General features: G+C 42.6%; 2 protein-coding genes, 2 long non-coding RNA genes and 1 other non-coding gene across 7 annotated transcripts; 3 read left to right on the top strand and 2 right to left on the bottom strand.

Annotated features, from left to right (window-relative positions):
• The first annotated feature begins 1,195 nt into the window (after nucleotides 1-1,195).
• On the top strand, nucleotides 1,196-16,236 carry LOC128105080 (alcohol dehydrogenase 1-like). Its single transcript, XM_052729926.1, has 9 exons — nucleotides 1,196-1,213; nucleotides 3,502-3,603; nucleotides 5,742-5,880; nucleotides 7,676-7,763; nucleotides 7,888-8,107; nucleotides 8,931-9,191; nucleotides 10,279-10,414; nucleotides 14,081-14,219; nucleotides 16,210-16,236. The coding sequence occupies exons 1-9, from the start codon at nucleotides 1,196-1,198 to the stop codon at nucleotides 16,232-16,234; spliced, it is 1,128 nt and encodes a 375-aa protein (XP_052585886.1). The 3' UTR covers nucleotides 16,235-16,236.
• Nucleotides 15,799-23,592, bottom strand: LOC128105085 (uncharacterized). 2 transcript variants are annotated; one of them, XR_008216199.1, is made up of 3 exons: nucleotides 21,934-23,592; nucleotides 18,327-18,485; nucleotides 15,799-16,436 (listed from the first exon to the last, which is right to left on the bottom strand). It is a non-coding gene; the product is annotated as an uncharacterized LOC128105085 (long non-coding RNA). The 2 variants fall into 2 exon arrangements; XR_008216198.1 differs by lacking the exon at nucleotides 18,327-18,485.
• Nucleotides 20,957-49,794, top strand: LOC128105078 (alcohol dehydrogenase 1-like). Of its 2 annotated transcripts, XM_052729922.1 has the most exons (11): nucleotides 20,957-21,658; nucleotides 31,179-31,237; nucleotides 31,748-31,895; nucleotides 33,158-33,259; nucleotides 39,581-39,719; nucleotides 42,823-42,910; nucleotides 43,023-43,242; nucleotides 43,395-43,655; nucleotides 44,615-44,750; nucleotides 48,683-48,821; nucleotides 49,690-49,794. In XM_052729922.1, exons 3-11 carry the CDS (start codon nucleotides 31,857-31,859, stop codon nucleotides 49,712-49,714), a joined length of 1,149 nt encoding a protein of 382 aa, XP_052585882.1. In that variant the 5' UTR covers nucleotides 20,957-21,658; nucleotides 31,179-31,237; nucleotides 31,748-31,856; the 3' UTR covers nucleotides 49,715-49,794. The 2 variants fall into 2 exon arrangements, with proteins under 2 accessions (XP_052585882.1, XP_052585883.1); XM_052729923.1 differs by lacking the exon at nucleotides 20,957-21,658 and having other exon boundaries at nucleotides 26,997-31,237.
• LOC128105084 (uncharacterized) lies at nucleotides 26,350-49,782 on the bottom strand. The gene is made up of 4 exons (XR_008216197.1): nucleotides 49,675-49,782; nucleotides 48,036-48,222; nucleotides 42,936-43,070; nucleotides 26,350-26,599 (listed from the first exon to the last, which is right to left on the bottom strand). It is a non-coding gene; the product is annotated as an uncharacterized LOC128105084 (long non-coding RNA).
• LOC128106851 (U1 spliceosomal RNA) lies at nucleotides 32,241-32,399 on the top strand. The gene has a single exon (XR_008216891.1). It is a non-coding gene; the product is annotated as a U1 spliceosomal RNA (small nuclear RNA).
• Nucleotides 49,795-50,895: the final 1,101 nt, after the last annotated feature.

Here is a 50,895-nt window from a genome sequence, read left to right on the forward strand (position 1 = left end):
GTTGTCAGAATGTCTTCTAAGAGCATTCGCTCAGTCAGCTTTCATGGTAGGTAAACTAGGTCTCTTTCCCCCAATCACAGTTCTGGTCCAGGAGGAAAAGGCGGGTTCCCAGATGACCTAAGAGTCTTTCTGAATTGTTAGGAAATGCAAAGCTGTTCAAATGAAACTTATAAACATATGACCAGGATATAAAGATTGATCTAGCTCCATACCTAGAGACCTGTGACTGCAGACCTCTATCTCACCCTGGCTCCCAGCAAATGACCCCAGCCCACCCGCACCACCTTACAGCAGCTGTGCACCATGAGGATGAAAGACCCTAGATCCATCTCAGAGAAATGACTACAGTAGGTCCTAACTGCTGGACAGATGTGAATTAGAGGCAGATAAAGCCAGCTGCCAGAGCTCGCCAGTAGTTAGGGTATCACTTTCTGATCTTCCGACTTGTGCTCACTCATTCAGCTAAAACAGAAGCCTACGGGTCAGGCCAGAATCACAGACTTTGAACAACATCTTCCTCCTCGCCATCATCAGCATGGCCTCTTTATTTCACTTTACCTTGACTGACTCAGTCTGCTGTTTTCACTATACACCCATCCCTTGCTCTTATGTAAGTTCTACCCCTGCAGCCCTACTCCTACTTGGGTGAGAGTCTTCCATAATGCCTTACTTCGTCTTTAGCGTTATTAGCATCTCTCAGTTTCACAATGCCTTTCTCAGGTTTTAAAATGGTAACTTATGTGAGTACTTAGACTTTTCCATTCCTCTGACTACTGGCAACCCAGTCTTAACCCTGTTTTTATTGCCCATTTAGCAATAGCATCTATAATAATGGCTTTCTCCAGAAGCTCTGTTGGCTAATTAGCAGGTGCTGTCTGGCTTGTTCTTCACGCCCTGGTTTTCTGCAGCACCCCTCAGCCTTTCACCCCGCCTCCTCTTGAAGCTCTTCTTTCCCAGTCAGCATGTAGGTTGTCAATCTCTTCCCTCATTACCCTTCCCTGGTCTGGTGTATTCCTTCCAGTCTTTGACATATTTTCAACCCGTTGCCCTTCTGGTAATCTCCATGTTGACAGTGTGATTACTTTTAATAGCTTTCGGTTTCATGAACCCTATAAATACTTGGCCCAGGCTGCCAAGCTGCACAATCAAACCTTACTGAGATCCAAAGGACACAGGTGACACCAGAGAAGCCACCATGGACACCACAGGAAAGGTGAGTGTGGCGCTTTGTGACGCACCATGTCACCCTCACTGCCATCGAGCAGTGCGTGTTTACAAGAAATTTAGATTTTGTGTTCTCTGATTGGATTGTTAACAAACTTTGATGGTAGTACTCAAAGTTTCCCAAGATGTGGAAAGTCTCCCACCACTGCCTAGAGAATGAATTTCTGACAAGTTTACGAGGGATAATTTGCTAATACTGTAGCAAAAGCTTTAAAATTTGCCTGTCATTTCATCTGAAAGCATATGGGACTGACATGCTCTTTGCTGTGCTACAGGGGCACCTCAAACTGGAAACTGACCCCAGTGAAAGAGTCCTGTGTGTTTTTATGAGCAGGTTAGCAGTGTCATGGTAAAGAACGTGGATGGAACCACATCTGTGGAGTATTAGGAAGGTGCAGTTACAATGTATTAGTCAGTGAGCCTTAAGTGGTCAGTAAAGATCACCGGAAAATTACTATCATGTTATAGGGAACATCAAGCCGCGACCCAGTCTGCTCGGTGTGGTCAGATGAACACACAGTGCACGCACAGAACATCGACGGAAGAACTCGCTCTACACCATTAGCAGTGGCGGGAGCTGGGCCTCCCCTGCTTCTTCCCCTTACATTAGTCTGTGTCACTTAGTATTTTGTGCTATCTGTATATTGCTTTTGAAATAAGGAGGTTTTTTTCCCTAAAAGCTGTTTTTGACAAAAGTTTTGAGTGAGAGCAAAATTATTCTAATTATGTTGTTCACAGACAGAAGAAGTATTGTCTATCCCTGTAGTTGGAAGCTCTTGTGAGCCATGGCCTTTCTCTTTGGAAGATAAAAACCTGTATTATCTCTTCCACTGGAGTCTGAATTTCTTGAAGACACAACAGATTTACTCTACTTACGATTACCAATGCAGAAATCATACCTATAAATGGAATACATTTGAAATTATACAAACTAGTATCACCGGGTACTAAATCTGAAAGTTAAGCCAGTCCACTCATTGAGGAAGGAGCTGTTGCAAGAATTCACAGAAAGATACTCAAGGCAATAGAAACAGCCTCTAAAGAGAAGCCTGGAAAATAAGAATTTGATTGTGTAGCGAAAGTGCTAATGTAAGTAGAAAAGGCAGAAACAACTAGCAACCAGGCTGCCCTGGGGCAACTCATTTAGACTGTAGCTTTGCATTATACAAAGAAACAATCTTCAAGTAAATATGAGTGAAGTATCTAAATATCAAACTGAAAAAAATTCAAAGAGAGGATAAGAAATTTATTTCTATATGGAAGATTTTCAGACTATGGAAATGGAATAAGTTACAAAGGAAAGACTTTTATAGACAAACATCACAAAACACATGAATCATTTCATATAAAATTGATATAAAAATAGAAGAGGAAAAACTTGTAAGACGAGCTGACAGATGGCAAGTTACTCTTTTGATGTTTAAAGAACTCATTTGCATTTAGCAAAAGGCACAAGATGCGAATAGGTCCGTAAATACATGAGCAAGTCTTCCACAGCTCCCATAATCATGGCGAATACTCACACTGCTACACTGAAAACATACCCATGAAGACAGTGGCTTTTCCTACCTGGGCAATGTTTTGTTTAATGATACAGTCAATGCTAAGTAAAATGGAATAAATGATAGCAAAGACAATTTATTATTCTGGGGAGTGAGCCAAGTGATTAAATCTTTCTGTAAAGAGATTTAGAAAGCAGCTTAGTCCTAACAATGACTCTATCCTCCCCAAGAAAGTTTCACTTAAGGAAACAAACCAATCAAGAAAAAATTATGAACAAATGTGTTCATCACAATACCCTTTGTAAGAGGAAAAGCAATGGGAACACTCCTATAGCCAGGTAGTTATTAAGAAAATTAGGATATACCCAAAAAAAATGGTCATTTCCAGTGTGACTATGAAGTTCTTCAAAGTCAAGAGAAACGCTTATAAACATGCCAGCGGCAATGGTTTAATAACTAGTGACTGGTTTAGGAAGAAGAAGAGAGGAAGAGGAAGAACAAAAAGAAGGGAAAGGAAAAAGAAGGCAAAGTTCCTCATATGGTATAATCTTAACTATTTTAAAACTATTGAGATTTTGTAAGTAAAAAGTATTTTGAAAGATTGCAAGAAAATTTACTAAATTCTTGGTAGTTTATGCTTGGAATACAGGTGACTTGGTTATAGTTATTTTTGGCTTTTTCCCTATGATTTTTGTACTTTTACAAATAATAGCAAGTGTGATTAAAAAAAAAAGAAAGCTTATTGGTAAATGCCATTTTATTTTGTGCCCATTAGACAATCACATGTCGGGCAGCCATTGCCTGGGCAGAAAAGTCTCGTCTTTCAATTGAAGAAGTGCAAGTTGAACCACCCAAACCTGGAGAAGTGCGCATTAGGGTAAGTCTAAGTCAGCCAGCCATTCCTTTTGAGGACAAAAGAAAATAATACTGCACTTCAAAAATAAGTATAGGGGCTGGAGAGATGGCTCAGCAGTTAGGAGTGCTGGCTGCTCTTCCAGAGGACCCAGGTTCTGTTCCCAGGACCCACATGGTGAATCACAGCCATGTGGAACTCCAGTTCCAAGGGATCCAGTGCACTCTCTGGCCTCCATAGGCACTATATGCACATGGCGCATAGACAACAACACAGGCCAAACACATATACACATAAAATAAAAATAAAAATAAATAAATCCTTTTATAAAATAGAAGTAGGCATAGACATGTGCAAATGAAATCAGCATGTGTCTGCATTTTGCTCTCCTCACTTTTCTTAGTAAAAGAAAAAGATTTTAAACTGATTCATTAATATTAACAAATACATTAGTGAATATTTAGAGGTAGTTGTTTGATTGAAACAGAATCTCAATATGTAGCTGAGGTTGTCCTCAAACTCATGACCCTCCTGCCTCAGCCTCCTGAGTGCTGAGACTATGAATTCAAGATTGGGGATATACTGACTAGGATCTAACAGCCTGTGGTATTGGTATTCTGTCACCATGGCTAGATACCCAAGATAATGAACTTAGAAAGAGAAAGGGTTCATTCTGGGTTGCAGCTATATGTGCCACCATGCCCAGCCTTAAAGAAAAATTTCAATGTACAGGTTTAAAATTTTGAAAATTGATTTACCCAAAGCATTGAACTTCACAATATTGGACCTAAAAGTTTGTGTTTCTTGATAGTGATGTTATTATTATATTTCTAAAAATAATCCAAAATTATTAAAATTTCCAAAAACCATTTTGTTTCAAAATTCTTTGTTGCATAGATCATATAGACTAGATTTAAAAAGACAAGTTTATTATGAGGTCTGAATGTGAAGCTATGTGATATTGGATAAATAGTTCTAAGTCTCTGGGCCTCCCTTCCCCATACCTAAATTGGTAGGGAGACCTTCTGTGTTCTTCTTGTCAAATACAATGAAGGAAGCAGTAATAAAACAGCAGAGGGCAGTCTAGAGATGCAGCTTACTGGGAGAAAGGGCTTCGAGGCCATGATCAGGCCTGAAGGTTGGGGGTGGGGCGGGTTGGGGGTAGTGGTGTTGGATGAAAACAATGCAATGTATGGAGATGGAAACATGATGGAGACTTGTGGAGGCGCACAGAGGTTTCCTGGTGAGATCTGAGCTTGCTTTACCTAGGAGGGCTGCATTAAGGGATGGCTTGACCACGTGTGTGGTTACCAGGTGATTGGAAGGGTCTGCATTTGGCCGTGCTAGGGGGAGGTCTTTTGCCCTGCCCCTTGGCATTCCTATAAAAAAAAAAAAAAAAAAAACATTAGAAGAGACAGAGGGTGCCCGATGGATATTGATCCAGGCCCTCCCAAAGCTATCCTGTGTTTCTGTCTGTCTCTTCTCCACACTCTCTTTCTACCTAATATTTCTTATCCCGCTCTCCTCAAGAGTACCCTGGAGAAAAAGTGGGAGCTGGCCTCCCACAGAGACTTAAAGGGGAGAGGCTTCTCTTTAAAGACTGAAGAGAAACTTCATCAAAAGTGAAAATGAGAGAGCTAGGAAGAGACAAGAGCAACCCTTAAGAGGGATGGATGGCAAGGAGCTCTGAGAGGCCTCATATAGGGCAGTGTACTTACTCCCCAAGCAAGTGCCCCCGAGAAGGCTCGGCGCCAGTCCCCAGAAAAACAAAGGGAAAATCTGGCTTGTTTAAGTTTTGGGGTGAGGGGGTTGTTGGGAAGTTTTATAGCACGTGATTTGGTTCAACATGGTGAACACCACAGAGACATGGAAGGACCGTGTTCTCTGCACCAAGCTGTCAAGTCGCAGCACAGACTGCCTCTTACCTCTGTAACAGCAAGAACCGCACAGAGGCTCAGCAGGGTGTCCTCCAGCAGCAGGGTCTGGCCTTTTCAATGGGATCTCTCTTTTACAGGTAGGTTTTTGTTCTAACACATGAGTGTTTTTTTAGAGATCAAGTGAGATAATTCATAACAAACAAAACAAAACTGAACACTCAGTCTCAAAAGAGGGAGAAAAAAATCATAAACCAGTTGTCTTTTGGTCACTTAATTTCTATACAGATGTTATCTTCAGGGATCTGCGGTTCTGATGACCATGTGCTGAAAGGGGAACTCTCAGTGAAATTTCCTTTAATTCCGGGTCATGAAGGAGCAGGAATTGTGGAGAGTGTTGGCGATGGAGTTAGCTCCGTGAAACAAGGTAGAAAATGGGAAACAAAATTTATTGGGAGCAGCATGCCAGGGAACTCCTGATCTGAAGAGGAGATACTCTGCACTGTTAGCATATTCGGCAGAAAAACAAGTTGGGTTTGCCTCTAGATTCTTCTAGTTAAGGACTTGTCATGTTATCAAATGAAGACAGTAATCCAAAGATCACTGTCACTTCTTTCTGACAAATACAGGGTGTGGAGAACCAGTTCCTGAGCCAGTCAGATAAAGGTTGATATAAGAGCAGAGAACCTCTGAACTTGTCCAAAGGGCCTTAGGCTTAAGAACTGCTGATGTTTTGATCCCAAGAATGTTTTAGAATGATGCCCATTCCAAAGTTGGAGTGTTTGACAAATGAATGGATGTTTTAATCAACTAGAATGTACTGCTTGAAAGTTACATGGCAGGATGATAGTTACATTTCAATGAATCTTCCCCAGTTGCATCTGAAAGGATCTTGACATGGTTATTCTTAGCATGCCTAAAACGATCACAGTGAATGAGCAATCACTCGTAGATGATGTTAATTCAGAAACCCCATAGTTAGGGACAGATGCGTAAAGAGACTTAGGAAAGTACATAGTAAGGCCGTTCATGGCCATCATTAGTGCATTCACAAAGTGTACAGCAATTGTGAGATGCCTACTGTGGATCAAGGAAGAGACACAGAAGTAAAGAGCTGACCATGCATTTCCCAGAATGTAGTATAAATAAGAGAGTTTACAGGCTAGCTCCTCTTTAGCCAGAAAGATTCTATTGGGGATTTTGTGGGAGACGATAATGAGCATTTGAAGGAAAAGAATAGTTAGAACTTCTCTGGATCTAGTATCTAGAAAATTTTAGAGTCAGTAAAGGTAAAATGTGCTTTATGTAAACTTAAAGAGACTTTTAAATGTCATCTTAAGGAATTTTCCTATACAACAAACATTTGTAAGGGCCAACACAAAGACAACACTGTAGACCCTGGCAGAGTCTACACGAGTCTGTGACTACTGCATAGGTCAGTCAGCCTTCTCCCAAGTCCCTCTCAGTCTGTCGCTCTAACCCCAGGGCATGAGCTGATCTGAGACCAAACATCATTAAGAACCTCTCCAGAACTCTTTCCAGTAATTGTTCCACAAAGAAAGTGAAAGAGAAAGAACTTTTTTTTCTCTAAGGTTGACACAGCTTAGAATCCATCAACAGCAAACCAGTGGCAGAGGCTTGCAGAGTGACGGTGTGGGAGTGGGCCACTCAGACTCCCAAGAGAGCTCTGACATTGCTGGGCTACCACAAACTGGCTATAACCAGCAAGGGATTACATTTTTGTTTTCATTTGCTTGTTTATTTTTCGAGACAGGATTTCTTTGTGTGTAGCCTTGGCTGTCCTAGAACTAGTTCTGTAGACCAGGCTGGCCTCAAACTCACAGGCTGCCTCTGCCTCCCAAGTGCTGGGATTAAAAGTGTGTGCTACCACTGCCCAGCAAGGGATTACATTTTTTTAAATGGAAAACAAAAGAATTACACTAGATGACTTTAAGATTCCTTCTTGGTTCTATCGCTCTATTTTCTGAGTCAAGAAAGGCAGCCCTACAACTCTCTACCATTCAGGCAATGTCTCCTCATCTTTATCCAAATAGTAACAATCTGAAACCAGGTAAAAAGTCGTGTGCTCTAACTGGAGTGTTACACTAGCTTCTATCATCTGTCCATGGCCTGTTTTAAGATAGTCGGTAAGATTCTATCGTTTTTTTTTTAATTCCATGAATAATTTCAAATTTATTGATTTATTTCCCCGTCCCTTACAGGAGACAAAGTTCTCACACTCATTATTCCACAGTGTAGAGAATGTGACGCCTGCTTGCACTCCCAAGGAAACTTCTGTGACAAGCAAGAGTGAGTAGATTTGATCCTTGCCCTTTTATCAAATTGCTCACATTGTATGTGCCTAATGGTGACCACATCTCTTTTCAACTCCTATGCCTGTACGTGGGTGTCTGTCTACATCACTGTGGGGCAGTGTTCTTCCATGTTCCGGGGTGATGCTGGACGGGACCTGTAGATTTTCCTGCCGAGGACAGAAGATTTATCATTCCTTCCGCACAAGCACGTTCACTGAGTACACTGTTGTGCCCGAGATTGCAGTGGTAAAAATTGATGCTGCTGCTCCTATGGATAAAGTCTGTCTCATAAGCTGTGGCGTTCCTACAGGCTATGGGGCTGCTGTTAACTCAGCCAAGGTGAGCAAGGTATTTGTTGTTAGGTCGCGAAGCACCCCGAAATGGGATTGCTAACGGCAATGTCCTAAAAAAACAATGACCTGGGTCTAACCCAGGCTGGATTCTTATTGGGTAAACAGAAGGATTCTTTTTTCTTTTTTTCTTTTTTTTTTTGGTTTTTCGAGACAGGGTTTCTCTGTGTAGCTTTGCGCTTTTCCTGGGACTCACTTGGTAGTCCAGGCTGGCCTCGAACTCACAGAGATCCGCCGGCCTCTGCCTCCTGAGTGCTGGGATTAAAGGCGTGCGCCACCACCGCCCGGCTTACAGAAGGATTCTTATCCAGTAAACAGAAACCTAAACTCGGTATCCCTCAGAAACCTCTTAGTGCGGGTTTCTGTTCATCGGGAAAGCAACTACCCCACCCCCAACAGCAAAGTGTATCTAGTTCCTGATTAACCTGTATCAGCTCAAAAGTCTCCAGGCTAACTCCCAGGTTTCCTGGCCCCCACCCATCTCCCACGCTTACTTGATGGGTGAAACTCAAACTCATTTTTCCCACCAAGCCGTTGTTCTTAACTCTCCCGCCCAGGCAGCAGTTTGTCCCCCAACAACTTCTTTCTACCCACAGTGGTCTAATTCCGGGGTGTGACTGCACCTCACTTATATTTGTGTGCTATCCGTCTATCATGGGGGGGAGGGATATCAAAACTAGTTCCAAATGATCAAAGTGTTGTATACATAGTTTCAAAAAGCTCACTAGTCTTTTTTAACTTGCTGGTTTATTTTCTTAACTGCCTGTGCCCAGCTTTGAAAATTAATAAAAGCACGCTGTATGAATCTGCAGGTCACCCCTGGCTCCACCTGTGTGGTGTTTGGACTCGGAGGGGTCGGCTCAGCCGTGGTCATGGGCTGCAAAGCCTCTGGTGCTTCTAGAATCATCGGGGTTGACATCAATGAGCAGAAGTTTCCCCGGGCAAGAGCCCTGGGCGTCACTGATTGTCTCAACCCTAACAAGCTGGAGAAACCCGTCCAGGAGGTGGTGATGGAAATGACCGGTGTCGGTGCTGACTTTGCCTTTGAGGTCATCGGAAAGGTTGAGACCATGGTGTGTTTACTGGGCACAGCGAGGGGGGGCTGCCTGAAATGCATAATCGTAAGGACTTCTGGAAATATGGTTTTTGGCCTGTGTGCCCCTAATGAAAAATGGAATATAAATTCACTCTACAGCCGTATTTTATGAACAAAGGCAAGATGCATGAAGAGATATAAAGTTATGGTACACAAAATTGAGATATGCAAAGAGCCATGAGATCAGTAATTTACTTTCCTCAACTCTAATTGTTTACACCTAAATAAGAAAATTATCAGATTCACATATCTTTATCTGTGTTCTCTAACAGAACTATACCTCCGTGTGTCAAGTTCTATGGCGACAGGAAATAATGACCTAGCTGGCATCCTCCTGAGTCATACAGTTTAGAGAAGAGGATGTATATACTCATTACATTGAAATGTGTGTCTAATTCCCTGGTCAAAGGCTGAAGGATATTAGTGTAGGGATGTAGGTGACAGAAAAGGGGCAAATAAGGTCAAATTTGAGGGGAAAGGAAAGGGAACAGAGTTAAGACAAAATAGATGAGAAAATGTGTGCCCGTGAATCACTGGAAAATGCGGTTTTTTAAATGAAACTTCCCCAGTTACATCTGTATTTATTACGTCCTGTTCTGTTTAGGAGAAATCAACTGAGCAGTGAAGCAGAGCCAGTGAAAAGTTAGACAAACACAGTGTGCGGCCTTTACGGCAGTGAAGAGTTTTATCGAACTTACCGTTTATTCTTGTCTGCCAGCATGGTGATCAGGGAGCGGGTTTTCGGGATGATAAATCAGTCAGTCAATACTTAGAACAACCCTACAAGGAAACCGAGCCAACAAGGCAGTTAAAGTGCTTGCCTGAGTCACACAGGTTGCAGAGTCTGCACTTTTTACTCCTACACTGAACTGACTCTCTGAGGAGATAGATGTCCATGACCGCCCCCCCCATCCCCCCCCCCCCCCCCCCCAGTGTCAAAGTTGAATATGAAGTTGCATCTACCCAAGAGAAGGTGACATCTCAGGGCATGCAGGATTCTTCCCCCGTGGGGTAGCTGGTATTAATGCATGGGGTGTGGCCGTGGCTGTCGCTGTCTTTCTCAGGTCGCTGCCTGGAACTCCTGTAACAACAGCTATGGTGTCTGTCTGATCGTTGGGCTGGCCCCGGTAGATGCACAGCTATCCCTTGAGGCGGCCAAGATTCTGTCTGGAAAAACCCTGAAGGGCGTGTGTTTGGGAGGTAGGTGGATGAGTAGAAAGGTACAATCACTTAGGTCCTCCTCTTAGGGGACCAGATATCTAGAGTAAATGTGTCCAAAGACTCCTCTTGAAATGAGAGTAACATTCTTCAAATTACTTTTTTTTTTTAAATCTGGGGGAGGGTGTAGCATCATGTAGGCATGTGTATGTATTCATGTGTGTGTACAGGTTCATGTGTGTACATGCATGTGTGTGGCTGTGCAAGCATGAGTATATGAGTGTGCATATGAAAGCTGGAGTTTGACATCAAGTGCTTCCTCTACACTGCTCATTTTTTGACACAGAGTTCCTCCCTACACCTGGAGCTCACCAGTTGGACAAAACTAGCTGGCCAGTGAGTTCCAGGGATTCTCCTGTCTCCACTTTCCTAGAGCTAAGATTACATGTACTTAACTACCATACCTGACTGTTTACCCTGGGTCCTGGGGACCTGAACTCATGGAAAGTACTTTACCCACCAAGCCATCTTCCCAAAACACCAAGTATTGGTGAAATTATTAAGGCCACTCCATGTAGTTAAAAGGAGATTTATTTAATGGCGTAACTTACAAATTAAGGGATAGGTAGGTCACGGGGTCTGGGGAAGGTGTATCGCAGTCCAGCGGTGTTCTCTGGTTGGAGCTCTGCTTGGCCCACCTCCACTGTCCAGGGTCCCAGAACAGAGAGAGCTCGCCGATCCAGATCTCGGGTCTCCAGGCGCCTCCCTTGGCCCCGCCTTGTAGGTGTGACAGTTGCCGAAGCCTCAATGGGGGTTGGAACTTCCAGATCAAAACTGGAATGGCTACCCACTACAACCAAGTTAATTTTAATTAGCTAAATAAAATAATGGAGCCATTGAGGATTATAATTTTCCTCCAACAAAAAAAATATTTTTACAGCAATTAGAACAATTTAATCAACTTTGGTTCTGCACTGATGGCTTCACAGTTTATTGTGCTACTTTAATAGCAATGCCTTTTAGTGTCTTAAAGGTCATTATAAGCACTAAACTGGTACTTTTGAACATGTGTTTCTGTCTTCCCAGAAAAACCCTGATTTCTGAGCAATATTGATTAGCTGATTTAAAAATTAATACTCCTGTTTCTATCCACTCATCTAGTGGTGAGTGCCCATGCCACCTCCATGCACATGAGCAAAGAGGGCTCCCATGCTCTCTCTGTGCTAATGGATGGATACAGTTTCCACACTACCTCTATGTGTGTAGAGACGATTCCCAGGCATGTGAGAAAATCCCAGAATATGGGTTGGTAAAGTGAAAAGATTATCTTTTAACTTGGTAATATGAATATTGATCCAGATTTTATTTAAAGGATGACTAGGTAACAGAACTGTCTATAGAAGCCACATTTAACAGCAGCTGTCAGTGGCTTCTCAGACACAAATGATTTCTCCTTTATTTTCAATGATAAATTTTCAGAGAGTATCTTACTCATCTCTCATGACCTGCTTGATTTTTTAACTCTTTTGATTGACTAATACTTCTTATTTTTATTACACTTACTTTATTATTATTTGTGTGTTTGGATATGCGTGAGCGCGCGCGCGTGTGTGTGTGTGTGTGTGTGTGTGTGTGTGTGTGTGTGTGTGTGTGTTGCTAGAGTTTTCCTGCCTGACCCACAGTTAGGACAAATCTTTTTCATCCGCCAGTCTCACAACCCCTCAGACCCAACCAAGTAAACACAGAGACTTATACTGGTTACAAACTGTATGGCCATGGCAGGCTTCTTGCTAACTGTTCTTATAGCTTAAATTAATCCATTTCTATTAATCTATACCTTGCCACATGGCTCATGGCTTACCAGCATCTTCACATGCTGTTTGTCATCGTAGCAGCTGGCAGTGTCTCTGTCTCAGCTTTCCACTTCCCAGCTTTATTCTCCTCCTTGTCCCGCCTATACTTCCTCCTGCCTGACTACTGGCCAATCAGTGTTTTATTTACCAACCAATCAGAGCAACACATTTGCCATACAGAACATCCCACAGCACTTCCCCCCTTTTTTTTTCAAAAAGGAAGGTTTTAACCTTAACAAAGTAAAATTACATATAATTTGGGAATTTTTTCTCTTACTACTTCCTGCTGGAGGGGGGCGCTATATCTTATGGGGACACAAAGAAAATTTTAGGATTATGGAATAGTCCATGAGACTGTATTGTCTGAGCCAGTTGCCTTCAAACCATTCTGGATGTTGGATCATCTGGGCCATGGTGTCATCGGAGACCTTTCAGGAGGTCTTGTCTGGACAAACCTGATGTATCTTAATCTGGAACAAATCCATAGCCTCTGGCTTTCTGCGGGAACAAAAGCAGAGTCTCCTTTCCAAAGCAACACATCCTTACATCCAAATTTTGAAGCCAAGGTATCTTTAAAATATACATATTGGTTTAACTCAACATCTTTTACAATCAAATGTTTTTCTGCAGTTAAAAATCCCAAAGACAACACAATCCAGATTCTCTGTGTAATATTCATCTTTATGTGGCTTATTTTTTATATTAATTTTATTGTCTCTTTAAAGACTTTATTTTTTAAAACTATGTATTTGTTTATATAACTGTATATATCACCTTTTTTGTCTCTTTCAAGCCTACGTATATTTTACACACATTGTAAACTATTACATCTGAATCTGTCTTATTGTGAATCTATTGCTTTAAACTTCAGCATTTGTAAGACTGAAACGGGGCTATGGCTGCTGGCTCTGCCCACCTCAGCTTCCCAACATGGCGGTGGTACGTTTACCGCCAGCTCTGGGAGCTATCGTGGGTCTATGCTTCTATCAAAGCAGCGTGTAGCCCAGAAACCTCTTTTTTTTTTTGTTTTGTACTAGCAAAGGCTAAATCCACCACGCAGCTTAATGTGCGACTTGCAGAAGCCTCATTCCTGCCATACGGCAGGTCGAGCACGCACGCTAGGAACCCACCTGTAGCTCAAACCGGCAGCTGCCGCTCATTTGAGAGAAACAATTAGGAAGCTGTTTTTAGCTCCGTTTTAGAATCTTTTCTCAGGTTTTAGGTGGAAACTCTTGCCAACTCGTTGGGCGCCATTTGTAGCTAGAGTTTTCCTGCCTGGCCCACAGTCAGGACAAATCTTTTTCACTCGCCAGTCCCACAGCCGCTCAGACCCAACCAAGTAAACACAGAGACTTATATTGGTTACAAACTGTATGGCCATGGCAGGCTTCTTGCTAACTGTTCTTACAGCTTAAATCAATCCACTTCTATTAATCTATACCTTGCCACGTGGCTCATGGCTTACCAGCATCTTCACATGCTGCTTGTCATGGTGGAAGCTGGCAGTGTCTCTGACACAGCCTTCCACTTCCCAGCTTTATTCTCCTCCTTGTCCCGCCTATACTTCCTCCTGCCTGACTACTGGCCAATCAGTGTTTTATTTACCAACCAATCAGAGCAACACATTTGCCATACAGAACATCCCACAGCATGTGTGTGTGTGTGCGCGCGCACGTGCCAGGGCACACATGAGGAGCTCAGAGGCTGACTTGCCAGAACCGGTGCCTTACCTTGTGGGTCCTAGAGATCTAATTCAGGTTGTCAGGTCTCTACAGCAGGAGCCTTCATCAGCTGAGCCATCTCACCAGCCTGGTTGGTCTCAGGTCATATTATTAATAGCCATTTTGTTTTGCAGATTATAAAACCAGAGACTGTATTCCCCAAATAGTAACTGATTATCTCCAAGATAAGATTAATATAGATCCATTAGTGACTCATCAGCTACCTTTTAACCAACTCCACAAAGCCTTGGAACTGTATCATGCAGGAAAAACGTGAGTTTTTGGTCATCACCTATATTCTGATAACTCATGAAGGAAATTACTACTTAACTATTTTAAGCGGTTTTGTTTAAAGGAGGCACTTTTTGGACTTTTGGTATCTTTTATACGCATCTCCCTATTTCCTAATGTCATCAAGTTAGGAAAAGGCTTTACCTGCAGTCTCTCTTTGGGAAAAGCCTACTCCATCAATTTCAGAAGGATAGTGGATTCAACATAACACAAAGAACTGTAGTTTCCACGTTGGTCAATAGTGTTTATTTGTCTGACTAGAGAAATTATCTATAACAAATGAATTGAATTTCTGGTGTCAGCAATTTTGCAAAAATATCTAAGAAACATGTTGAGACTCCCGCCAAGGGTACAAATCCTTGTGTAATAGTTTAACAGTGGAAGGTAAACCTTGGCACGGGGGCACCACAAAGCCAGACCATGCAACAGAGCCCACATGGGAGGTTTACTGGTGGGGGTGGGGGTGGGGGGGATCCGGGTGCAGAGGCAGCCTCTGGGCAAGAGCTGAAGGAAGAGAGGGGGGCAAAAGGACTTGCTTTTTATAAGGGGATACAGTGTATGCACATAGAGAGAGCACTCTACCGGGTGGCTGCAGCAGTCAGTGTCACCTTGGTGGCGGTGGCTGCTGTGTCCTGCTAGGTCCCAGAGGGCAGGCTGGTGTAAATGCCTGAATGCCAGCACCTTGTCATGTTTTCTGAATGATGGTCTACCGTGTGTTAGCACAACTGTAGGACTGCAGCATTTACTCCCCGAGGACTAATTCGCTGACATGTCCCTTAAATGCTCAAAAGTTGATAGCAGACTGTTGCTGTGTGTGAGCAATTTCCTGGGAACTTATATTATACACACACACACACACACACACACACACACACACACACACACACACATCTACTTACCCCAGAAAGGGAATGAACAGTAGGCCAAAGTATTGATTGCACCAGAGTCCAACCTGGATAACCGCTGAGTTTTTATTGGGGTAACTAACAGGCATGAAGGGATATTCACAGGAACAGGGATGATTCTAAAGCAACTTCATCACAGAAAAGATGATTCAGGAAGGCTGCATCCTTGGAACTCTCTGCATGACTCATAGGCAGCTCAACAGATCCCAGGGACCTATCTGCAGCTGGGCTGCTTAGAATCTCCTCTTGAGCAGTTTACCACTTCTATGGCTCTGGGGAGTAGCTATAGGTCTTGCAAGCTTCAGCTTTCCCAGACTGGTGAAGCTTGTTTACCTCCAGACTTTCAGGAGCCTCCTTTCTCCCTTCTGGAGCAAATGTTTCAATTTGCCCTGCAATTGCCTTCCAGGACTGCTACAAGTGTGGCAGGTTCAGTGTAGAGCAAGAAATAAACAGTAAAGAAACTTTAATGAATGGACTTTTCCCCTTCACTTTGAAGCAAGTCTTCAGTTCATGTTCTTTCCCCAACTCTGCCTGCACATTTGCTTAATGATTTTTGTAAGAAAACCTTCACATTTTTGCCCTATTTTTTCCTGGTCAAATTTCACCGGGAATGTCAACCCATTTAAGACAAGAACAAAGCTCCAGGAAAACTCATCTGAAATTTTTAAATGATTATTGTGTATGGGAGAAGGCATCTGCCAGGCAGTGGACATACCGCAAGAAGAAAGGAACCAGAGAAAGTCATCTTTTTCTTTCTGGTCCAGATGTTAGACAAGATGTTACAGCAGCAGGATGTTGATAAGAAGCTGCACCTGAGATCCTGGGATCTTCTGTGGTTGTGCAGCCATGGGGAACTGTGCTTGAAGAGGATGCCTTCCTTTTCTGTATGACATTTGATTCCAATCCAGACCCCACTCAGATGCCAGCTGTTACTTAGATGAATTAGAGTGGAGATGAAATCAAGATGGGAATGGTTGGGCATTGAGCATCCTTAGGGTGCCACTCACATCACTGTGCCGAAGGCGGTGCTTCCCAGGCATTTCATGATCAAATGTTTTACGTTTCAGCATCCGCTGTGTTCTACTCTTCTGAGATCTCAATGCTAAAAGTGCAAGAGCATCCTGAAGGGCTTTCCGGTTCCACCTCTGGTTATTCCTGAGCAGCCGGAAGAGATGATGGATGCATCAGCGGCAGGAATACAATGCAGCTGTGCAATAGGAAATGAAGACCCCTTGACTATACTGATAATAAAACAAGTGGGAAGAACTGGAGCTGTGCAACTCACGCTGAGACCCTAAAAAGAGAAATGATGGCATTCTATTCATGATAGTATTGATCATGTCCACAAACCAACTGCCATAAGTTCATGGAAGCTGTCCCCATGTTCATATCTTCCAGATACTTTCATATGTGCAGATTTCCCTGTATATTCCACACCACTTTCCCAACCTGCTGTGGAGTCATCACTGAGAGGGCCGGGGAGCCAGACCAAAGCCATGACAGGTTTCTAATAGCCCTGCCAGGGACCAGGCCTTAGTCTCAGTTTACTAGAACTGGCTGGAGCTGAGCAAGCAGTTCTTGGGAAGACCGCAACTCAGGAGCAACCAATCAACAGGCGCCTACAACCTTCTGCTAGTTCAGCAGGTGCCCCACAACCTTCTGCTAGCTCAGCAGGCACCCCACAACCTTCTGCTAGCTAAAGATAGCTTTTCCTACCCTGCTGCTAAAAGGTCCCTAACCAGTACAGCCTCCCACCAATCAGCCCCCAGACTAATCTTTCCTCCACCCATTAGCCCCAGACTAACCCTTCCTCCCTGGAATTCCCCTAACCCTGTTTAAAAGAAGCCTGTGAGCTTTTCTGGTGTCACCTTTTGCCACCCCAAGATGCTGGAAATTTTGATAAACACTCTTGTTGATTGCATATGTGACTGGTGGTCTTTTATGGGACTTCTCTTGGATCCTAACAGTCGTCAATGAAAGGCACTCTCAGATGCAGTGAGCCATCTTCTGTCCTTCAGGGTTTGCATCAACCATTGCTATTACTCATGAAGGAGTGAGGCATGGCTCCCAGCTGCCTATTTGGGAAATTTTACAACTTACAACCCAGGGAGAAGATACAGGATCTTCTCAGAGGGACTCGGCCACATCTCTAGCACCCCACCCCCTATTCCTACCAAGCCTTTTCTTTCAACAAACTCAGTGTAGTCATCTCATTTGGAGTTGAAAGAGGGAAGAGAGGGAACGAGGTTTAGCTCTTCTTATTCTCAACTTTTCCATCAATCGTACTTCCTACTTTTGCCTTCACTCATTAGCATTCATCCAATCCTTTAGGTTTTAAAACATGAGGAAAAGTCCTCTTACATTCTCCACTCTGCTCTGACCCTGCTAGTTTTTAACTGGAATCCACCATTTCACAGATAAAGGGAACTATGTATAGTGCTGCACTCTTAGTTTTCAAAACAATGTTTAAATTGCATTGTTTTCGTATTTTTAAACTCAGTTTTAAAAATACTAAAATGTGCTTTCAAAAGAGGTATCTGAATGTGTTCCCAGTTTTGTATCTAGATTTAGGTTTTCATCACCAATTTTTAAAAAGCTGTGACAAATATGATAAAATAACAGTGTGGGGGGGAATGTTGGTGACATAAGACAAACGTATAGAAGATATTTATATATCATAGAAAATGGTAATAAATACTTAATATGTAAAGAATGCTTATAAATTAATAATATATGATAATATCATATCCCAGTGGAAAATTAACTAGGTCAGAAACAAGTATCTTGCCAAATAAAAAGTACTAAGCAATGGGCTAATGAGATACCTCAGTGGGTAAAGGTGATGGCTGGGAAGTCTAAGAACCTGAGTTCAGTCTGTGGGACCCATGTAAAGATGGGAGGGAAAAATCTGGGTCAATCAAGTTGGCTCTGCTCCTCCACGTGCTGTGGCAGAAGCATACACACACATTGAGTGCTCGAACACATGTACAAAGAATAATTGTTTTAGAAAAGAAAAAAGAAATACTAAATAATGATGTAATTGTTCATATCATAGGTTGTCAAAACACAAAATAGATGGCACTCTGCGTGTATCAAAGTGTGGGGAAAATATGAGAGCATACAGTCACAATAGAGCTGTGTACATCAAGATGCTCATGGAACATGCCATCACATCATGACCTACCTAGTTTAAAGAGTCCACGAGGTCTCAGCTGAGCAGAAACTGGTCTGGCAGTGAGCAACTGAGAGTGTTCTCTAGGGGTAGAAGAACCTATGCAAATGCTGTGAGACTGGAGACAGAATGTTCAAACTTACTGCAGCATGCAGAGGACAAGCAGAATGGCTGTGGATGAGATTAGGGAAATAAGGTAGACAGGATGCTCTAATGGACCTTTTTCTTCAAAGACACTTGTATAAATACTGATTGTAACTCTTCAAATTAGAAACAGCCAAAGTGTCCAGTAGTTGTTATTGATGGAATATCATTTTTCCCTTAAATCATGGTATGTCATACAACTTTTTCAAATGATAAAATATATTACTAAGCTTAAAAATGAACCACAATATTAAGGTAGTTTGCAAATGCACATGCCTGTTATGATTGTTTTGACATATATAAGTAAACAAACAAATAAATCTGGGAGTCTTTGTGTTGAAATGATTAATTGACTGGTAGGAGTATATTCGTTGTAAGGTGGAAATTGAGGTGTTTTAAAATAGCTTGATTGGAAATGATACAGAACTGCTGGCCCATTCCAGTTCTACATCTGTCATACTAACCCCTTGGCAATACCTCTCAGACCGTCCAGATAGAAGCTGTCTTCAGTCTTCAAGGACTGACTCTAAGACATTGGGTGGTTTTAAAAAGAGAACATCTCAGTTGGTCAGGGGTGCACAACATTAACAAGTGAGACAGGTGAGAGAGGAAAGAAAAAACCCTGAAGAGAAGAAAATTTGAGGACGGTAAAAAGGATGTGCACATGGCTAGTGAGTAGGCAAACCAATCAGCAGGCAGCTAGCAAGGAAGTCAGTGTGAACGTTCTGCCTTTGCCGACTTGGGTTGCCAAAGAAATCAGTTTCATTTGGTGACTTCTCCAGAAGAACTGAAAGTGTAGCTGTGGAGCTATGTGGCAGGCTGCCTCTGTAATCTCTGCCAGTTTTCTACCCAACAACACCCTGCCAGGCCAGTATAAATCATGTCACTCCCTAGAAGCTCTCGTTGGGTGGAGCTCAAATTCTCAAGCAAGGGAGCCCTTCTCAGTTCCTGTGCTTTGCTTCAGGAACTAAGGCCCTGGAAACTCAAGCCACCCCAAGCTAGTGGCTTTTAGATTCTTGTCTTTTGATTTCAAAGAATGAAATTCATGGACCCCAGAAGGTAAGTTTTAAAGGGGGGGGAGTTATTTTTATTACAGAAAGCTGAAGAGAAAGAAAGAAAGCAGCCCCTAGCTACAGGAGGGGTCCCAGGAGTGGGATGCCATCGAGGGCCACTGCCTTGAAGTTGACAAGGCTTTGTTGGGTGAAGGATGGAAGAAGGGGAGAGGAGCTGATTCAAGGTGCCCAGGTGCCCCATTTCAGCCACACTGCCCCCTCAGGGGGGAAGAAACATGGAACAAACAGACCTCCTCTTTCTGACACCCCAGCCTCTGGTCATGGCAGAACCAGAGACATTTTGGCTGAAACGTATCTGGCCTCTTTCAAAGGACCAGGATGCTCACATACTCAAGAACATTTTTGACTTCTAGCCAGGAAAGAAAACTGTCCACTCTTCAGGAACACCTTTACCTGAAAACTGCCTGGCCAATCTCCTGCTAGCAATCTCCTGCTCTCAGCATTTCCTTTCCCTTCCTGAGGAGACAACGCTAACTGCTGTTAGGAAATTGGGGTGAAAATCAATCTGGGTTCTACAAGTCGAGGCGGGGGTTCGGGTGCGTCTAATGGCTTGCTCCTGTAGTGGGCCTATCTAAAAGGCCCCCAGAAGTGCTTCTATGGCTTTATTTGTATAATTGTCTGGTAAAGGGAGAGGGGTCTTTGGCTCCTGAGTAGGTGACGGGGAGAAACAATAAGTGAAAGGTGAGTCTGAGGACACGGAGTAGTTCCTATGGTCCCCATTCTTGTAGATTTTCAGGAGTTAGAGGGTGACTAATGGAGCCCACAGAGATGGAGTCAGACCATCACAGCCCCTCTGAGAGTGGACTGACTGTAACTAAGAGACAATGAAGTTAAAGCAGCAGTTAACTGCACAAAGCTCAGGATGTAACAGGATGACTATTAAGATTATAAGAGATCCCCTTCCACCACAAAGACACAGCTCACTTTCAGAGCTGTTCACCATCGGCAATGATGTTGTCTGTCATGGTCTGAACGGTTTTGCAGGTCTTGTAAAGCAGATAATACATGAACAGAATTACCAGGAATATTTAGATACCCAGCATCCAAGTTTGATAACAGTACAAGTGTTCCCTTGGGCTGCTGGGATATCTCAAGCTATTCCTGTTTGTATGATTGTCTTTCATATCATTTGAACTTCAGAATTAATTAATGGTGACTAGGGGACACTGTAAAGGGGAGAGGAACCTCATCCACAAAAGCGTGTTTTGTGTAATGTAACCAAGATGCTAAAAATATGTGTTTTTACATAAATTTCTAACGTCTTCTGACTCAAAATGAGTGTTGTAGGATAACCCAAATTTTTCATCTTACTCCGGTACGCAGGTGCTGCCGTCTTTCCTTGTTTGTGTTTTGTTTTGTTTTCCAAATATTTGCATTAAAAGTTTGCCACCTTTCATCCGTCTGTTCCTCTGTCATCAGACTTGGTCAAAGGGATAAGTCCCCAACCAAAAATCTACAGCAGCCACTTTAATGAATAGTAAATTCAGCTATCCTGTTTGCCTTTCAAATGCCAGTAATGATCTCGAATTCAGATCTCAGTGGGCGATAGTAATTAGTTGCATAAAGAATTTATGAATCTATAAAAATGACTAGGCCACAGATCTTTTTCTTCTTAATTGGGGCAGAGAGTGAGATCCAGAAAGCCTTACCCACAAAGCCTACAAAACTAGCCTATAAGAAATGCCTTAAACAGAGTGCAAAGGGGAAGGCCGGAAATCTCTAGCTAAGGACGACTAGACGTGGCTGGAGGCACTGGAGCAGGATCATAGGCGCTCCAACTGTAGACCTGGAGCTCGCACATTAAAATCCACAAATCTGAGTGGAGATTTAAAACGCTAATGAGGAACAAGGTGCAAGATGGCACAGCTAGAACAAGCAGACAAAAGCCCAATTATGCAAACGAGCCAGAAAGCTTGTACTGTGCGACACAAAAGTCCCTCAGTTTGTGCAGCAGGGTGTTGCTTTTTGCTCTGGCCCCTTTCTCCTCTGGAAATGTATGTTTTCCTAATAAGCTCCTATTTCTGCTTCTATCCACAGGTCTCTGCTCAGCTCCTTATTCTGGAACATAAGATCGTGAAACCCTTTCGAGGTGCCCACGGAACCCAGATAGCTGCCCCTTGTCAGTCGGTGAGTCAGAAAACAGGTTAGGATTTTTGTTTCTAATCTCTTAAGCTTTCTACTCATTCTGGGGTGCCTGAGAGTAATTACTCCAAGTTGTGAACAAGAGCAGGCGACATACTTTTAGGGAGATGACGTTTGGAGACTCCAGTGACTGGATAATCCGGTTGTGGGCCGAGATCAGGTAATGAACCAGATGCAAGAAAACCATCTTGCATCAAAAAGCTCCCTGTAAAATCACACCCACCCACATGCCACAGCAGGTCCCGGGAAAGACTACCAACCTCACAGGAGCGGGGAACACGTTCCTTTGTGCTCTCTCCTCACGTGCATGCCTTCCTCCGCAGCCCCTCCCTCTCTTCCTTCTTTACCCCTTTCTTCCTTTACCTCCGCCTGCTTTCCCCAATGATGCTCACACAGTCGTGGGCACTAGGAACCGAGGGGCTATCTGGATTCTCACTGCTGTTCAGAGGTCAAGGGTCCCGGCCTCAGCCTCTGGGCACTACAGCGTCAGAAGAACCAAGTGTCACATGATCTGGATGGCTCTGGGCCTCAACAATGGTGCCTCAGCTCCAAGTCTGGGGCAGTCCCTGCTGGCTCTGCCATACACTGCCTCCTCCCCGCGCTTCCCTGATGGTGGAGATTCACTCAGCTCTCCCCATTCTGAGAACTCCTCCTTGGCTCTGCTGGAGACATCCCCACTGTTCGGGTTACTTCACTTGGTTTTCGGTTACTGTGTCCTTTCTACTCATTTAGTAGACATTTCCCTCCTGAGAATACAGACTGTGTCTGCCAGTTAGCAAGACATTCCTTCCAACACGGGATCAAGAAAAATAAGTCTATCATTTGTTCTTTTAATCTGTTTGGGTGTCTGGGAAAAGACCAGAGCCGTTAGTGCAGGACATTTTTAGAGCCTCATGGGAGAGGCCTTCCGAGGTGTATAGGATATAGTCTCAGAGAGGCCCATAACAGAGACTTGTTTCCCAGTCTTGGGAAAGTTATCATGGAACATAGTTCCTAGAGAAACAGCACCAGTGTGTCTCATCCTCCTGTAAGCTGTGCTCAGTTCTCCAGAGACACCTGGTGGATTTGACGGGATGCCCCAACACACCAGGTCTTCTGAAGGCCTCCATACACGGATTAGAGGGCGCTTGCATTCTTGTCAGTCCCCAAGGAAACTCAATGTCTGGCTCCCTGCCACAGTGTAAGCTCAAGAACTAGACCATGTATGATCCCGAGGAAAGGGTGCGGATACCATAATGCCATTCTGATCCTGAGTAAAGGTTGTGGATACTGTAATGCCGTTCTGATCCTGAGGGAAGGGTGCGGATACTGTAACGCCATCCTGATCCCGAGGAAAGGGTGCGGATACTGTAATGCCATTCTGATCCTGAGGAAAGGGTGCGGGTACTGTTAACACCATCCTGATCTTGAGGAAAGGGTGCGATACCGTAATGCCGTTCTGATCCTGAGGAAAGAGTGCGGATACCGTAATGAAGTTATGATCCTGAGGAAAGGTTGTGGATACTGTAACGCCATCCTGCCCCATACAGGCTGGTGGTGAGAGGTTTGGTCAAAGGATGGAAGAGCCTATATTTGGTCTTGCCTATTCATTACCCTAAGGAAAGTGGGATATGGGAGGAAGCTAGAAGCCATACAAGTGGATAATTGACTCAGAACCCCATAATTTTCTGAGAGCACAGGCCCTTTTAGAATAGGAGCTTGGAATTACAACACCCCAACAGGAAGCAATAGATGTAGGGTGATGATTGAATGCCACCCCCAGAGACAAGATCAAAGAGGTTACACAAGAAAGGGAAAGAAACCCTGCCCTGTTCAACAGGCTAGTTACAGCCATTAAATTTTAAAGTTATCTCAGCTGTCATCACTTGGGCATTTAGCTCTTAAACAGGGAAAGAGGAGAGTCTGAAGAGCAAGCTTCACCTCTGATAAACACAGACACATACATGGCTATATAGAGAGATAAATAAATATATCATAATGTATATATATATATATATATAAATATCTTTGACTAGGGCCTTTCTTACACTTCAAAGATACACAAATATAAACTTCTACTTTCTTTTGCTGGAAGAGATTTTTAAATTTTTTTAATCATATTTTATGTATTGTAATACAGATTTCATATTTAACACTGTATTAGAATAGTTTACATTTTTTAAACAGGAAAAAAGGAGCGTGATTTCTTATCTAATGTAACTGTCATGTGCGAGAAACACGTGGCTCCACATTAGCCACTCCATTAGGAGGAACCACCTCAGAATCACTTGAGAGTCTGTAGAAAGGCAATGTTGTGACAGCGCCTGGCATCGGACCCCTCTTTCACATTCTCTCATTATTATATTGTGAAGTGAGAATCCACCCTCAACTTCCTTCAAGGTCAAAATTTCAACTTTGCAAGGAGAATTCTCAGTTGACATAACTTTCTGTAATATTATTAGCCATTTTTTTTATTGGCATCCTTATCGCCTACAAATTGCAATTAAAATTGTGGTGAAATAAATCGTAACTATGAGAAATGGACTGCTTTTTCTCTACATAGGCTCCTCTTGTGGAGTGGGCTTCAAGTTAAATCAGACATTGTGTGGCTACTCCAACAAGTTCTGTGCCACCATTGCCTTAGCACTTCTTGCACACAGCACAGATTGTAGGTCAAGGGCTTTTTGGCTGGGTTGCTGCCCACATTTCTCCTTCAGTAGCCCACAGAGTACCCTCCCCAACCAAAGAAACTAGAGCAAAGGGGTGAAGGCTTCATTCAGGCACCAGCTCAACCTCGAAACATTCAATGAGCTGTGTGGATGCTGTTCTCAGCCAGCAATGTGGCCCCATGTCAGTCTTTGAAGAGCAACCCTTTACCCTAGCATCAGCCTGGGTTGTTTGGGGATCTCCATAGGAGCCCCCAGATCTCCCCCCTCCAACACCTCCACTCCCACCCCTGCCAACAACTCAGGTGAATGTAACCCAGCCCCACCACTAGGAGCCTTGCCTGGCTACAAGAGATGGCCAGTTCAGACTCCATATCCCCCATTACCAGGAGTCTTCGCTAGGATCACCCTCCTAGATTCCAAGAAGTTTCCACTGCACTAGGTTTCCACACTGCCTCCCACATGGTCCCAAATTCCAGCCATCTCTCTCCACACTCTCTCCTTCCATCCAATCCCTCCAACCTGATCCCTCCTGATCCCATCCCCACCGAACCCCAGTCCACCCATAAAATCTATTCTATTCACTCTTCCTCAGGAGATCCATGTGTCCTCCCTAAAGCCCCCTCTCTACCTAGCCTCTCTGGGTCTATAGATTATAGCTTGGTTATCATTTACTTAATGGCTAATATCCACTTATAAGTGAGCATATACCATATTTGTCTTTCTAGGTCTGAGTTACCTCACTCGGGATGATTTTTTTCTGTTTCATCCATTTGCCTGCAAAACTTTCACAATTTTATTTTTTTTAACAGTCTAGTAATACTCCATCGTGTAACTGTACCACATTTTCTTTATCCATTTTTCTGTTAAGGGATATCTAGGTTGTTTTGAATTTCTGGCTTTTTTGAATAGGGCAGCAATGAACACGGTTGAGTAACTGTCTCTGTGGCAAGATCAAGTGTCCTTTGGGTATACATCCAAGAGTGGTATAGCTGGGTCTTGAGGTAGATTGATTCCCAACTGTCTGAGGAACCACCACACTGATTTCCATAGCGGCTGTACAAGTTTGCACTCACAGCAGCAATGGAGGAGTGTTCCCCTTGCTCCACATCCTCACCAGCATGAACTGTTACTTGTATTATTGATCTTAGCCATTCTGACAAATGTAAGATGGAATCTCAAAGTAGTTTTGATTTGCATTTCACTGATGGCTAAGGATGTTAAACATTTCTTTAAATGTTTCTCAGCCATTTGAGATTCCTCTATTAAGAATTCTCTGTTTAGATCTGTAACCCATTTTTAATTGGATTACTGGAATATATAGTTTCTTTATATATTTTGGATCTTAGCCCTCTATCAGATGTGGAGTTGTTAAAAATCTTTTCCCATTTGGTAGGCTACTATTTTGTTCTATTGATGGTGTCCTTTGCCTTACAGAAGCTTTGCAGTTTCATGAGGTCCATTTACTGTTGATCTTAGTGTCTGCCCTATTGGTATTCTGTTCAGAAAGTCTTTTCCTGGGCCAGTGCATTAAAAACTGTTCCCCTACTTCCTCTTCTATCAGATTCATTGTATCTGGTTTTACGTTGAGGCTTTTGATCCACTTGGACTTGAATTTTGTGCAGGGTGATAAATATGGATATATTTGCATTCTTCTACATGTAGATGTCCAGTTTGACCAGCACCATTTGTTGAAGATGCTGTCTTTTTGCTAGTGTGTGTTTCTGGCTTCATTATCAAAACTCAGGTGTCCATAGGTGTGTGGACTTATGTCTGGGTCTTCAATTCGATCCCATTAATCAAGGTGTCAGTTTTATTACTTTATCTCTGTAGTACAACTTGAAATCAGGGGTAGAGATACCTCCAGCAGTTCTTTCATTGTTTAGGATTGTTTTGGCTGTCCTGGGGTTTTTTGTTCTTCCATCTGAAGTTGAGAACTGTTCTTTCAAGTAAACATGTTTCTTATACCAGAAAAAAACTATAGCTACAAAAGTGCTACACGAAGAAAATGAACCATATAGGGAAATGGGGTATTGAATATGTACCAGAGTTAAATTTATTAAACGAGAGTTTAGTCCAGTGTTGCTTCTTTTTATTAGTGGTTGTTCATTGTACAAAATTACAGGTTTCATTGTGACATTCTCAGACCTGTATGTGATATGCTTCGATATGATTCACTCCCATTACCCTCCCCAGACCCTTTTCCCACTTCTACTGGCCATCTTCCTCTTCTCAAATAATCCTCCTCCTGCTTTCAACACGCTTTCTCTTGGCCAAGATTCTGTAATGAGAGAAACCATGCAACATTTTTCTTGAAGGGTCTGGATTATTTCACTTAACAAGATCATCTCCAACTCTATATATTTTTGGGCAAATGACACAATTTCATTCTTCTTTTTTTTTTTTTTTTTTTTTTTTTTTTTTTTTTTTTTTTTTTTTTTTTTTTTGGTTTTTCGAGACAGGGTTTCTCTGTGTAGCTTTGCACCTTTCCTGGAACTCACTTGGTAGACCAGGCTGGCCTCGAACTCACAGAGATCCGCCGGCCTCTGCCTCCCGAGTGCTGGGATTAAAGGCGTGCGCCACCACCACCCGGCAATTTCATTCTTCTTAATGGCATAATAGTAGATAGATGATAGATAGATAATATATATAGATGTCAGATGATAGATTGATGGTAGATATAGATATATAGATAGATGACAGATAATAGATAACAGGTAAATAGATGATGATGGTGATAGATGAATGATAGATTAGATAGACAGATGATAGATAGATGACAGACAGATGATAGATATGATGATAGATACATAGATAAATAGATAAATTAGATAGATAGATAATATATTAGACCGATAGATGATAGATAGATAGATAGATAGATAGATAGATAGATAGATAGATATCATACTTTCTTTATCCAGTCTAGATTGAGCATCTAGACTGGCTCCATAGCTGAGTACTGTGCACAGTGCCTCAGTAAACATGGATGTGCAAGCATCTCTGTGGTGTACTTACTTAAAGTCCTTTGAGTATATATCCAGGAGCAGGATAGCCAGAGCATTTGACAACTCTTTTTCGAGTTTTTCGAAGCCCCTTCATACTGATTTCCATAGTGACTACACTAATTTACATTCCCACCAACAGTGTGTAAGGGCTCTATACTCAGGGTATCCTTGCAGCAGCTACTTTGTGGTTTGTTTTTCTCAATGGTAACCATTCTGACTGAGGTAAGATGTATCTCAATGCAATTTTGATTTACATTCCTTGATGACTGAAAATAGTGAACATTTTATTCATGTATTAATTGACCATTTGTATAATTTTTCTCTTGAGACTTGTCTGTATAGTTCATTTGCTTATTTATGTATTGATTGTTTGGGTGCTTAATCTTAGATATTAATCCCCTGTCAGAATAACTAGCATAGGTTTTTCTCACATTCAACATGTCAGTTTTCTATACTGAGCAATTCTCCAGCTCCACATGGACTCCAGCTTGGTCTCTTACAATTTAATTCAGTTCTGACACAAACTACCTCAAGGCAAGCACAGAACCCATAGCGCAGTTCCATGAAACTGCCTCCCACATCAGAAGCTAATCAAAGCCGGTGAATGATAGGTTACTCAACTCTCTGACAGAGGTAAAGCAGCCATTTCAATGACCTTTCCTCAGGACTGACCACTTACTGCACTAGGTCACAGAACTCAGAGAACCACTTCAGGTTAATTTGAAAGGATGTTAAAAAGATATGGAAATAAACAACTAAATGAAAGGATCAGGGCAAGGTCCAGACAGCTCCTGGAAACAGCTGAGTCTGACCTTGTTAAACTGAAGTGTAGCCTCCCAGCACTCGGGTGTGTTCACCAACCTAGGTCTCCAGACCCCCAAACTAGAGAGATACAATATGGAGAATCATTACAACATAGGCATGATGGGCAGGCACATCAGTTGAATTTCCAACCCTCATCCCTCCCTAAAAGATAGTAAGGGAAACTGAGAGCTTTGAGTCCCCGCTCATGGCATGGTCTCTGGGGACCAATTGTGCTGCGTCCTGCTGAAACTATTAGAAACTCCATCAAGTTGCCTCAGAAGAACAAAATTTCTCCTATACCCTAGAGTGTTCAGGGATTAAGGAGCTCTATGTATATCATGCTCATCATTCAAAAAATAACAGTCAGGGGTGCTATGCTAGGAACCAGAAGCTGAGACCAAATGTGTATGTTTTACTATGCCAGATCCCACAGCTTTTACACTACAAGGACCAAGAAACTCGAATCAGGAAATAAAGGTGAAACAGTGCATCGAACTATCCCTTCCCTAAGGAGCTTTTGTACAGTGGGTCACAATCCTTGAAGGAGTTGTTTTAGTTCTAATTGTGCTGTGTTTATTATTTCAGTTAGACAATAGAAGAGGAACTGTAGGTGCCCAGTCTTTAACTTATTGTTACATGAGATGGTTTAGGGCTGTAACTCCGGGGAATTTACGCAAGGCAACTGTTTTGATGATTATAGCAAGGAATACCACTTCTCCTCTGTTTCACATTGGGAAACTTCCACTGCAGCATAACAGCTTGAAGTTTAAATTTAGTGGCACCTCCATGTGTAAGGTACCACATTTAAATGTACCAAGATTCCACATACAGCTGTTGCTTGAGCAGTAGTATTAATTAAGCCCACAAAAGTTTGCTGATTGATATGAGTCAGCAGATGTTAAAATTAATTTAGAATCAACCTATGTTACTGAGGTGCAAAGCTAGCTGGTACCCTTTTTTTATTTTTTGATGGATGATAATTGTTTAGTAAATTTTGGGTTTCCAATATGATCATGTAACTTTTTAAAAATTATGAGTACTTTGTGTGTGAGGCAGAGCCTCCATTCATATGTAAGTTCTTTCTCAGAGTCTCCAATCAGGATCGTCACCAGGATGTCACCTCCCTGTGACAATGGCTGTTCTACAAAGTCTAAGGACCCTCTGTCTTACATAATGCTTAATTCATGTCTCAGCTTCCTGTTTGCTAAGATGTGACTATGCTGAATGACAGCCTTCCACAGACGGCCACTTCAGCCACCAACCCCTCCTTGCTATGAAGCGGTGAGAGGGGATGAGATCCTCCCTCCCTGTTTAATCTGTCACACATTTTTGTCACAATGAAGAGAAACGTAACTGAGGCCATATTAAACAAAGCATCAGTCTTCTGAGCTTGCTACAGAATGAAACCAACACCCAGGTTCTCCGCAAGGTCAGTTCCTCCTTAAAGTGACTCTCAGCTGTGGCTTGCTCCACACTCACCTGTATTAGTTACTTTCCTGTTGCTGTTATAGAACACCATGACCAGAAGCAATTTAAGGAAGAGAGGGCCATTTGAGTGTATGGTTCCAGAGGAAGAGTTCATGGTGGTGAGAAAGACATGGCAGGGTGACAGATTCAGGAAGCCGTGAGAGATGGAGACAGAGACAGACACAGACACAGAGAAAGACACAAAACAAGTAGCCAAGTGAGATTATAAAGCAAAACAAACAAACAAACAAAAAACCTTATGATGTATTTCCTCCAGCCAGGATTAACTTCCCGAAGGTTCCATAACTTCCCCCAAACACCACCAAAAACTGTGGCTCGAGTGAGCATGGACCCAGAAGAGCATTTCTTATTCTAACCACCACATTGTTGTATTCATACTGAGTTGAGTGTCTTGCTTCTAGAATCTGTAATAGAGGCTTCATCATATTCAGCAAATGCAGCAATAAGCAGCCTAGCTCCAAATGCAGGCTAGCATAGAGGTGGCATCACAGCTCATAAAAGAGATGCTCATTAGCCAGGAGGCAGCAGTTCAAAATACAAGTTCATGAGAAGTCAGCAGGACCAATTAGCAAGGCAAAATAAGCCCTAGGGTGTGCTGATATTTGCTGAAACCCATGCTTGCAGATACCAATGGCTACCACACTAAATGACTAGCTGTAATATTTACATAAAATTGGTTCAAATGTGGATGGGTGATGCCATACCTGGAGGGAAGGAGAAAACTACTGAAAAAAATAGGGCTTGCTGGGGAGATTCAGACACACTCTCAAGGAGGTACATAAATGGTTTGAAAGATCAAGGTGACGCCAATATTAATGGAGACTGTGCAAGATCCATCATACATTTAATCAAATGGAAGACATGAAAGGAACAGGGATGAGTATGGACTTGAAAGCTGCTGCAAATATCAAAAGTGAAATCAGGCTTCAGTACAGGCATTAAAGTGAGAAGTGTCTCTGTAGGCGCCTTCCTCTGAACTGAAACACTCACTCCAGAGGGAAGAGGGGAGGCTGCGCAAACTCAGGAGGTAACAAGAGTCACAAGTCTGGGAACCCTGAAGCTTGCAAGGTTCCCCAGGACCTCTCCCCAGGGCTGTGGAAGCCGTAAGCAACCGCTCAAGAGAGACTGACGAGCAAGCTGTAGAGAGGTCTCTGTGACTGTGGACTCCTGGGCAAGCCATGCAGAGAGCTCCAGGGATGAAGCCTGGTGATGAGGCCCCTCTTGAGTCAATCCTTGTTCCTGCAAAGAACACTTCACTCCTGTTAGTGACCCCAGTAAAACTCAGTGCTTCACCAAGTTGGACTCTGGTACAATCATTACTTAAGTCTGCTATGGGTTCCTTTTCTAGGGTGAGTACATGTATGTTTTACACCTCCCTAGGAAATATTTGTCTCACACACACATACACACACACACACACACACACACACACACACACACACACACACACACACACACCATTGTCTCTCATTGATTGCGCCAGTTTAAAACCTAATGCATGTGTTTTTGATGATTCTTGCTTTCTCATTCTCCTTACTGGTTGATACGTTTTCCTTCCAGAGTGTTGAAATCTGCCAGGCTTGGCAGCACAGTCCTGTACTCACCCCAGCACTTGGCAGGTAAGGGCGGATAGACTTACTCCAACCTGTTTAATTTCACTCTTTCTCTTATGTGGACTCCGACTCGAACACCCGTCATCCGTCTGCACTTCTCTTTCCTCACAGTTTCATCCATTCCTCTTCATAACCCCCCCCCCCCGCCCCCAAACTCAGAGCATCTGAAACAGGAAACCATGCTCGAACCCCAGTCAAGCTAATCCTATAATTCTTTAGGAAGTTCTGTCTCTTTGCCCAGAAAGGAGTGATTAAAAATAAAGCGCTAAAAGTTGTATTCAGGATCAGGACATGATGTCAAATGATTCAGCACAAGATTCATTTCAGAACAGGTGATATTTTCCCCCTTCATCTTTTTTTCCTCACTGTCCTTCTAGAACAATCACTGCTTTCCTCTTTTGTTTATCCTTCACCCATCTTTCCTCCTCATCTTTCCTTCCTGGCTTTATGTCTTCCTTTTCCTGTCTCTTTCAATTTTTCATTTCTCTCTCTTCCTTCTCCTCCCTCTCTGGTTAGTGCGTAGTGGCTGAGTCACTCTGGAGTATAAGAAACCGTCAGTGCTCAGTCCAGAAGGTGAGCACTAGAGACGGAGAGGCTCTCGGTTCTGAACCTGCCAGAAGCAAAGATGGAGCAAGTTAGCCTCGCCACGAAAACACCCAGCAATGTAAGTCGGGGTGAGCTCTGGGAACATAGTCTCCGGAATGGTCATAATTAGTAGTAGGTATACCTTACTATTTAAGGCTCTGTTGAGAAGGAATGGTCACAACTAGTAGTAGGTATACCTTACTATTTATGGCTCTGTTGAGAATGGGCATATTTAGTAGTAGGTATACTTTACTACTTAAGGTTCTGTTGAAAACGTGCTTTGCATAAAGGAAGAACTCCTGGTAATCAGCAAGTCAGTTTTAGAGAATTTCTATGAAAATCACAGTAAAATAAGAACTGTTATCATTTAAAGAAACAACTTAGAAATTTACCCAAAAGGGGAGATACTGTGATCATGAAGTAGAAACTTACCCAAAAGGGAAAATACTGTGATCACGGAGGTATTTTTTCCAGAATGAGGCTCATCCATTACACTCCAAATATGCTGTCCCTTATCATTTCCCGAAATTTGGGGAATTGTGTAATTAGTGACAGTAGGGGACTGTGTTCCCACTTTCCCCTTATTTTTGTGTTAAAAAAAAGCAACTTAATCAATACTGAAAAGTTTATAAAAGGTATGTTTAAATTCTTATCTTCAAAATACCTATTAATAAACGAAAAATCAATAGAGAAAACCAAAGATTGAATTGTATGGAGATTTACAAACTAAAATGAATAAATGTTATAAGACAGAGGAAGTAAGTTATAATGGCAAATTAAATGTTCTGCATTATGTTTCACTAGGATGAACTTGGGTTAGAAAAGTAAGATGGCCAGGGTTTCTCATTTTACTTCCAAGGTGTTGCTTGTCTTTTCTTAAAAGGTTCTTTGCACGATACATTCTAATCTCTAAGTAATCAATATTAGAAAGTATAATGCAGGAATTTAAACTCAGAGAGCAGAATTGGGCTTCATAAACCAATAATGATACTTTGTGACATTTTAAATACAGAGAAATCAACTAAGAATTCCAATCAGCTCGCTGGAGCTAAAAGAATGTATAATATGCATGTATATGTGTATATTTAAATTCATATACACATATGTGTGTAGATGTGAACTCATCTTGCATTATGACATTTTGTTTAAAATTTTATTTTAATCAGACATAAAAAAAGATACGAGTGATTGTTCCAATGAATAAGTAGACTATTTTCACCTCTAAAGGAGATAAGCAGGATGGCTGCTCAGTGTAGTAGATGTAATTTGACTCCATATCTCACCTGTTTCTAGTTCATTAGCAGAAATGTACCTCATCACTTCATTTTTGAATTTGTATAGGTCATCACATGCAAGGCAGCTGTTGCCTGGACAGCAAATGCCCCTCTGTCCATTGAGGAGGTTCAAGTTGATCCACCAAAGGCTGGCGAGGTTCGAATTAAGGTAAATATAAATGATGATACATTGAATGGATGTGGATGCATATATGTGTGTTTACAATGAATTTAGGAAACAAATCGTATTCTATATTAAAGAGAGCTAAGACTTCCTATGATTTATACAGATTGGCTTTAGCATATAGTAATAGTGAGGTTGCTGCATTTTGTTAAAATGTCACAAACCTAAGACTATAAATACTAAATGGCCAGGATTATTTTTAAAACACTAATGTTTTTTAGATTTGAAAATCAGAATAAGGAAGTGGCTCAGTGAAGTCACATAAAGCCAGGCAAGAGGCATGTATTTGTGACTGGGAGCTGGAGATGGGAGAACCCCCAGTACTTTCTGTCCAATCAGTGAAGCCAAAGTGATTAGCCTCTGTTTCAGGGGGGACCTTGTCTCAAAATAGAAGAGCAGATGAGGACAGATATCTGGACTTCAACTTCTGGCGCACATGTGTGTACACACGCCACAAACGCACAGAAAGTTCTCTCTCTCTCTCTCTCTCTCTCTCTCTCTCACACACACACACACACACACACACACACACACACACACACACACCACAAACACATACAATAAGATAAAAGGTAGCTTATTGAATCTGCGTTTATAAAGGAACTACTTGTTTTAAATAGGAAAAGAAATGAAATTTTTTGTCTGAATCTGTCAAATGTGAATGAACTAGATATTGTTAATGTAATTCTTGACTGTATATATTATATATACTTATTGTATATACTTTTTATTACATTTGTTATAGCTTTTTTATTTTAAACAAAAAAGGGGAAATATGGTTGATATATTGTGCACCCCAATAAATGTATCTGGGGTCAGAGAACAGAACAGCCACTATATTAAACATAGGTTTAAGCAGTGGTAGCACACACCTTTAATCCTAGCAATGCAGAGGCAGAGATCCATCCAGATCTCTGTGAGTTCAAAGCCACACTGGAAACAGCCAGGCATGGTGACTCACGCCTTTAATCCCAGAAAGTGATGGCAGGAAGCAGAAAGTTATATAAGGCATGAGGACTAGGAACTAGAGGTCCTTTTAAGCTTTTAGGGTTTTAGCAGCAGTTCAGCTGAGATCCATTCAGATGAGGACTCAGAGACTTTCAATCAGAGGAAACAAGATCAGCTGAGAAGTTGGCAAGGTGAGGTTGGATGTGGTTTGTTCTGTTTCTCTGATCTTACAGCATTCACCCCAATACCTGGCTCCGGGTTTGTTTTTATTAATAAGACCTTTTAAGATTCTTGTTACACACATACATACACAGAAAGTTCTCTTTCTCTCATACACACAGGAAACTCACATACACACACAGGAAAGCTCATGCATACACACACACACACACACACACACACACACACACACACACACACACACACACAAAGTAAGATTTGTGAAAATCAGCACAACTGTTGGTCCCTAAACCTCTGTTTTCCACAATTACAGAGCTATTCTGATATATAGCTATTAGATGGCTGTAGGTGTTCTCCAAAACTTGTGTTGAAGTCTTATTGCCAATATAGTGATTCCAAGACAATGCCTCTAAGAAGTGAGTGAATAGATCGTGGGGCCTTTGCCCTCATGAATGGATTAAAGCTGTCACTGTAAGAAGGGATTACTTACAGACTCCTAATAAAAGCATGATGTTGCACCCACCTACCTCTCCGTGTCACACACATTCACCTGTTGTTTGCCATGTTGTAACATGAGAGTCACCATGAGAGACACCATGCTCTTAGATTCACCAGATTCCACAGCTGTGAGCCAAATAAATTGACAGGCTAAGGATGACATAATCAGTGACATTCTGTTACATCAGTAGAAGACAGACTCAGACAAAAGTAGATGCTCTGCTGCAGTGGGAGTGACTAAGAGGCCCGGGCTCCCTCTCCCACACTGGTTCACCGACAGACTCTCCAGGTGTGACACACCTATAGTACTAGGGAGGAGCCAGCTGACTTCCTCCTTGTTCTCATCAGTAGGAAAAGTTTGCTCTAGCAGGGCCAGGTGAGGTCTGAGTCTGCTCCAGCTGCCGTCACCACCACACGCCATTGTTCATGTGCTTTAAACAAGATTTATTTCCTCACAGTTCCAGAGCCTGGAAGTCTTCTAGATGAGGACGCCAGCATGGCAGGTTCTGACGAAAGCTCTTATCCTGGCTTAGATAGATGCTCGTTTTCTTGCTGTACCTTTATGTGAGAGAGAAAGAGAGAACGTGGAAACGAGGAAGCGCCTGGTCTCTCTCTTCATAAAGACAGAAGTTCTGAATTCATGGCTTCATCTGAAGCTGACTACCTCCCAAGACTTCCACTTCCAAATGCTATTACACTGGGGGCTGCCTGGGGCCACCGTATGTAAAAGGCAAACAGTTCAGTTGATAGCAAGAGCTCACACTGTCATTCCCCTGCTCATGGGGAAGAGGTGTCACTTTGGGGGAATAAGTCACTACCTTCACCCAACTCTACTACACCATACAGATGTTCTAACCACAGGAAGAGGCAAGTAGGAGGCCTCAGCACTCCACAGTTCTGTTAAGGGGGCTAACTTTGTTTGGAAAAGAGTGTGGGAGGACTCATACCTTGAGAAGTTACAAAAACAAAGAACTGTTTGGGTATTTTAGGGTTATTTGACTCTCAGTTTCCAAAGTTCAAGAGTGTGTTGCTAGTATCTAACTAGCTTCTGGCAAGGAACTCATGCTCTCTTACAATGAGGCAGAGAAAGGGGAGTACTTAACTCTCTCGGTAACTAATTCAGTTTTGCTAGACCTAACTCATTCCCATGAGACTTAATCTAGTCTCTTTTTTAAAGATGTATTTCGTTTTTAAAGTGTGTATACGTGTCATCCGTGTATCTGTGTGCACTTGTGTGCTGGTGTCCCTAGAAGCCATGAAAGGATATCTGAGACACTTAAGCTTGAATTACAGACAGTTATGAGCTACCCATCTTTGGTGCTAAGAACCCAAACTCAGGGCCTCTGCAGGAACAGAAAGCATTCTTAGCTGATTAACCTTCCTACAAGCCTCTCCATCTAGTCTCTTCAGAAAGACACTAAGCCATTATGAGGGTGATATGCTAGACCCATCCATCAAAGGCTGGCATTCAGTTCCTGTTTCACAGGGGAGTGAGAGTCTAGCATGTGAACCTCTCGGGGAGCAGACCACACCCAAACTGTCTCCAAGATCTTGGTGATAAGCAATTAAGAGAGTACTGGAAACTCTTGTGAGTATAGCAGCAGCAAGCTCAACACAGAAAACCAGGCAAAGATACAATTAATAGTCCATGCTGACATCACTTGAATCTCTGGAAATCTAAAGCTGTGGACCAGACTAGACTGATTTCCCTCAAGACCAACCAGAGTGGGCTTTGAAGAGCAGCAAGTCAACAAAAGAACAGAGAGAGACGGGATTGTGGGGCAACTACTTGGATCAATGACCTGAATAAACAGACCAAGAAAACACAGAGATAAATATCTTCCAACCCCCACCCCCACCCCCCGCAAGAGCCCAGAGTAATAAAGGAAATAACATCAAAGTGAGCAATCAGATTGCCAGAAGGAAATAGCAATTTTACAAAGATTTCAAAAGTTCCAAGGATCAATTTCTGCGGGCCAGAAAAAATAATGAAAATAAAGAGAATGTCTAGAAAAAACTTGTTAGCCCTGTCAACAAGTTCCGAGGGAAACATGCAGTCTGAAACCAATCTGACTTGCCGCCAATGTCATCCAGTTGTGGTATCTCTGTACCCTGGAGGGAAACTAAGTGACCTTTCGATTTGGAACAGCTAGAGATAAAAACAGTTGCAATGAAGAGAAAGCCAGAAAGCTGTGTGCTGCAGAAGACTCTTAGGAGAGGTCTTCAAAGGCCTTTCTGTTTCCCTTTTGCGTTAGTTTTTATCAGGAAACAGCACGCAGGATGGGGACAGGAAAGCTGGCACAGAAAGGCTCGGGTTTAGACTGTTTTACCTCTTGGCACAGAATGCAGGGAGATCATCCAAATGTTACCCAGGCTTCCTTCCAAGGGAGTTCATGTAACAAAAAGTATCCCAAAGTTCCTGCTGTATGCTTTACCCCATCCTACAGTAGCAAAGTGCCAGAAAGAATTCAGTGAGGTCTGACGTGTTTAGGCAGTCTGGGCAAAGTTACGAAGACAAGAGAAACTACGTGTTGTGTTCTGTGGGCACAATAATATGACAAATGTGGGAATTAGAGGGTAATCTGCCTCTAGACTTGAAGTTGTGTCATATTTTCCTCTGAAAGACTCGATAATTTTATGACCAGGTACTTTGATATAATAATGGTATTCTTTGAGAGTTTCATCCATGCATACGATATGTTTTGATCGTATTTACCTCTGCTCTTAACTCCTTATGGATTCACTGCCCACCTCCCCATCCTCTCCATACTTCATGTCCTTTTTATTTTTTAACACCTCACTGGGTCCAGTTTATGCTGCTCATATATGCACAGTGTGGGGCCAGCCACTGGAGCAAGGTTGACCTATCAAGGACCGAACCCCTAAAGAAAACTGACTCACTTAGCAGTCACCAGCTGTGAGAAGTCCCTCAGCTAGGTGTGAGGGCTTGTGAGCCCTTTTCTCCTGGGGTGTTAGCCGGCTTGCTCTTGTGCAGGTGACCACAGCTGCTCTCAGTTCATGGGTGCGTCCGTCCTATCCAGAGGACACTGTTTCTCCCTGGTCTTCCTCAACCTCGCGCTCTTACAATCTGTCCAACCCCTCTTCCACAATATGGCCCCAGCCTTGGGGAAGAATGTGACACAGATGTCCCATTTATGGCAGAGCATGCCATACATACTCTCTGCACTTTGACCAGTTGTGAGTTTCTTCATTAACTGTCATCCACAGCACAAAGACAGTTGTATTAATCAAGGAGTAAATATAGATGTCTTTAGAGGGCAGTTTGATACTATGTCCATTTAGCAATAAAGCAATAGTAATAGGTTTATTTCTGGAGCCTATGAGCTCCCAGCCATCGGGGTTTGGCCAGATTTATAGTACCAGGCATGTTTTTCTTCCTGTGGAGTAGATCTTAAATCCAATGAGAAAATGGTTGTTTTTACCTCCAGAGCGTTCATGCTACCACTACACGCATGGGTGCATCCTACCAGGCTGGTCATTATCATCGCTTGCAGAGTTCAGAGATAAAACTGCTGGGGGCTTCTCTCTCCCAGCAGCATACATAGAACCTTCCAGTACCAGGAAAGCACGCCAGCAGGGGAAAGGCACCCCAGTCAGAACCAGCCTGATTTTCCACGTCTGTGGTGTTTTCAGTACTAGGATCATACCAACAAGTTCCTGGTGAACAACCAAGAACCATCCCAACAGCTATATTGTTCGAGGGGTCTCCAAGACACCCGTGACCAACAATTCAAGGGGGAGGTATCCCCGGACCTGGGACTGGACTTTTTATTCGACAACCTATGGTTTCTGGGAAGAGATTCTCTCTCTCTCTCTCTCTCTCTCTCTCTCTCTCTCTCTCTCTCTCTCTCTCTCTCTCTCTCTCTCTCTCTCTCACACACACACACACACACACACACACACAATTTAGAAAGCTTATAAAATAGTAGGTTTCAATATGGCTTTTTAAAGTATCCTTAGTGTTCATTATCCTTGCCTCGTCCCCTATTCTGCCTTACTTTCCCATCTCCCTCTACAGGTAAACCTCCCTCCTCATTAGTCCCCTTTTCCTTTTCACCTGTGTTCTCCTCTGCCTTCTCCCTTAAACCATCGTCCTCCCTCGCCCCCTAGTGGCTTCTTTCAAATAGTTAGGCTTTCTATTGCTGTGGTAAAGCATCATGACCCCAAGCAACTTGGGAAGGGAAGGGATTGTTTCATTTCACTCCTCTCATCACACCGCACCACTGAGGGAAGTCAGGCAGGAACCTGGAGGCAGGAACCGAGGCAGAGGCCGTGGAGGAGTGCTGCTCACTGGATTGTTCACTCACGGCTTGCTCGGCCTGCTTTCTTATACATCCCAGGACCACCAGTCCAGGTTGGCAATGCCCACAGTAAACAGGACCCACCCACCTCAATTATTAATCAAGACAATACCCCACAGACTTTGCTGCAGGCCAACCTGTTGGAAGCATTTTTTTCAATTAACATTCTCTTCCCCCAGTTATATTAGGTTTGTGTCTAGTTAACAAAAACCAACCAGCACACCTACTCTACAAGTACTCCAAGTTAAACATGCAAATCTCAAGATTTGATGCCAGGATCCACATATTAGTAAGAACACAGTGAGTGTGTCTTTCTGTCACAAGGCATTTTTCTCCATTAATTTAATCATCTTTTCAGATTATATCCGCCGGGATCTGTGGTACTGATAACCACATCCTGGAAGGGAAAAACAAAGTACCGCTTCCTGCCATCTTGGGCCATGAAGGAGCTGGGATTGTGGAGAGTGTCGGACAAGGCGTAACTACCTTAAAGCCAGGTAGGTAACTAGGCATGATATTGATGCCATCAAGGGGTGCAGGAAGAGGTTTGGCTTCTCTGCCACTTAAGAAATTAAGAGGCAGGGCTCTAAGAAATTAAGAAGCAGGGCTGGAGAGATGGCTCAGAGGGTAAGCAGCACTGGTTGCTCTTCCAGAGGTCCTGAGTTCAATTCTCAGCAACCACATGGTGGCTCACAACCATCTGTAATGAGATCTGGTGCCCTCTTCTGGCGTGTAGGCAGAACACTGTATACACAATAAATAAATAAATCTTTAAAAAAAAAAGAAAAGAGAGGGAAGGAGGAAGGAAGGGAAAGAAAGGAAGAAAGGGAGGGAGGGAAGGGAGGGAGGGAAGGAAGGGAGGGAGGAAGGAAGGAAGGAAGGAAGGAATTAAGAGGCAGCGGAGAGATGTTATCAGAAATCACATGGAGCCCCAGCAGAGCTATCCTATGGTAACTGGGAAATCAAGGTCCCCTCTTGAGGGTCTTAGTTTTATTAATGAAAGAATTTAAGAACAATCAAAACCAAGCTTGAGAACAAAGAATGAATTCAAACAGAAGCATAAAGACAGTTTATTGGAGCTTAAAAGGGAACCCCCAGTTCAGGCACACTGGAAGGGAGAGGAGAGGTGAGGAAGAGAAGGAATGAAAGTCAGGCTGCTTGAACGGAGGCAGCGTGGGGCTCAGTCCCTTGGCCACAGATGCCACAAGCCAAGGAGAGGAGCTTTAGAAAAAAGAGGAGGGATCCCAGAGCATAGTTATAGGGTGTGAGAGCATACTCAGGCTACAGGCAGCATCTGAGAGAAAAAGAAGAAATAGCCTTAGAAAGGCGAGCAGCCCCCAAGACTCACGATGGGTTGGCTGGTAGGCATGGTGTTATGTGTCAGGCATTCGGGAAAGGAAAAGCATGTACTTTCAATGAACCCATCCTCTTGTGGGTTCTCCCTAGCCAGCTGCTCCCTATGTATTAGCTCTTAAGGAAGGGGACAGGAGCCTGTCTTCACCTAGAGGCAGATTCCATTTTTTACAATATAGCACTAATTCCTTTCCTAATTCTCACTCTGATTCTTTCCCTGAGGTAACATGAAGATTTCAGAACTCACCATATATTGACAAAACCATGAAACTGCATCCAGACATCAGACACAGTACAAGAAATAGGCAACTTGGGATTCAAAATCCCAGGCTGAGACGGAGTTCAGTGGTGTGACACTTACCTACCATGCACAAGGCTGTAGCCACAAGTTTTCTCTGGTCCCACCCAGCCCGCAGTCCCACATTCCTCCAGTCCTGCCCAGCCTTGCAGTCCCGCAGCTGTTTATAAAATAATCATTCAGAGGCTTCATACTAATTACCAATAGTATGGCCTATGGCAGGCTTCTTGCAAGCTAGCTCTTTCATTTTAAATTAACCCATTTCTATTAATCTTTGTTTTGCCATGTGACCATGGGGTTACAAGTCTGGGGCAATGGTGCTCCTTGGGCAGCAGGCTGGCATCTCACCTCTCTTTCCTTTTCTTCTCTGTATATCTGCTTGGATTTCCTGCCTGCCTCTAAGCTGCCTTCCATAAGCCAATGCAGCTTTATTTATCAACAAATTGGAGCAACACATATTCACAGCATACAAAAAGACATCCCACAGCACAAGGTTGTGCTCAATTCCCAGCATGGAAAAATAGAATATTCATATTCTTCCAATTTTGTGTTTGACTACAAGGGTCTAAAAGAAGAATTCTTATCCACTCATTTCTATAGATATTATCCCACACTAATCTACTCAATATTACACTAAGAATTACAATATATACACTGTATCATGATATGGTTAAACATAAAATATGAGCCCTTTTCTATACACACACACACATGTGTGTGTATGCACTAATCTTTTCAATTGTACAGAGTAGTATCATGCATAAGAGTTTCTTCTAGAATTTGTATTTACTTTCCCCACATTACAGACCTTCATGTTTCAAACACTTGATAATATCACATTATTCTAACAAGAATTTGTCATAGATTATTTGTTTTCTTTTATGTATATCATGAGCATGCTATATCAAAAATATGGGTGAACATATTTGTGTCCTTCCATGATGTCAGAATGTACTGAATAACAGTACATTCACCTGGTGCAGCAGTTTTGCTGGCAACAATTTGCCAGACATTCCAGATCGCCTTGATCTCAAGCACTGGCTGAGGCAAGCACGAGCTGTTTCATTCCCATCCTAATTATTAATATTAACCCTGATCACATGTACACATCACACAGTAAACACATCAGTTTGCATGTGGAGGGTAGGGACTACAGAACAGGTATATATGTAGGTTACAAAGGCAAGGAATTTCAAGGGACCTAAGAGGCAATGCTGGAAAACTGAAAGAAATTCCAATAAACAGAGGCTTTATGGGGGCGAGATCTCCAGATGGTGTCCTAGGAGCAGTCATCACCCTCCTTTCTCAAAACGGAGTCAAAAGCTACTTGTAAAGTTAAGTCTTTCGGGGCAATCAATCTGAAAAGCACCGTGTGACACAATATGGTGTGACTCAGGGCAAGGCACAGACTGATCTCAATCACCTCTGAAGAGATAGGTACTCTGAAAAAGATCAGCTCCCTTGTTTGACTTATTTAGCTACTTAATGGCAGAACAGGTTTAAGGGCACAGGCTGCCTTCCTTTCCTCAAGTTCTAGCATAATACAACACCTCATAATAAGTACTGATTCTAATTTAGCTCATGTATGATTCATTCTTCCAAATGTCAATAAAGACAGATTCTACTTTTCTCCTGGAACACTGAGCCAAACAGACAAGTCTCATACCACAAATACAGATGTTACTCCGAGACGTAGCCACCTCTTTCCTTTGACCTTCAATGCCATGAGTTGCAAATACGTGAATTCTTTTTTTCTTTTTTAATCTTGCAGGTCTATTTATAGTAAAAATTTTTGATCCCATAGTGGAATAATAATTAACTTCAAATACCATGCCACAACTCTTCTGTAGCGAATTGATGACATCCGCTATAAACAGTTCCCAGTGGTATTTACTGTATTTCGGGTTTCCCCTGAGTTGGTCATAACTTTCTTTATTCTTTTTCCTCAGGAGATAAAGTCTTAACGTTGCCTCTTCCGGAATGTAGAGAATGTGTCTATTGCCTCCACCCTAAGGGCAACTTCTGTAAGAAAGAGAAGTTAGTTTCAATTTTGACTTCTCACCTCACGTGCTTTCCTGGGTGCAGGGGTTGACTCAACTCTGGTAACGTCTTTTCATTTCTCTTCCTTGTTGCTGTGTCTGGGGAGCAGTATTCTCTCTCCAACTGGATTAATGTTGGACGGAACCAGCAGATTTACCTGCAGAGGGAAGAAAATCTATCATCTTTACGGGACCAGCACATTCACAGAATATACTGTGGTAGATGAAATTGCCCTGGCGAAAATTGATGCTGCTGCTCCTATGGATAAAGTCTGTATCTTAGGCTGTGAGGTGGCGACAGGCTTTGGAGCTGTGTTTAATACAGCACAGGTAAGAACACATTTCTGAGTTGTTTTCAGTGACTGTCTACACAGTAAACAGGGAGCCACACAGCCGGAAGGCTCCTCCAATCATGGACGAAACCGCAGGCTTCCCACCCTTCTTCATTTCTTACTAACACAAAATCACCTCTGAAACTTCAGGTCACCCCTGGCTCCACCTGTGTGGTGTTTGGACTCGGAGGGATCGGCTCTGCCATTGTCATGGCCTGCAAAGCCTCTGGTGCTTCTAGAATCATCGGGGTTGACATCAATGAGCAGAAGTTTCCCCGGGCAAGAGCCTTGGGTGTCACTGATTGTCTCAACCCTAACAAGCTGGAGAAACCCGTCCAGGAGGTGGTGATGGAAATGACCGGTATTGGTGCTGATTTTGCATTCGAGGCCATCGGCCTCATTGAAACCATGGTATGTGTCTTGAGCACAATTTGGGAACACATTAACTTCTGAAAGTCAGGAATTTACTGCCATTTGTTTAATTTGGAAGGATTGCTGCAAATTGAACCAAGGGCCTCCAGCATGCTGAGCACAATTCTATACCTTCAGTCCTGATAAAGGGCTACAAATTTTTACCTAGCCTTTTTGAGCACATTGATATGCCTTGCACACTTCTGAGCTATTATCCTGTTCTGTCCCATTTAATTCATAGATCCATCTTTGTAGCTAATAAATAACACTATCTTCAGCTTAAAGACTGAAAATCCTAATCTTAGTTGAATTTAAACAGCTTACTCTAGATGACAGAGTTAAACATACTCTGTGCTGTTTGATCATAGTATATCTCCCACATACTCCCTGAAAGTACATATTAGCATTGCTATTGAATTTAGAGAACACAGCCCGCCCCACAAGTAAGGCCTGCCCCCCCCCCATAAGCCAATTTTAAAAAGCCACACTAAAAACAGAAAGCAAAAAAAAAAAGATTTAATCAATGTGGCCACATTGGGAAGAGGCACAAAGGGCCCAGTGAAGCCCCCAAGTCCATCTTCTCCAGGTCCTGAAGTGAGAGCAAAGTTTAAACAGATGCATGTATCTGAGCAGCCCTGGTCAAGGTTTGTTCCCAACCTGCCCTCGGCCAGTTCTTGTCTGGGCTTCAGTCTCACCCTGAAAGGCAGGCTAGCAAACTGTGAGGACTGTGTGAGATCTTTCTCCAGCAGACAAGTTCCCACACTGACTGATGCCCTTTTTCTCTCCTAGCATGAGGTTCATTGGAAAAATACCCATTTCTTTGAGGTTGTATGTTTCAATAGTCTACTGGTCAGATTGAGAGTCACAGGGCCTCTCCAGAAGATCTTCATTTCTACCAGGCCATTCACAAGTTACATGTAGAGCTATTGAGACATTAACCCTTCTGTTTCTGCATTTAGGTCGCAGCTTTGAAGTCATGCGTTGTGAGCTACGGGGTATGTGTGATTATGGGAGTAGCTCCCACAGGGTCACAGCTCTCATTTGACCCAGCGGTGCTTCTCCCCGGGAGAACCTTGAAATCTTCTGTTATGGGAGGTAGGCCTTTCTGTTTCCTTTCTCTTTCCAGAACCCTAAGTCCCCTGAATGCTCCTTGGAGGGAAAGAGGGAGGGAAGATAGGAAGAAATAGAAGACAGTGTATCGAGAAATGGAAAGGTGGGCTGCATTCTCAGCCCTCGGGATGCAGATGCAGGAAGAGTATCACAAGGTCGGTCAAGGCCAGCCTGGACTCAAGTGAGTTCCAGGCAGTCAGGCATACATAGCAAGACACTATCCCTTCTCCAACTTCCATGAAAGCACAAGACTGTCTTCCCAAAAGTAGTGTGTTCTCTGTAGAAGCAAACAAATCACTAGTTTAACACTGATAAGATCTATAAGGTACCCATTAGAACCCAGACTTTCTGTACTTGGTGGCAAACCATGGGTAGTATATGGACCACTCCCCCATACAGGTTAAGACTAGACGAGCATATCACTGATTTGCCCCCGTCCTGAGTTCTCACTTTAATAATCACTCTACGTTTCTATTTTAAAACTAAACACACAATTACAATGTGAGCCCACATTCCAATCTCTTCCCTAAACACCTTCAGAATCTATTCCATCACCTCACAGTCATACCCAGTATGCTTCCAGAACTAACCTGTTCCACAGAACCTGTGCAGTATTAAATGTTCTGAGGCCACACTGTCTAATGAAGTGACTTCTAGTCATATGTGACTTTTGAAAACTCAGAATATGGCTAGTGGGACTGGAAGACTGACAAGTCAGTTATGTTTCATTTTACTCTACTTAAATCCAAACAGCGGTGGTGGATGTGTGGAGCAGGCTTTCTTTTTGGGGGGCACCAACCAACTCCCAAATCATGACACAGAGACTTACTGTTAGCTTTGAATGCTCAGCCTTGCTTAGGCTTCTTTCTGGCTAGCTCTTTTAACTTAAATTAACATGTTTCTCTTCTACCTTTTTTTTTTCCTTTATTTCTGTATATCTTACTTTCTCTGCTTCTCGTGTCTGGCTGGCAGCTGCCTGGCTTCTGGATCCAAGCATGCCTCTCTCTTCCTCTCGTTCTCTCCTCTTCCTTCTTCTCTGTTCCTCTCTTGAGCCTAAATTTCTCCTCCTATTTATTCTCTCTGCCCACCAACCCACCTATCCTTTCTCTGCCAAGCTCTTTATTAGACCAATCAGGTGCCTTAGGCAGGCAAGGTAAAATAAATGTAATACATCTTTGCATAGCTAAAATAATATTCCACAACAAATGTGGTGGCACATGACTTAATCCAAGAGCTAGGAAGGCAGAGGGAAGTGGACTTTTGTGAGTTCAAGGCTAGCCTGATCTGCATAGTGAGTTCCAGGGCAAGGCAGGGCAACATAATGAGACCATGCCTAAAAAAATAAGTAAATAAATGCAAGCAGCCACACATGACGACTAGCATCGGCTTGTTACTAGACAGCACAGTTCATATTATCTTATGCCCTGTCCTTAGCCAGAACGCTTAAGCAAGATTAATGACTGATTATTGGTGATTGGTGATTAATGACTGATTGGTTAATTTAAGGCATGGATCTGAAAACTTGACTCTTGCAGTCAGAGTTCTCAATGGGCATTACCTTTAAGCAAGTTATCCAAATTCCTTAAACCCAGTCCTACCAGCTGAAAACAAGGGTGAGCAATAGTTTTTCTTATCTAATAGTGAAAACTAAATGAAAAACATGCAAGGCAAGAATTCCGCAAAGAAGGTGACACAAATGAGCAAAAAATGAGTGATCAGTTGATATGTTGACAACAGCCGCTCACGACCCAAGAAAACATGAGGTGTGGGCTTCGGTGGCAGTGAATGCTTGTTTGGGCTGGAAGGTCTGGGGCCTTCTAGATTATTCCTTGACACGCTTTTGTGTAAGTTGAATATGAAGTTGGACTACTACCCTCCTAATCACATAACAGGGAGAACATTTCCATCAACCAGCCTTCCACTACGGAAGTCTCATCTTTCAGAAATTCAAGAATTATCCAACTTGTGTAAAGCTCCCCAAACTAAACTGTTTAAGAAGTAACTGAATGCAGAGAATGACTAAACACAAATGACTCAGCTTTTTCTTTATAGCTAACTATCTATCTTTGTCCATTTTCTGTTGCCGTCAAAATGTGTGTGTGTGTGTGTGTGTGTGTGTGTGTGTGTGTGTGTGTGTGTGTGTGTGTGTGTTTCATTAACGTTCATGAAAAAGAAGCTTGTTTTGCTTTTGTCAAGATATTTTTTTCTCTTATGTGTGAATATTTTGCCTGCATGTATGTATATACATCACTTGTGTGCCTGGTGCCCTCAAAGATTAGAAGAGGGTATTGGTCCCCTGGGGCAGAAGTTACAGAAGGTTGTGAATGACCATGTGGGTGCTGGGAATTGGACCCAGGTCATCTGGAAGAGAAACAAGTGCTCTTGGCCACTGATTCATCTCTCCAACCAGTGTCAGGATATTTTTATCAGAGCAACAGGAAAAAGAAACAAACCCACATCAACTAGGAAGAGATGGGCTTTGTATGGCCAAGATGACCTCTGCCATAAGGTGATGACCCACGTCTGCGGCTGCTAAGGGCTATCAAGCACAGCCTTCTGGTTCAACACAAAGGATTACACTGTCTGCAGCAAGAACAGTCCCCATACAGCAAGATAGAAGCTGAGGGGGGTGTGCCTGCTGAGCCATCGATGAGTCATTGGTCCCCCATCACTGAGTCATTGGTCCCCCATCACTGAGCCATTAGTCCCAGTCTCTCTTCCTGTCCCTAGACAAGAGACTTTGCCACCTTCTTCTTATGAGGCTGACATACTGCAAGTTTTATGGTTTCTTTCTTGCCAGGCACTATGCCACCTTAGAGGCTCTTCCATGCTTTTAGAAGGACCATAGGATTCCACACAACTGCTGGAAAAATTGAATGTGTTTAGCTCCAGGTACCTGGATTGACCAGCCTTGTGCCTGGTTGTCAGATCCCCAGACCTCAATGTTTTGCCTTTATTTTGACCAGCTACTCCAATCCCAAAGTTGAAATTTGCAAGCACCTTATTCCCATATACCGTGTGTGCCTTCTTCCTGTGCTTCTCTTCATCTATTTATGACACCAAGTGTGTGTGCATGTGTAAAGGCTTGATAGCACGCTGGAGAGGTATACCAGATACTCACAGTTGGTTGTCTCATACTTACCAACTAATAAAACTAGTCCCCTAAAAAGAATTATTTTGTTATGGATGAGAGAAGCTGCTGCAAAGGTGGCCCTTTATTCAGTGTTACGCTAACAGGGTTTTAGGTTAGTGAAAATCCTGCATACCAACCAATTATGCAATCATCAGATATTGTATTGTTTCTGTGGTATGGATGTTGAAGGTCCCCCCGGTCTGTAGGTCAGAGGTGCCCAGAATGGTGCTACTGAGAAGTTCTGGAGGTGAGGCCTTCTGCAAAGTCCTTAGGTCCTTGAGTGTATGATCTCAAATGAGACTGTGATAGTATTTTCCTCTTCCTCTGTGAAAGAAAAGAACAGAAGTAATAGACTCAATGCAATCGTGATCACAGCCCATCAGCCCACTTTCCAGGACACTAACCACTTCCTATGACCTTCACTCCCAGCTGTTTTTATGTGCGTTAACACACCCTGCCTTAGATGAAAGGAGACTGGTAATCCAGGTCAGTGAGCCAGTGGGTGCTGCAGGAAATGGTTAGTGCCCGAAGGACAAAGGAGAGCTTTAGGCATGTGGTTATGGGTATAGCCATGAGAGCATAGGCATAGGGCTCTTCTACAGGCCTGGTAATCACATTCTGTCAGTGACTGATTCTGCTATGAAACAAACTGCTTGCTTGACACTTAGGAAAAGGACCAATGAATGGCTGGCTTTGATAATTTTATAAATAGACAGTTCACTGGAGCCTTCTGTCAGCTCTGATATTTTTCACATCCCATTACTTTAGTCTTTTCCTTCTACAGGGTATAAAACCAGAGATGGCATCCCTAAACTAGTAACTGACTACTTACAAAAAAAAATCAACACAGATGCTCTTATAACCCATAAGCTGCCTTTTGATAAAGTCAATGAAGCATTCAAATTGTTACGAGAGGGAAACTGGTAAGTATTTGTGCAAATGGTGTGTGTGTGTGTGTGTGTGTGTGTGTGTGTGTGTGTGTGTGTGTGTACAAGACTTTCCTGGGTGTGGTGACATTTCGGTCAAAATTTTATGACAAGTCCATGCTCCCATTTTACTCTCTACTCCCTTCGTGTGACATGTAAATGGTAATTAGTTTGTCTGATAAATTCTTGAATATCACATTTCTATTTCTAACACCAGTATCAACTGCAACAACTCGAGTGTGGGAATTGCTCAGGAGTAAGTTTTTGCCTAAAAGAACAAATAAACAAAAAGGTGAATTGATAAGCAGAATTCTTTAATCTGAATGTTTTAGAATGGTGGATTTAGAATGCTTTATATACCAGGGAACTTGCTAATATATAAAGCACAATGTACATCACTCTTCCTGATGACTCTCATTTGGTAGTAATAAGAGCACCACAAATTGACAAGAAAAAAAACAACAAAAAGACCGACATTTCCATTCAAAATGCAACCCAGTGGTTGTCTTCACACAGCCTTTCACGCTAAAAAATAGAACAGTGCTGTGGAATTACTGCTCCAGTTCCCACCAGACTAGTGAGTGGCCACCTGAAGAGTGGTGAGCGGTCCCAGAGTAAAGTGCACCCATAACTGAGGTGATTGACTGCTCAGGGCTGTCTGCAGCCATACTGTCTGGTTCTCGTTGCTCCCTTCTGATATCATGATTGACTGTTCTCTTCTAGCCTTGATTACAGATATTTTCAGTGTCTGTAAAAAGGGCAGAGTTGGGAGATGGGGATGTATGTGCTGTAATTGCCTTGCGCTACGTCCATAAGCACAGACAAGTAAGTTAGTCATCTCAGCATTTACTCTTTTGTGTTTCAGCATCCGCTGCGTCCTCACGCTCTAAGACTCCGACAATGGTGGCATATTAGCATCCTCAGCAGGGCCCTGTGGTGCTTCTTTACCTCCTTGAAGATTAAATTGCAACCTATGGAGACCAAAATTGGAAAGACACACATACACAATTTTAACAAATTAAACAATCAAATTAAATATTTCAAAACTCATGTCTCTATTTCAGGCTAAACATCAAAGGAAAAGAAGCAGGAATTGGTTACTAAAAATATATGTGTCCACACTTACAGTACCACTTGAACTTTGCTTTATTTTGTATAGGACTAGGGCCAACCTGTATTTATTTAAAACCTATTTAGAGTGTGTTCTTTGCCATTCTATATGCTCAACTGACTGTTTCAGAAAAACAGGCTGTGGAATAATCCTTTTGTACACTGTGAAGATGTGTTGCCCTCATTGGTTTAATAAAGAGCTAACTGTCCAATAGCTAGGCAGGAAGCGGTAAAGCTAGAGAGCCAGACTGGGAGAACACTGGGAGGAAAAGGGAGAAGTCGCCAGGAGATGTGAAGAGGAAAAAAAAAAAAAAGATGAACTTGCTGTGCTAAAAAAAAAAAAAAAAAAAAAAAAAAAAAGTACCAAGCCACATGATCATACATAGAAAAGAAATATGGGTTAATTTAAGTTATACGAGCTAGTTAGTAACAAGCCTAAGCTATTAGCCAAACATTTATAATTAACAATAAGTCTCTGTGTGGTTATTTGGCTGGTAGGACAGAAACATCCACCAACAAAAATCCTGGGCACATTAAGTCAGAAATAGATATAAGTACATGTTCATCTTTGCACAATGCAGAATGTATTAACAATAAACTCACAAGGAGCCATAGTTTCAATGGCAGTAATTTGTCAGATACATCAACTTTTCATGATAATCCTGGCAGAGGTGAGCAGGGATACTTTAATTGCAATCTTATTTACTACTCTTACCACTCAGATCACATATTACACATCACACAGCAATTATTTCTATATATGCATGATATATGTAGGTTATAGAATGACTCTTGTGAATTAAGGGGTCACAGCAGACTTCAAGAGGTTTGAGAAGTCCTAAGAAGCAGGAAAACTGGTAGAAATAAATCTGTACTGACAATGAACCAACTTGGGCTGTTGCTTCTGCTAAAGCAGTGGTTCTCAACCTTCCTAATGCTAAGAGACCCTTTAATACAGTTC

Source organism: Peromyscus californicus, unplaced genomic scaffold, assembly GCF_007827085.1.
Source record: "Peromyscus californicus insignis strain IS unplaced genomic scaffold, ASM782708v3 Scaffold_9__1_contigs__length_137607984, whole genome shotgun sequence".
Classification (NCBI taxonomy): Eukaryota; Metazoa; Chordata; class Mammalia; order Rodentia; family Cricetidae; genus Peromyscus; species Peromyscus californicus.

What these genes read in the sequence shown, in the direction of transcription:
- LOC128105080 (XM_052729926.1), top strand. An exon ending in AGTTAGCTCCGTGAAACAAG is followed by an intron (nt 5,881 to 7,675) that starts GTAGAAAATGGG and finishes CGTCCCTTACAG; the next exon opens with GAGACAAAGTTCTCACACTC. An exon ending in TCGGAAAGGTTGAGACCATG is followed by an intron (nt 9,192 to 10,278) that starts GTGTGTTTACTG and finishes TGTCTTTCTCAG; the next exon opens with GTCGCTGCCTGGAACTCCTG.
- LOC128105078 (XM_052729922.1), top strand. Translation starts at nt 31,857, where the DNA reads ATGGAGCAAGTTAGCCTCGCCACGAAAACACCCAGCAAT. An exon ending in GAAATCTTCTGTTATGGGAG is followed by an intron (nt 44,751 to 48,682) that starts GTAGGCCTTTCT and finishes TTCCTTCTACAG; the next exon opens with GGTATAAAACCAGAGATGGC. An exon ending in TTGTTACGAGAGGGAAACTG is followed by an intron (nt 48,822 to 49,689) that starts GTAAGTATTTGT and finishes TTTGTGTTTCAG; the next exon opens with CATCCGCTGCGTCCTCACGC.